The sequence below is a fragment of the Mauremys reevesii genome, linkage group 7 (assembly GCF_016161935.1).
Source record: "Mauremys reevesii isolate NIE-2019 linkage group 7, ASM1616193v1, whole genome shotgun sequence".
NCBI lineage: Eukaryota > Metazoa > Chordata > Testudines > Geoemydidae > Mauremys > Mauremys reevesii.
In genome coordinates, this window is record NC_052629.1 from 59,127,244 (window position 1) to 59,199,332 (window position 72,089).

Sequence of the window (72,089 nt, forward strand, 5' to 3'; positions counted from 1 at the left end):
ACAGGTTAGGATGCTTTTAACATCCTAAGCATCATGGACCTCTGTGCCTGGTATTCCCCAAGTCCCTCAGTTTGCTGCTTTTGCCAACTGGCTGAAGACAAGGGGAAAGGGCAGCTGCTTCACTGGAGTGGCGGGGGAGGAGCTGGTGTGTCTGCTGATTTCCGTAAGACCAGCATGCTAAAGAGGGGAGTGAAAGGGAGACAGAAGTCCATCCATAGTCCCAGATCCTGAACTGGTGTGCTTGTCAATGGAGTTACATGGAGTTACATGGAGTTTCACCAGCTGAAGAGCTAGGACCTTTTCTTCTGGCCAGTCCTTGAGAAGCAAAGTTGGTTGATTTAAAGTATAGTAACAGAGTAAGAACACAAAATAGCTACACAGGTTAGTGTGCTCAAAGGTGGTACACCTAGTAACTTTGAGTGTTGGATGTGGGAAGCTGGGTCTGAGAACTGCAGGTCTAGGAGTAAGTTGCCTTCTCCCCTCCAAACAGCACCATAGCAAGGTGGAAGAGGGGCCATTGCTTACATAGGGAAATACAAACAATCTAAAAGGTAGCAGGCATGATTACACACTTCATTGCCATTCAATCTTTGGCCTCTCTGCTGAGACTGCCATGAAGAGTGATAGTGATTGCCAGTTGGTGATGCATTGGAAACTTCAGAGCATACATAGTTTATCTTTATGTGGCTCTTCCTTTTATCAAAATATTTTTAATAAGGATTATTTTGGCCACTGGACTGCTCAAAAAGTTAAAAGCAATTGTTCTCCTGCTAGGAGAAAAAATTAAATGTCTGAGCATCACAGGTAGCATATTACTAGCTAGTTTATCTGTATATGTGATTGTGAGGACTAAAATAACTGGCTTTCCTTACAGACTGTACCACTGGGGATAGAATAATTCAGGCAATGGCTTACGGTTTGTGTGTCTGATGGTAAAAATCAATGGTTTTCCTCATTGAAAGGTGCCCTCAGGGGCAAGAAGCAGTGAACAGCTTATTAGTTTGTGTGTGCATGCTGGCAGATGCTAAAGCAGCATTGAAATCAGTCATACACCATAATAAAGTACCCATCCCCATTTAAAAGCTAGCATGCTCTTATCTCTCAGGAGAATATGCCTCCATTAACCCAAACCATGCAGTAACTCATCTTTAACCACAGTAAGGGAATGCAGTAGGAGAGAAACTGATAATGATTTCTTAGGGTTACTGATGCAAGAATATAAAGGATAAATTGCTGGGGTTTGGGAGTCAGATCTTCAGCTGGTGTAAATTGGCATAGTTCTATTTAAGCCACTGAAGCTATGCTTATTTACAATGGCTGAGGATCTGGCCGTTTGAATATTTTCCTCACTTGTCAGCAAAAGAAAGGAAGAAACCATGGCACACCAGCAGTTAAGAGCATAGAACCTTCTGCTGTTTTTCTGACATAGACGGACACTGCTTTGAACATTCTCTTCAGCTCATGATTCTGACACATTGGAACCGCCTTCAACAATTATATTGACATTTAAATGTCATTCTAGACAGTTACATATTATGCCCTGGAATCCTTTGCTCTGACCACATGCACCTGTACAAAGCCAATACTGCCTACAGTACACACAATGATCATTTCATGTGAAGTTCTCTCTTGAGGTCACTAGGGCGGATCAGAAATAAGAAGCAGAAATGAGGATTTCTCTTGGTTGCAAGGTGGAAACATTGACTTCATGCTTCCAACCCTGTTTCCATGCTTTAAACTTGGAACTGCTCACCACATCTGCTGGGCATAGAAGAGGCTTCTTGTTAAACCTATTGCACCATAAATATGTAGTGTTTTGTTTTGAAACTTATTGAAATGATGGCCATGTCTGGCAGAAAAGTTCCCTTAGGTGGAGAAGCTGAAACATAGCGGTCATTAAGCAGATGGCTAGAGACATGTACCTCCACATATTCAGATCTGTTATAAAGATCATGAAGCTAATATGAGCAAGCCAAAATATGATGGTAGTTATGCACACTCCTTGGAGGACATGTCTTCTGGAACTACACTGTCATCAAATTGTTATGGCAAAAGGTGCTAATCATTCGCACATTAAGAGTCACTGCTGTATAAGGGTCTAGGAATAAAACTCTAAATAGAGAGAGTTAAAGATGCCCTCCAGAACCCAGAAGATCATTATGGACACTGATTGGGGTAAAGCACTCTCCCTTTGCTTAGGCGTGTCTGAATATTCTTTGTGTCAGATAGCAGCTGCTGACTAGTTAGGGTCAGGTGACAGAGGTAAAGGCAGCTGCTTCTGAGAACAGGGCACAGGTGCTTGACTTGAAGCTTCCAACAGAGGAAGTTGTCCGTGTACAGTTTGTTGCCACTGCTCAAGGAAACAGGACTTGGTCATTTACAAACTACACAAAAATTACATTAAGAGAAATATCTGAGTCTGCATCACCAGTTTCTGCTCCACACAGGGAACTGGCCCACAAGGCCCTGAAATTTTCTTCTGCTCAATAAAGCAGCAACGATATAAAGGCTTGTTTACATGATGCGTTACACTCCTCGGGTACAGATTATATTCTAATGTGTCACACTCTGTCCCATCTGGTGTCCAGCACAAGTTCCACAGTATGTGTTAATGTAGTTCTGTTTCAATCAGTACTACATCACCAGCAACTACACACCACTCCACAGAAACACGAACCCAGGAACAAAACCCTGTAACAAACCTCGTTGTCTACTCTGTCCCCATATCTACTCTAGCGACACCATCAGAGAACCCAACCACATCAGCCACACCATCAGGGACTCATTCACCTGCACATCTATTAATGTGATATATGCCATCATGTGCCAGGATGCCCCTCTGCCATGTACATTGGCCAAACTAGACAGTCTTGTGGTGTTTAGATGTTGCTTGTAATTATTAGAACTGGGAGCACTGGCTGTTGGTGGCTGATTACCTTTCTCGCCTGCCTTTGCCTTCACCAGATGGTCCACCGGAGGATGAGGATGTAGTAGTTGCGCTTATTCCAAGCACTCTTACTGCAGTTACAAGAGAACAATTTCAAGCTGATTGTTCAGCGTGTCCAATTCAACAAAAACTATGGGAATTTCTGACAAAGAGATGGCCCAGTAACCCTAAAAACCTTGACCCAGTTTTGCTGCCTTATTTTAGAGTTCAGGATGAACTTTCTTTGCTCAATGGCTGTGTGCTATGAGGTACACATTGGCTACTTGTGCCAGGAGAATTACAGTCAAAACTCATACACCTGGCACACAATACTCATCAAGGAATTCTCAGAACCAAACAACTACGAGATCTGTATTGGTGGCCAGGGATGGACTCTCAAACTGAAGCACTCATAAAATCCTGTGTCACTTGCCAAATGCATGATAAGACAGCAGTGACATGTACCCCTCCGTTACAGCCTGTTCCTCTTCCTGAATCTGCATGGGAAAAAGTGGTGATTGACATTTTAGGACCCTTTGATACTGCTCCAATTGACTGTCATTATGCCATCACTTTAATAGACTATTTCAGTAAATGGCCTGAGGTAGTGTTTATATCGCAAATCTCTTCTGCTACAGTAATTAAGTTCCTCTCTTCAGTTTTTAGCAGGGAAGGTAACCCCAAAGAACTGGTTTCAGATAATGGTAGTCAATTTACTTCCCTGGAGTTTGAACCTTTTCTAGCAGAGAGGAACATTTTACACAGAAGGTTATCCCTATATTACCCTCAAGCCAATGGGGAAATAGAACGGTATAACGGAAGTTTGAAAGAGAGTTTGCAAACAGCTAAACTGGAAGGGCGATTGTGGATACCCTTCACTACTGATTTCCTGCAAGCATACCGGGCTACACGACATGCCACAATGCAAAGATCACCTGCAGAGTTACTGCATGGGAAACGGATGAATACTAAACTGAACATTGCTGTATTGTTAAAGGCATGAGCTGAAGCCCCAACCGAGAAAAACAGTTGAACAGAACCAAGAAAAGTATAAGTCTTTCACAGACAAGCGGCAGGGTGCTAAGGAACCAAAGTTTGAGTGTGGTTCCTTCATTAGAATATGAAAACCTGGAATTTTACGCAAAGGGGACCATAAATTCACAGCTCCTCTTAAAATCATAGAGAAGAAGGGACCTTACACCTATCGACTTTTTGATGGGTGGGTATGGAATGCTTCTTATCTTGCACCTGCCTATGCACCAAGAGGAGATTATGCCAACACCCAGTCTGCATTGGATGACTTCACTGTAGTATCAACACAACAAGACATTGCATTGGAACTGGGGCTCGAGAGACGGCCTGTCAGACCCAGACGACCACCTGTCTGGACTAGAGACTATGTTATGTAGTATCTACAGTGTTTTCAGTGTAATATTTCTGCCAGTAGTATAGTGTCTTGTTTCTTATTTGTTCCTGTGGTTAGACAACAATGTTTATTTTATTTGGGTGAGTTTCTTAAGAGAGGAGGGAATGTGGTGTTTAGATGTTGCTTGTAATTATTAGAACTGGGAGCACTGGCTGTTGGGAGTCTGAAAGGACAGGAAACAGGAAGGAGGGGGGAAGAGTTGAGGAGACAGAGTGAGAGTTACAGAGGGTGCAGCAGCAGCTTGGTGTATCAACCAAGCAAGGTACTAACAAACTTCGACAGGACTTTATTTTTGAAGTGGAAACCTCTTTACCAAGCTGCTGTTGCACTCTCTGTAACTTCAATCTTCCTGGACATTCTATAACAGATTTAAAAGTAGCCATACTTGAATAAAAAACTTCAGAAACAGACTTCAAAGAGAAACAGCAGAACTAAAATTCATTTGCAAATTTAACACCATTAATTTGGGTTAGAATAGGGACTCAGAGTGGCTGGCTCATTACGGAAGCAACTTTTCCTCTCCTGGAATTGACACATCCTCATCTATTATTGGGAGTGAACTACATTCACCCTGATTGTATTGGCCCTGTCAACACTCGTTCTCCACTTGTGTGGTAACTCCCTTCTCTTCATGTATCATTATATAATGCCTGCATCTGTAATTTTCACTCCATGCATCTGAAGAAGTGGGGTTTTTTACCCATGAAAGCTTATGCCCAAATAAATCTGTTTGTTAGTTTTTAAGGTGCCACCGGACTCCTTGTTGTTTTTGTGGATACAGACAAACACAGCTACCCCGATACTACTACATTAATGTGCACTAGGGAACGTTTAGTGCCCATGAGCAGGGTCTGATGGGACAGTTAGACATGCTAATGCACATTAGACTTTACACCACTCTGGTATAAATGAACAGACTGTGTAGACAAGCCCTAAAACACATAATCCTGCTTTCATACATCTTATCCAAAACCAAGGGAATTTGTATCCAGGTTCTTCATACTAGCAATCAGAAATATCTGGAGACTCAGCTGACGGCATGAAATACCAGCAAAGCACATACCAAAGAGAATAATCACTTCCAAATGCAGACCTATGAGAGGAAGAGCCAAATGGAAACCATCATCAACTAACTACTATCAGGCTCAGATAAATGAAACAGACATCATATCAGGATGGAAAATGGCATCCTTTAGGTAAACATGGGCAACATTTTTCGAATGCAACTTTTTAATCAGAGGGGAAAAAATGCAGATTCTGCAGCACCAAAACATTTTGTGACTGTGTTGCTTGATCTGCTATGTGAAACCATTTTTTGCTTTGAAATTTTCTTACATTTTAAATTAAAAATGTAAAAAAATGCTTGAAATCAAAACATAGTTTGTCATGAAATATTTTTTCTTCATTTTTTTCAGAATTGCCAGCGAATTGAGCTCTAAATATGGACAGAGTTCATTGACTAGCCACTGTCTGCTATCTCTTTAGCTCTGCCACGTCCCTGCTAACTTGTGGTACAGAACAGCCTGATTTGCCTATCAGCACACACACCAGCTTTGTCCCTGACTTTGTGTGGCACTGACATGCACACAGCATGCCACAAAGAGCTGCACACTCTACTGAAGGGGTGATGAAGGCTGGCTTTCTGGTTAAGGCCTTAAACTCAGCCTCAGTCTCCAACTCTGCCATACACTTCCTGAGCAAATCCCTGAATCGCTCTGTGCCTCAGTTTCTCCAATGTAAAATGGGGATAATAATACTTCCTTAGTTGGTCTTGTGTGCAGACTGTGAGCTTTTTCAGGCAGGAACTGTAGAAAACCATCTCTCTTTTGAGATAGCTGTCTCAAGAAATCTGTAAGGGTGCTCAATATACACTACCAGCTGTCCAGTTTTATGGGCTCAGGGTCATCCCAGATGTCTCTTTTTTTGTGCCGCAGAAGATGCAGCCCTGCCATAATATACATATGGTTGGAGACCAACTGTTTGGTGATGGTGAATAGACTTGACAGAAAGGGGTACAGTGGAAGAATTACATGCTGCATCCTAGAACTTGCTGTTCTGACCCTTGTCTTTCTTCACTTCCCTCAATGCTTGTTGTGCCAACTGTCATGTCATACCTAAAATCACATTGGAAACTCTTAGGGTCAGGGATCTTTTCTTTCTAGTGTGTGAAATACCTAGCACAGTGCGGAAGGATGGTCTAGTGATTTCAGCGTTAGCCTACCAGCGCACAGACGTTGACTTCAATTCCCTGCTCTACCACAGACTGAGACACCTTGGGCAAGTCACTTAGGGTATGGCTTCACTACCCGCTGGATTGGCGGGCAGTGATCGATCCAGTGGGGGTCGATTTATCACGTTTAGATGCAATAAATCGACCCCCGAGTGCTCTCCTGTCGACTCCTGTATTCCAGCTCGGTGAGAGGCGCAGGTAGGGTTGATGGGGAAGCAGCAGCAGTCGACTCACTGGGGTGAAGACACCACGGTAAGTTGATCTAAGTACATTGACTTCAGCTACGTTATTCACGTTATTCACGTAGCTGAAGTTGCGTAACTTAGATCGATCCCCCCCCAGCGTAGACCAGGCCTTAATCTGTTTGTGCTGCAGTTTCCCATCTGTAGTGTGGCCATAATAGTACTTTAATGCCTCAAAAGGGTGTAGTGAGAATGAATACATTAAAGATTGTAAGGCAGCTAACATGCTGTGGTAATGGGGCTACATAAACTACCTGAGACATATAAATATTAATGATATATCTTTATTCTATGTGTTAGAAAAAATATGTTTGGAAAATGTCTTAGTTTGACTACTCCATCTTGGATCTATCTTTTATTATAACTGCTGTGACACCAGGCTTCCAAAACAAACATGAAAAGATTTTAGAAAGTGGCAGGTGAGGACAAACTAAGGAGTAAGAAAGGAAGATCAGGGGTCCTTGAACAGAGAAGACTGGCTTTAATCTACTCACAGATGGTTATATGCCAATGTGTGCTGATCCCTCTGCTGGATCTGCAGCAAGTAGGTATGCGCAGCAAGTAAAGGGGGATCCAAAAAAAAAAAAAAAAAAAGGAGCCCACTGGCCCTGATTTTGTGCTGAGATTTTTATACAGTAGAAAGTGCCTCCCCCTACTTATCAGCATTTTCCCCTGGTACTTCTTGGGTTCATGTACTGCCTGTTGGATAGTAACATGAGAGGACTCCATGTTTGTAAAATTAAACTCTTAATAAAGAGAACTATTTACAAAGGCGCTGCAACTGCAGCTAGCATTCTAGCCATGTACATACAGACAAACATGCAGGTGCCTCCTCCAAATTCTTCCCTCCTGGAGCCTGTGCTCCTTCCTCCAAGTTCCACGCAGGTTGCTATGCTTCTGAGGTGGTTCCATCACAGACTCTGGGATGGAATTTGGGGAGTCTATGCTGGAAACATGGGCAGCTGTTCGGAGCCTTCCCACAAATCAGCTGTGATTCAGGGATTCATAGATAAGTAGCAAAATCAGCTGCGTTGCACATGTGGGTTTGTGTAGCAAATTCTCCACACAATGTGCACAGTAATATACATCCATGCATGAAGGCAGCATCAACCTCTTGGAACTGACTTCCTCTGAATGAGAAAAAGAGGCTGAAGGTTTCATCTTAGAATCTTATCCAAATCAAAGGGAGTCTTTCCAATGACTTCAGTAGGCTTTGGATCAGGCCTTTAGTTTTTTCTGGACATTTGACTATAGTCACAAACCACCTGGACAGTCTGATACAATTTAAGAGGACTCTGCACAAGAGAGGGGTGGGCTTGGAGTAACCTAAGGGGCACTGTAGTCATGGTCTAGTTTCATTGGCAGAGCTGTTGGGGAAAGGGGGGAATGCTTTCAGAATACTTGGCTGTACCTTGTTTTGCTTTTGGTAGTCCTGCGTGTTGAGGAGAACTAAATTCACCCAGAGACAGGGCCGCCCAGAGGATTCCGGGGGCCTGGGGTCTTCGGTGGCAGGGGGCCCCCACTTCGGCGGTAAATAGGCGGCGGGGGGTCTTTCCGCTCCGGGACCCACTGCTGAAGTGCCCCAAAGACCCGCGGTGGGGGCCCCCAGCCGCTGAATTACCGCGGAAGCGGGACCCGCCACCGAAGTGCAGCTGGGTCTTCGGCGGTAATTCGGCGGCGGGGGGCCCCTGCCACGGGTCTTCTGGGAACTTTGGCGGTGGGTCCTGGAACAGAAGGGCCCCCCCGCCGCCGAATTACCGCAGAAGACCCAGCTGCACTTCGACTGGTCCCGCTTCCGCGGTAATTCGCTGGTGGGGAGGGGGGTCCTTCCACCCCGGAGCGGAAGGACCCCCCCGCTGGCGAAGACCGGGAGCGGAAGAAGCTCCGGGGGCCCGGGCCCCGCAAGAGTTTTCCGGGGCCCTCGAAGCGAGTGAAGGACCTCACTCCAGGGGCCCCGAAAAACTCTGTGGGGGCCCCTGCGGGGTCTGGGGCCTGGGGCAAATTGCTCCTCTTGCCCCCCCCCCTCTGGGCGGCCCTGCCCAGAGAAAGGGAAAACAAAAACAATAAAAATACTGTAGGCACCAAAACACTGTTCCCTCTGGACTTTCTTCTTCTAGAGACATCATAAAGCTATCCTGATGCTCCAAGGAAATGAATTTGATATCTCTTCAACATGAATCTAGACCCCTTCTAGATAGTAATCCACTTCCTAACATTATTACGAATATTTTAGCATAAAGGCAGTGTCTTTCCTCAAAAGGCAAAGAGGTAAGGTTGAGGCATTTGTACAGCAGTGTAAACCGCCCCCCCCACTGCCACCCCAAAAAACAGACTGTAGTTACCTTGGTATCATGCGGGCTGAGTATAAATAAGGAATTTTGGCTTCAAATGTTCTCAGTCTCTTACCCTTATTCAGCACAAATATTCAGGAAAAACAATGATACTACCAGTTGGCATTGGTTTCAAAGTGCTAAGTCAATGCATAATTACTGGGAAGTATTTTTGACTGAATTTTAGATGAGCATTTTTACAAAATATAATATTGGAAACAATCTTTATCAAACATTCATGTGTAGTGTGAGAGATAAAAACAGGCATCCATAATTCATACTGCACAGTGTATTACCAAGTGTGAATAAAAGGCTGAATTTAAATGAGGAGGCCTGTACAATATTTTCTGCAAGGCATCTGCTTTAATCATTTACATTATTCACTAGACTTTCCAGAACAGCAAATCTTAAATATATATTTGTTTGTGAGAATGTGTATGTAAATACACACATAAGCATACACACATATATATATAGAGAGAGAGAGAGAGACAGAGAGAGACTATATATACACATATATATACACATACACACACACAAATATAGACCTGTGAATATGTATACACACACACACTCTCTCTCTCAAGCCTGATCCAGACACACACACACACTTAAACCTGATCCAAAGCCCATTGAAGCCAATGGAAAGACTCTTCTTGACTTCACATCAGGTCCTTACTGTGTGTTTTTGTTTGTTTGTATTTTAAATGGTGACTACAGGATAGGTGTGCATACACATAAACACAAGATATACAGGAGTTGGCATTACAAGGTTAGCTCATATCATGGCTCCTGAGATACTGGAGTTATTTCTTATTCAAAGTAGAGGGAATATTAAGGGATTACTGTTGATAAGTGTTAACTATTATATAGCACTCCCCAAGCACATATATTAACCTTAATATCAACCTTAGCTTTATAAAGGAGATAATTTAGTATGGTCCCATTCAGCAAATCACTTAAGCATATGCTTAACTTTTAACATGAAATGCCCCATTGAAATCAGTTGAATCAAGCATTTAGTTGTGTGGCTGAGAATGCTCTAAATTTTAAAGGTGCAGCAGCGGTAGCCACACACAATGATCAGTTTAGAGATCTATACCTCAGGACAGTGCAGCTTTCTGTGGAAACCTTGTGCCTGAGACATGAGGAAGATTAGGGAACAACACCTGCACAGATTTGTGAAACATTTGAACCTAGGCTTGATATTCACAAATTCACCTGATTAGGGAGGGTTCTTCTGTGCAAACTGCACATCTAGCCCAAGTGATTACATTCTGCCCAACTTTAATTCCTTATGTAATTTCACTTATTCTTCAATACCTGTCCTAAACTGTTGTATAGTAGTGCTGTAAGAAATCAGACAGTTGTCAGATTTGGGTGCATCTCAGTGATGGAGTTTTCAAAGTAGGATTTGTAAAGCTTTTAGGCATCATTAGGAATAAAAGGCTCTATGTAAATGTAAACTACTATTATTTATTATCTCCCACCACTGCATAGGTTGTCTGTTGACCTAAAAACTCACAGAGAAGTAAGGGGACATAAGAGAGCCCTTCACTCCCATTGCGCTGGCTACCTCTTGCATCATAGGAAGTGGAGGACAGAGCAGCCTCCAAGGAGCCACTACTTCCCATCTCATGGAGATGGGCAAAGAGCGCAGGCCAAGATGGAAAATGAATGAAGCCTGGCATACCAGCCAACAGAGCTGAGCCAATGTGGAAGGGGAAGCAATCTGCTACTGGAATAGAGCAGTAAGAGCTTACCTCCCCTCTGTGGCCAGGTGGGAGTCAAGGGAATGAAAGCTGACTGTCAGCGTGACAATTAATACTGTGGTCTTCACCTGGGGCAGTTATGTACTCAATAATATGGGCTCCAAGAAAAGTGCACCCCCTTCATTTCTCCCAGAGTTTATTAATGATTCCCATTTTTTCCCCGTGGATTGCTGGATTTTGCCTTTATTTCCCCCACCATCTCTTAGAAATGTGTTTCTTGATTCTAGAGAATCTGTTTGCCTGGTGCCAAGAACAGTTGGTATTTCTGTCTGGCAAGCTGTGTTATTGTTGTTGGGTTTTTTTGTTTGTTTGTTTGTGGAGGAACAGCGAACACACTATGGAAAAAAAGCAAAACATTGCTAAGCTGTCTCAACAAGCTACTAACTGAGTTACACAGGCCATATTACAAAATTCAAATTTTTTAATTATATCCAGCAGACAAGTCAGCAGGGAATCATGCATGAAATCCAAGCACTCTGAAGACCAAGAGGGGAAATTTCATTTCTTTTTATGAAGCAGAGTCCAAATGATTAAAATGATAGTGGCCCATCATTTTAATTATCTTTCCAGTATGTGTCCTCTAATAGTGCTCTCTCCCTTGCTTTAACACAGTCAGGCATTAATTCACTCCTCCCCTTGTGGTGCAAAAGGAAAGCAAGACTCAAGATGTCTCATTCTGCCAGTATCTCATTCACGAGGTAGATTACAGTTACCCAATTTTCTCCTTTGACTATTTTACGCTGGTATCCCAAGTGAATATCAAGTTCCCAGAATTCATGATTTGGGGTGACATTCTGATTAGAGTTTGGGGCTTGGGGAAAAGTCAGAACATGAAAAGCATGTTTAAAAGACAGACACACCACAAATTTGAGTGAATTGATTTTGAATGAAGCACCACTGAGAGAACAGGGAAGGGTGATGCTATGGGAACCAGTGTACTCCAAACAAGAATTTCCTTTAGCGGGAGGTATGCTCTTGTGGTTAAGGCACTAGACAGGGATTCAGGAAACCTGAGTTATATAACCTGAGTTATATACCTGGCTCAGATACAGACTTGTTCTGTGACCTTGGGCAAGTCACTTAGCCTCTCTCTGCCTCAGTTTCCGGCCTCTAAAATGGGGATGATAGTAATACATTCAAAATGGGCAAGACAGAAAAAAAGTAAGCTCTTCATGGGACGGACTGTCCTTTGCTATGTTTATGTATGTGTCTGTGGGGGCCTCTAACTGCTAACACAAACAACAAACAATAATACATCTGTTGCCAAGGCACTAACTTTAAGAATGGGGTAGAAGTTGGATGTCGATAACTCAGCCATGCCTTAGAGATGGGTAAACTGCCAAAGGATTGGAGGTTTGGTTCAATCAATGGTTCTAAAGCCCACATAAAGCTTACCAAAATTCACCAAGCCTCTTTAGAGGGCATCTCCCGCACCCTGAGTTAATATTCTGACATTTGATTTAATGCATTCTTAAATGTGCCTATCAATAGGTTTCTGATGTACAATAAAACAAATATAACTTAAAAACTTATACAGACAAACTTACCCAGAAGATCTGGCACAAGGGTAAACCTGAGAGCTTTCAGTCAGAACACCCCACCAGACAAAAGGGATCAATTAACATATCACCATAAACAAAGAACAGGTTTCTCATTACACTGCCATCCCGATCCCAGGAATTGTCTGTGTATGAAAATAAATGCTGCAACATATAATAATATGTGCAATTCCAGCTGCTTAGTTGGTTGAGTGCAATAGATTTGTGTTTTTTAATATTTATATATGAGTGTCCACATTTATTCTGTGCTGGCTTCATGCAGCAAGTAGGATGCTGGAAAAACACAGGAGGAGGAGGAGAAGCCTATTCTTATACTTGGCAATACCCCAGCTGCTCACAGGAATGGGGTTATACAGCCAGTGTGGAAGGACAATGGGACACACAGACATGCAGATCAGCAAAACAAAGCTGATGCCTTTAAATGTTGGTGTGACAGGGGACATGCACCTCTTGGGAGCACCTCCCGTCAGTTGGGTGCAAACCTGCACTCTCTGCTCATGGTGCCCCGTCAGCTGTCAGCCTCCTCAGGTGGATCTTCAGTGGCTCAGCCCTCTGGCCAAGTCACACATGGTCAAAGGCATGAAGGAGCCCCTTTCAGGGTGAAAGGTCCAACATGGCCTGTTCCTGTGTCCTCGGTAATGTCAAAAGCTCTGCTTCTGACTCAATCCTCAGCCCCTTCTGGGCTAGCTTTAAGTCTGCGTTTGCCCTGATATAGAGCAGTGCCCCCAGGGCTGTCACCCTGGGGACTCTAAGTCCTGCTCTTCACTTGGGCCTCTAAACAACCGTATCCCCTTCTTGGGGCTTAGGCCACCCTGCCAGTGGGGGATGAGGGAGGACCCAGGCCTGCCAATTACTCTAGGGGATGGAACCAGGGACTCTATAAATAGCAGCCATGTGCTGCTTTCTGGAATGCTGCTGCTATTCCCTGGGCCGCTTCCCACATAGCCCCTTCCTCCTCATCTTTCCCTCAGGGCTGAAGATCTCAACTCCTCTCCTTCCTCACCCTTCCAGTCCTAGCCAGCAACTGATCTGCTCCAGCCCCGCAGGTCCTTTTAACTGCTTCCCTGCAGCCTCTGTAGGAAGGCCTGGAAGACCCACTTTCGCTGTTCCTTTTCTGGTGCGTGTGTGTGTTGTGGTAGGACCATGAAGCCTCCAGCAGCGGGCCTCAAAGGCTCCAGTACACCCCATCACAGTTGTTTTCCCAGCTTTCACAGAGTCCCCTAGAAGAAAGCAAAGTCTGAGCTTTGAGCCAGCAAACTTATTACTATAAAATTAAAAATCAGCAAGCACAATTAAAACCCTAATAGTCAACATTTAAATACATTGCACGTCACTTTTTTATATGGCCAGTTTCTGCTTAAAGAAACAAATTCCAGCATAGCTATAAATTCAAGAAAAAACCATGATTTGGAACAGACATTCTGATACAAGTTTAACTGGAGCAATGCTAACAGGTAGCTCTCTAATAAAGATTCAACCAGCATAAATGATGGTTTATTGAAGCCTAATAAACCTTCCCCTCCTACGTAATTACTTTTGAAGCGTAATGTGCTGCCCTGGTCCACACCCTCCTCCTCATCACACTCACACACACATTGTTCCTTTTGTAATTAAATGGAAAAAAATCTCTGTATTCGTTTTCTTAACACTTTATAAAATAACAGCAAGATTAATTAAGAGGTCTGTCTTTCTATTTCAAGGTTCAAATGCTTTCACTCAGCGCGTTGTACTCCCAGAATCCAGTGTCAGCAGAATCTCTGACTAAATATACAGACTTTTTTTTCTTAATCTCTTCCTCCCTATATACAATTTCTAAATGAATGTGAGTGGTTAAGAGCCCTGGGCCACATTATCAGTTGTAGTAAACCACCAGAGCTTCATTGAAGTAAATGGAGTACGAGCTCAGTAGTGGCAGAGGAATATTGAGTGGGAATAGACAGGTTGTATTACCTCTGTATGTGGCACTGGTGCAACTGCTACTTGAATGTGTCCAGTTATGGTGTCCACAATTCAAGAAGGATGTGGAAAATTTAGAGAGTATGATTAAAAGATTAGAAAACCTGCCTTATAGTGATGGACTCAAGGAGCTCAATCTATTTAGTTTATCAAAGAGAAGGTCAAGCGGTGACTTGATCACAATATGCAAGTACCTAGGTGGGGAACAGAAATCTGACAGAGGGCTCTTCAAACTAGCAGACAAAATTCAGTGGCTGGGAGCTGAAGCTAGACAAATTCAGGCTTGAAATAAGGCAGAGTTTTTTTAATAATGAAGGTTACTAATCACTGGAACAATTTACCAACAGTCATTGAAAAATTTTAAATCAAGATTGGATGTTTTCTAGAAGATATGCTGAATTAATTCCAGGAAGTCCTATGGCCTCTGTTATGGATAAATGAGATTAGATTATCACAATGGTCCTTTCTGGATTAATAATCTATTAATTAAACTGGAGTCTGAGATTGGAACACTTCCAATTTTGAGCCAATGAGCACAGACAAAATGCTGCAAAAGAATGTCTACACAGCAAAGAAAAACCCATGGTTGACCCAACTCGGGATCCTGGGGCTTGGGCTGGGAGGCTGTCCCATTGCTGTGTAGACTTCTGGGCCCAAGATGGAGTTCAAGATCTGGGGCACTCCCACCCCACAAAGTCAGAGAGCCCAGGCTCCAGCCTGAGCCTGGAAGTCTACAGCAACGAAACAGCCCCACAGCCCCAGGGCCGCCCGGGGGGGCGCAAGTGGGGCAATTTGCCCCAGACCCCCACTCGCTCTGGGGGCCCCGGAAAACTCTCGCGGGGCTCAGGCTCCCGGAGCTTCTTCCGCTCCGGGTCTTTGGCGGTAATTTGGCGGCGGGGGGTCCTTCCGCACTGGGACCCGCCGCCAAAGTGCCCCGAAGACCTGCGGTGGGGGGTCCTTCCACCCCAGGACCCGCCGCCAAAGAGCTGGGTCTTCGGCAGTAATTCGGTGGCGGGGACCCCCGCCGCGGGTCTTCAGGGCACTTCGGTGGTGGGTCCTGGAGCGGAAGGACCCCCTGCCGCCGAATTACTGCCGAAGCAGGGGCCCCCTGCTGCCGAGGACCTCAGGCCCCCTGAGTCCTCTGGGTGGCCCTGCACAGCCCAAGCTCTGCGAGCCTGAGTCAGCTGGCATGGGCCAGCCTGGGTTTTTCTTTGCTGTGCAGAGACTAACACTCTTTGGTTCGGTGTTTCTTTCTATAATGGCTAGAGCTGGAACTTCAAATAAAAGACCCCCCTGAACTTTGGGTAGAAAGGCTTTGAAATCCAGACCGAGACCTAGTTCTTAGGCCCTTCTCTAATTTGGAAGGTACACTGCTTCAGGTATAATACATCCTCTGCAGCTTTCAGCCATATGTTACTCCTCATCATACACAAGTTAGCAGAACAGAACCAATCTTGGTTTCATAAAACTGGCTACTTTGCTATAGTCTTTTTTAGAAATTCAGAACTCAAGCATGCTGCCTACTGTCGAAGTAGAGACACACATTTAAAAAGTTAATAGATTTGTTTTATTAGTCATTCAAAGTATATTTTTCCTTTAGCTTCACACACATTAAAAAGGGCTCCTATTCATATGCTCCAGGGAGGTGCACTTGACAGACCTTAAGTTACACATATCAAAAGTAACACTAAAACCTACCTAACGTACACTAGTGTCATTCATATAACCTTTCACTAACAAACAAGACAAATAAAAAGCTAAAACAATCCCCCGACCACGAAAATCCACCACTCTCACAATCCTCTCCACTTTTTTTTGCACAGATTGGATTCCCACATTGAAGTGATTGTTTCCCTGGGGCCTAATCCTGCAAAAATTTATGAGTGTGCTTAATTTATGTACACGACTAGCACCATTGACTGTAAAAGTTTGCATGCTTGGGGCCTAAGTGGTTTAATAAAATCAGCCTAGGTCCTGGTTCAGCAAAGCTCAAGCACATGCTTAACTTTGAGTACATGCTTAGGTATTTTGATGAATATGGATAGACTTAATCATGTGCTTGAAAGCCAAACACATGCTTAAGTGCTTTGCTGAATAGGATCCTTATTGTAAACTGACAGCATAAAAGAACAGAATTACACTGTCTTTCACTTGTGCCTGCAAACCTCGAACAAATTCCTTAGAAATGTCTAAGATAGCATATAATGCATTTAATACCCTTCCTTAAAATTACTTCACCCTTTCGCCGACTGCTGTATTCATATACTGAATGTTCTACAAGAAAAGAGAAGGCACATCATATCTTATCTAACAGAAGAGGATCAAGATTTTGGACCCAACTCTGTTTCAGCATTTACTGTGTAGCAGATTACCCTCAACTCCCTCTGAGGTCAATGGGAGTTGAGGAGACTCAGTTGCTCATAGGAGGTACTCAGCACTGTGCAGTATTAGGCCTCAGGGACAAGTATGTCTAACTGATGCTTTTAACCACGGAAGCTCCCCAGGAGTTAGGCTTAAGGTCAGGGTTAAGAGGAAGAAAGGAAGTCAGACAGATCTCTCAGCAAAGCAGAATCTGAACAAAATTCGACACCCTTCCTGGAATATGTTTGACCCATCATTAAATACCAGGAAGTCACACTTTGAAGTTTTGGCAGTTCTTACAGAAACCTTCAATGGCTCACACAGTCAAGATACTGGGTCTCTAGGAGTAGAGGAAATGCTATGATTTAAAAAATATGTAGTGCTGGAACAATTGATCATTCCGAGTTGTGTTCCCAGAGGAATATGGTCTCTTGCTGAATAGTTTAATCATAGATTTAATTTACATGATATTCCTGACAAAGATTGAATAGAATGCAATAATTTTAAGAGGTATATCTAAGCATTTTGTTTTCAACGAATCACTTGTAGTTTGTGACAAATATGAAATGTTGATTTTGTGCTATAAGATCATGTGCATTTTTGTATTTGTTAGAGATATAACTAATTATAAAGTGACTATATACTGTGTGAATAGAGTTGTAGCCAGATGAGATACATAACATATAGGGCAGATTTCCAAAGGAGATCAGCACCCGATCACTCCCATTTTGGTACCCAAGTACAACTTTGTCAAGAATAGGATAAAAAGTGTGCTGTTGACATGTTCTAATATTTTTTAACCTCTAGAGGTGAACCTAGTCTTTAACTCACCCAGTTTAGCACATGTTAAAATGTACACGCTCTTTATCTATACTAGACTTTTCAAATGTGTTAAACATGCAGACTAACAGCCTACCTTTAGGTCCCAGTCTAGATAAGGCCTAAGTGGCTAAGTTTTTAGAACAACCCAGCTCTTTATTTAGGCACAAAAATGGAGTGGCCAAAATTTCAGAATTTCTAAGCATCCAGCAGCTTCCATTGTTCTGGGTGGGAGCTGCTATGTGTCAAGAACTTTTGAAAACTGGCCAATGCACAATTAGAAGACAAGGACTACATCAAGGCAAAATTTTAAAAAATCAGGACTCACAAAAGTTAAGCCAGGCTTCCTGGGTGAATTACATGTCCCATGATGCAGCACAGTGGCTCAGCAAGAGGGGAGACCTTGATGCATCTTGGGAGTCTCTGGCCACGATTCAGTATGTGAGATACAGTTCGGCTGAGGAATCCAATCCATAGTACAGAACATGAGCATGAGGCAGCCAATTAACCCACATGAAGCATCACAGAGGCATTTCCAAATAAAAATATTTCAGTTTTCATGCATTCAAGTTTTCAACAAAAAGTCAAAATTTTCCATGGAGAGCAGAGTCTTTTTTGTGAAAAAATAATGTGTTGTGGGGAAAACAGAATTTCCCATTAAAAAAAACAGTTTGATGAAAATTTTTGACCAACCCTAACTGATGAACATTTCGATTAGGTCAACCCCAGTATAGAGCAATATGCTGCAATGCAAGAGCCAGCAGATTACTTCGTCTGGATGGCTCCTGAGGGAACAGAACAGTAAGATCCTAAGGAGACAGTGTTAGGGGAAGAGGTTGTTTAAGTTCTCTTCTTGAAGATGAGAGAGCCACTTGGCAGCAGCTGTCCTTGTCGGTGAGAGAGGGAGGTGGAAAGCATTCTTATAAAAATAAGTTTTTATTCTTAGAAGTAATCATATTCTCAGTGTTTATGCAGATTAATTTTAAATGAGCATGTGTAACCATAAGATTTGGTGCTTGCACTAAGGAACTGTTAGAACATGTATATTTAATTTACATAAACTCATTTATGCTAATTTAATTAGTTCTATGTTTTGTTCTTGATTCACCACTGAACTGTGAGATGCCCTCTGTCACAGATCTTCAGAGAACTGGGGTGGGGGATAGAGAGAGAGAGGGACATCTACTGAACACGTCCAGATGGGGGAATAAATAGAATCCTGGGTTCCTACAGACAAACATCTGTAATCTCCCAGGCCAGAATCTCAGAGGGAGCATTTCAATGATTCTCCCCACCCACAAGAAATATTGGGAAAAAACTCTTCCCTGTCTCTAGTCCCACCAGCACATTCCATATTCAAGCCTGATAACATCAGTCAGTCTTCATGGCCCATTTAAATCTTTACTGCTCTACTGAGTCTGCCAGCAGGGATGCCAGCTGAGGAGCGGTGGTTTTTAAAGATGAGACTATTAAGCCATGTTTTATTAAAGACTTCTCAATGCAAACAGTATGAAATCACTTAAAAAGTGGAAATCCGATAGAAAACAGAACCAAATATTCTGAGTCAGGAATATCCCAGGTGGCCTCAGTCAATACATGTACAGCACAGATTTTGATACAAATTTTCAGTTATACCCTTTCCCATGTATGCAAAACTGCAAAGTGCAAACCACCACTGGTTGGCATGACTATGCGTGCTATGTTCATGTGCAACTCATGGGTGGCACATCTACAGGCTCCTTGGCATGAAAGAACCAGTGTCCAAGCTGATCCTCCAATTTGTGTGGGCATATTGTGATCTGGCTACTGGAAAATTAGACCCAGAATGTTCCTAGGATAACATATCTAAAATGATTGGGTTGGGGGAGGAGGAAAACAATAAACAATCAGAGATAGAGAGAAAATTATCCTAAAAATATCCCATTGACAGGGGATGGGATGGACCAGGCATTTAGCAATGGACTATGGAGCCTTTCATTAATAGTGATTATTGATCCAGCTCAGATGGTAGTGCACAAAAATTATCATCATCTGATGATTGTTCAGTTACCTACGTGACACAAGTGGGGAGCCTCACTCCAGTTCCATCCACATCCAAGTGTCCATTCCCATCAAACATCTCATAATCGGTACTAACCAAAAAGACTGAATAGGCATGGAGGATGATTTGCCCTCTCACCCCACGATGTGAGGTTACAGAATAAGATGGAGGTCATAGGGCAATGAGAGGAATTTTTTCAGGGCAAGCTCCTGTATATGTTCAGTAGATGAACTAAGAACTTCAAATCCAAGGCTGTCAAATTCAGCACCTTTCCCAATATTAGATTCACTCTTAAAAATATGGATATTGTTTAATGATTTTAAAGTGTTGTGAAACATTTGGAACATTAAAAAAACATGGAACCCAAGACTAGCTGAACTGTCTTGTGTTTTCTGAATTCATATTCAGCATACAGGAAAATACGTCTTTTGGGTACATCTACACTGCATCAGGGAGTGAGTGTCCAAGCCCAGGTCCACAGCCTTATGCTAGCATGCTAAAAACAGCTTGTGTAGATGTTTTCAGATTTTGACTCCAGCTGGAGCTTGGGCCCTCAAACCCACCCACGCCACCAAATTTGAGACCCCGAGACAGGATGGCTACAAAGCTATTTTTATCATGCTAGCCCCATCCTTGCTAACATACCTCTGTGGATGGTGTGGGAGGCTGACTCTCAGATGCAATGTAGACATAGTCTTTGTTTCCCAAAGCCTTATCAAACCTTACTCAGCCCTATCTGGTTTCACAGTGCCTCTGCATGGCACCTCACACACCATCTTCTTTGACAGCTACTCCTCAGTTGTACATCCCTCCCCACCGCCACAAACTTATTCCTCCTTCATCCACTTGACTGGTTTGCTCTGTCTTTCTACAGGCACTTTGTCACAGGATCAGGATGTGATCAGAGACTTGAAATATTTCATCCCACCCTACCCAAAGGCTCCCATGAGATCACACAGGATGCACCTTGGGTGAGCATCTTTCCATCAGTGGATGAAGTGGCAGTGAAGTCAGTCTTTCAGAATTTGGGTTGCAACTGTCTCTTATCTTCCAAGCATGGTCTTAAAGTCTCCAATGGATCATTCCTTTTAAAACCCGTGTTTTAGGGGAGAAAGGAGAATGGAGATTATTGGTCATGATTTCCGGAAGGGGGAATCCTTCCCCCATCTCTCCTCTGGCAATGCTTCTGGGACCATCCAAAGCCAGGTTTCTTCACATTGTTCAGCTAATGCACCTCAACCACAATGTACAACAGACCAAATATGCTCCAGTCCCAAGGAGATCTGGCCAAACACATCACATGGGTGGCCTTATTGAGTGAGAACATTAAATTCATTGCAATTGTGTTTTAAAGCAGATTCAAACCTAAGTCTCCAGCTGAGCAAGGCTGATGCATTAACCCATGATGCCCACTTGACTCTCTCCTAAGGATCACGATAGATTTCTTTTCATCTGCAGAAGAAAATAAATTGCTGGAGGGAAAAAAAAAGATTTGGGCTCTTTAAAGACTAATCACTTTCAGACACTGTATGGCAAACAGTGAGATTCAGACTGAATCCTTTTACAGCATTACTCATGACAGCTTACAACCCAGACTATTAAACATTCATCAATAAAAATTTAACATCTCATCTTCCCTTTGATATCCTCAACTGCTCCCTACATAAGACAACAAGGCAGCTTTCCACAGCTCAGTGTGATGGAAGGACATCAAAGGAGCCTCCACAGCTAGCCTGCTTCGAACAGTTTCTTGTATTTAGAAAGTAGAGATGTCACATGGGAGGGAAGAGAGTAACACAGGAGCTTCTCTCTGGCTTGACTATATATAATCCCTCCCGAGGGGTGCAGTATGCCCACATTGTGTCTGTGCTGCAAGTCGCAATACATGTTTCTCCTGTTAAGTATCCTGCAGACCACACAGCAGCAGAAAAAGAGCAGTTAAACAGTGTGTGCTATATGAGCTTCTGGAAAACTGGAGAGGATTTTTATCTAAAAACGGAAGGATTTTGTTCCGTCTCTTAACTGAACCATTTGCTGTGGCTGCTGTTCATGAGGGGAAAGAATAAAACAAGATCTTGTAAACAAATAAATCTCCTTGTTTTCTTGCTGCCTCAGGAAGGCGAGTTCACGTGATTCCTCACCATTAAAAAAAGGCAGACAGGATATCCAGAGCTTGAGAGGTTCAATTTGTACTAGAACTCCAAGAATTCAGATGCTGAGCCAAATGATCTGTGTGTTTAGATCAGAGGTGGGCAAACTATGGCCCGCGGGCCACATCCGGCGCATGGGACGGTCCTACCTGGTCCTTGAGCTCCCGACCGGGGAGGCTAGCCCTGGGTCCCTCCCCCACTGTCCGCCCTCCCTGCAGCCTCACCTTGCCACACTGCCAGAGCTCTGGCCAGCTGCTCCTGCCAGGCAGCACGGCGGCATGGCTGGCTCTGGCCAGGTGGCGCGGCTGCGAGTTCCTGCTGCTCTGAGTGGCATGGTAAGGGGTTGGGGAGCTGGGGGGTTGGATAAGGGGCAGAGGGTCTCAGGGGCAGTCAGGGGACAGGGACTGAGGTGGGGGGTTGGATAGGCATGGGAGTCCCGGGGGGCCTGTCAGGGTGTGGGGGTGTGGATATGGGTCGGGGCAGTCAGGGGACAGGGAGTGTGGGGGGTTGGATAGGGGTGGGGTCCCAGGGAGGTGGTTTGGGGTAGAGATCCCAGGAGGGGGCAGTCAGGGGACAAGGCATGGAGGGGTTGGATGGGTCAGGGGTTATGGAGGGGCAGTCAGGGGGCATGAAGTGGGAGGGGGCAGCGGCCTGGCTGTCTGGGGAGGCACAGGCTTCCATACCTGACCTTCCATACAGTTTCACAACCCCGATGTGGCCCTCAGGCCAAAAAGTTTGCCCACCCCTGGTTTAGATCCTGAAAATTAACCTGGAAATTTCATGAGCACAGAGTAATATGCAGAAGACTATGAGAATCTTCTCTAATTATACTGAAAACACATCCTTCTCTTGTGATGTTTTACTGCTCCTGTTTCTACTTCATGACAGTTTAGTTTGGGGCTGAACAAGGAAAGAGGGTGTTTTTTTAAAAAATATTGGTCCGTTTTTCACAGTTGTTCTAAGGTTCTTGATGTGTAGTGAACGAAGCTGAAGTGTGTCGAAAGGTTCTTTGGAACAATGTCATTCTCCGGCAGGAAATAAACATTTGCGTAGTCATGATGTACTTCTTTGAAAAACTTCTCTTTCCATCTCTTCCCCTGTTCTCCCAATTCATGCCCCTTTTAAAGCTCTTAGAAAATGTCTTTTTATTAGGTGGATAAGCTTGCCTCAAATCTATTCCTTTCTCTGGAATTAAAGAGCTGTTTCCACACCACTAGTATCAATCCTTGTGCTCAGATAGTGTTATACAATTCCAAAAGAACCCTCTAACTGCTTTCAGGAAGATATCTAAACTTTATATGTCATATGTAATGTTTACGTGGAGATGTATTTTTTAGGGCTGTCAAGCGATTAAAAAATTAATCATGATTAATCACACTGTTAGACAATAGAATCCATTTATTTAAATATTTCTGGATGTTTTCTATATTTTCAAATATATTGATTTCAGTTACAACCCAGTGTACAGTGCTCACTTTATATTTATTTTTTATTACAAGTATTTGTATTGTAAAATAAAAGAAATATTATTTTTAATTCACCTAATACAAGTACTGTAGTGCAATCTCTTTATCATGAAAGTTGAACTTAAAAATGTAGAATTATGTAAAAAAACCACCCTGCATTAAAAATTTAAACAATGTAAAATTTTAGAGCTGCAAGTCCACTCAGTCCTACTTCTTGTTGAGCCAATCGCTCAGACAAACAAGTTTGTTTACATTTGCAGGAGATAATGCTGCCTGCTTCTGGTTTACAATTTCACTTGAAAGTGAGAACAGCCGTTCTCATGGCACTGTTGTAGCCAGTGTTGCAAGATATTTACGTGCCAGGTGCGCTAAAGATTCATATGTCTCTTCATGCTTCAATCACTATTCCAGGGAATGTGTCCATGCTGATGATGGATTCTGCTCAATAACAATCCAAAGCAGTATGTTTATTTTCATTATCTGAGTCAGATGCCACCAGCATCTTTTTTGGTGGTTTGGGTTCTGTAGTTTCCGCATTGGAGTGTTGCTCTTTTAAGACTTCTGAAAGCATGCTCCACACCTCATCCCTCTCAGATTTTGGAAGGCACTTCAGATTGGGTCGAGTTCTGTAGCTATCTTTAGAAATTTCACATTGGTACTTTCTTTGCATTTTGTCAAATCTGCAGTGAAAGTGTTCTTAAAGTGAACAACATGTGCTGGGTCATCATCCGAGACTGCTATAACATGAAATATATGGCAGAATGTGGGTAAAACAGAGCAGGGGACATACAATTCCCCCCCAAGGCATTCAATCAGAAATTTAATTAACATATTATTTTTTTAACGAGCATCCTCAGTATGGAAGCATGTCCTCTGGAATGGTGGCTGAAGCACAAAGGGGCATACGAATGTTTATCATATCTGGCACAGGGCCGCCCAGAGGGGGGGGCAAGAGGGGCAATTTGCCCCAGGCCCCGCGTCCTGCAGGGGCCCCCACGAGTGTTTTCTGGGGCCCCTGCGGTTCCGGTTGAGCTCCCGCAGGCATGTCTGCGGCAGGTCCACAGGAGCCCGGGACGAGTGGACCTGCCGCAGGCATGACTGCGGAGGGGGCGCTCGTCCCGCGGCTCGGCTGGACCTCCCGCAGCCATGACTGCGGCAGGTCAAGCGGAGCCGCGGGACCACGGCACCCGCCGCAGTCACTCATCCCGGGCTCCGGTCGACCTGCCGCAGTCATGCCTGCGGGAGCTCAACCGGAGCCAAATGCCGCCCCCCCAGGTCTTCGGCGCGCTGGGGTCTAGAGCCGCCCCTGACCGGGGCCCCCCCGCCGCCGAAGACCCCGGGCCCCCGGAATTCTCTGGGCGGCCCTGATCTGGCATGTAAATACCTTCCAATGCCAGCTACAAAAGTGCCATGCAAATGCCTGTTCTCACTTTCTGGTGACATTGTAAATAAGAAGTGAGCAGCATTATCTCCTGTAAATGTAAATAAACTTGTTTGTCTTAGTGATTGGCTGAACAAGAAGTAGGACTCAGTGGACTCGTAGACTCTGAAGTTTTACATTGTTTTGTTTTTGAGTGTAGTTATGTAACAAAAAAAATCTACATTTGTAAATTGTACTTTTATGATAAACAGATTGCATCACAGTACTTGTATGAGGTGAGCTGAAAAATACTTTCTGTAGTTTATCATTTTTACAGTGCAAATATTTGAAAAAAAAGTAATATACACTTTGATTTCAATTACAACACAGAATACAATATTTATGACAATGTAGAAAAATATCCAAAATATTTAATAAATTTCAATTGGTATTCTATTGTTTAACAATGTGATTAAAACTGCGATTAATCATGATTAATTTTTTTAATCACAATTTTTTTGAGTTAATTGTGAGTTAACTTCGATTAATTGACAGCCCTAGTATTTTTGATTATATTGATAGCTTTCTCAAGTTCTCATATATAAACCTTTCATTCAGGATAGTATCTTCATGTGTACCCAACTACATAATAGTTCATGCCTTTCTTCAATGAATTGTCTTTTAATCTGGCAGCAAACTGCACTTGGATTTACTCACCCCTCAGAAAGTTTCTGTGGATAAAGCTGCTTTTTTTGTTCTCAGAACTGCTAACTGTTTTGTCACAGCAACTTTCTGGTCTGAACTTCCTCGTTTTTAGAGTTATCAGCCTACTTCTGCCTAGCTGGGCTGGATGATGAACTAAGCATGGCTCCCCCTTCAGGCACATCCTGGTATGTTAATTGGCCTCTGAGGCCCGCATGAGCTCATTCAGGCCTGTGCGGTACATACTCCATCACACCTTTATTAGCCAATTATCCAAGGGTCTGGTTCAAAGTCCATTGTAATCCATGGAAGAATTCCTTTTGACTTCACTGGGCTTTCGATCAGACCCTATACTGGAAAAGGTCTTGGGGGTTTATCAGAGTTATGCAGTTAATTTCTTGTCTCATCCAATTTTCCCTTTCATCTTTTCTGTTAGACCCTAGCACAGAGAATTTTTACCCGCTGCTGCTCAGCTGTCATGGACTGGAGTTTCATGAATCTCACCCTGCCCCTACCTTAGCTGTTCTAATAGATAGGGGTTAAGCAGGTTGACAGAAACTGGAAAGAATAAACACCACATATTTTGAAATACTTTTGACCCTCTCAGTGTCAGCTGCACCAGGATGAAGGAGCCAACAGAGAGGAGGGCAGCAAAACAGAGGAAACAATGTTCTTTGTGTGTTATGAACTTATTTTCCTTTAACTATTGGATTCCTTCCATTTTATCAGATGACTAGTAGCTTACAGAACAGATGACTCAGCAGACACATCCAAAGATGCTGACTGTATATCAGCCAAAGCAATTATATTTTGGCCAGCTGGAGAGGGTGAAGAGATTGTTACATTAGAGGTTACAGTTAGTTGACCTGGCTTTTGTTTCGTTTTTAGTGATCCCCAATTTAAAACACAACTAACAATATTTGACAGTAATGGTACAAAGCCCTTGTCATATACGGCTCTGTTCTCCAATCCTTATTCAGGCAAACTTCCCATTAACAATTAAGGACTGTCCCATTTTCCTCTCTATATAGGAATAAACCTGTCAGAGAGAGAAAAATCAGTTTTAACTTTCAAAGCTTTTCATTTTTCCATTTGAGGTGTGGAGTTTGGCTCTGTGTGCATATGCGCATGTACATTCCCACACACCCTGCTAAAAAAAGCTCGCTCCTCCTAGACAGCTAGTCCAATCACTTTGGATTAGCTTTGCTTCTTCCATGCTGATGGAGTTACAGAAGCTGAAATGCAGAATAACTTTGGGGAAAGCCATTGTTGCATGGTTTCCAGATCAACCCCAAAATCTCATAAATACCAAAATCTCATAAGATTCCCAACCCAATTTCTACAGACTTAAGACCTTTGAATAGTGGGGATAAGCATGTAAACTTTTGGATATTGGGATGAATTTTCAACCCTCCACTCACTACTGTTCATTAGGGGTGGATCTGAGCTGCGGAATGCAGATGAGGATACAGATTTCGCATGTCCCTGAATTTGTGATGTTTAGATCCAGGCCCTCAGTTCTAGCCCATCTATACATTTTAGGTTTGTCACTGGCTCTTCATCTGCAATCAGAAACAAATATCTGAACAATAATGCTAAGGCCATAATCTATTATGTTCTTCCAAAGTGTTCAGATCTGAGATTCTGGTTTGGAACCACACCTAACCTTAAGGGAAATGAGGTGGATAACACTGACTGCTGTAGCTGAGAATTCATCCTTTTATCACAGTGACATTGGAAGCATTACATTTGGAACTGGAGGCCCTGTTTGATGGAGACAGCTCATTTGATTTGAGTCAGCAAGTGATGGCTCTATAGTCACCAGTACATGAATCTGGGAGTTTCCTTGAAATAACTTTCTTTTATGTACAAATAGTTTCTTCTGCTAAGGCCCTTGTTTCAAGAGGGACGTTTTTCAAATATTTCCAACTGCTGCTAATGCTGGTTCAGCTCCACTGATGTCAGCAATGTCGGGAGCCCTCATCTGTAGAGCCCGCTGGCTGCCAACACTGTTTTAAAGCACTCTTCTTACTGATGTGGGGCTTGGAAGAACAGCAGCAGCTGGCAGACTGACTATATTCCAGTTCCCATTGTTGCCTAAAGCAGTGGAGTTAATATAGAAGCTCATCAAGAATATCTTGCTTCCTACTTCCACATTGTATTATTATCCAAAGACTTGTACTTTGCATTGTTCAGACTCAACTGCACTAATTGCATAGCAATTGTGGCTGCTGACATGTTTTGCTGTGGCTTTTGCACTTTCTTTAGTGCCTTCTCCTGCCTTCTAAAAACTCCCCATTCCCCCCACCCAAAATCTTCAGTGCCTGGAACATTTAGCAGCTTATCAACAGTAAAATGAAAAAAAATTGCACTCCTTTAGGACACAGACACAACATTTCCTTTGCCTCTTTCACATGTCTTTGCCTCTCCTGTGGTATTCTGAGGACTTGTCTTTAAACCCACTTCCCAGTATTTTAAAATTACTAGTGAGTAGCAGTGGTCTATGGCAGGGGTGGCTCCAGGCCCCAGCACGCCAAGCGCATGCTTGGGGCGGCATGCCGCGGGGGGCACTCTGCCGGTCACTGGGAGGGCGGAAGGCGGCTCCTGTGGACCTCCCGCAGGCGTGCCTGCGGAGGGTCCGCTGGTCCCGTGGCTTCAGTGGAGCATCCGCAGACACGCCTGCGGGAGGTCCACCGGAGCCGCGGGACCGGCGACCGGCAGAGCGCCCCCCGCGGCGTGCCACCGTGCTTGGGGCGGCGAAATGGCTAGAGCCGCCCCTGGCCTATGGTACCATTTCAGAGTGGACGGGTGTATGGAATGAAGTATGACGTATGTTCTGGGACAATCACTAGTTAAAGAAAATTTAAGCAAGTTGAGTTCATACATTATCCCCTCACTTATTTCTTCTCACTTAAGAAGCATTTGACATGGCAGTTTTGGAAACCTTTGTGTATTCAGTTGTCCAGTATCTGTTCTAAAGGTTATTAGATTCCTCTAACATCTACCACAGTCATGGGCTTTTCTTTTCTTTTTTTAAATCTATCTAAAGACTTTTCCTTGAGGAATGACTTCCAGGCATTACGAACCAGCTAACACAGGGCAAGCTGGAAAATGAAATGGCCTAAGCAGAGCCAGAGCTCTTGTTTGCCTTTGTGAGCCAAGAAGGAACAGAGCAGCTGAGTATTAACAAACACTATAGTTCAGTCAGAGGGCCAGATTCCAGCACTCACTATGACCCCTCTGTGCTGCTCCAGTGGTGTAAATGAGCCGTAAAACCAGTTCAGTTTTTCTGCTGAGCACATGCCCCTGCTGGCATCCCCAAGGATTATACAGCCTTCACAGCTTGCTCTGGGCCACCTTCCTCCCTCAGCCCCCAGTATAAGCGACATGGCTGGAGTACTACTGCAGTTTGGTGACCCCCTCCCCAGTTTGTATGACATGGAGCAATAGGAACATAAAGGTAATGTGTGGCCACATTCACCTACCCCCTCAGCTCCTGCAATGCTGCTAGCTGGACTAGACTCAAGCATTAAGCCTAGAGTCTGTAATGACTCTTTAACCGGGTGGACGGGGACTGTATCTTTTAATAGATAGGAGGAGGCATAACATGCCTGCACAGTGTGTATCACATCCCTTTATAGGGGCTGGTCCACACACAAGATAACAACCTGTTACAGCTACCAGCTAATGGAGCTCCTCTTATAGATCAAATAATTGTGGTCACTGCTATGGAGCTGATGATCCTAGTTGCAAAAACTACTGGGAACCCATGCTAGAGGTTCTTTGAAGAAACAGTGTTATATGGAAGCTATTCTCCCAAAAAGGGAAGGGGAAACGAGTGCTAGTGGTTGGATTATGGGACAGAGGCTAGCTAGGGGGTGGTGTCCAGCTACATGGGGAGTTCTGTGACTAATAATGTGTATAATCCCATTTGTTTCCATGTTGTGAAGCAGTACCTTTGTATGAAGGGGGGTGTCTGAATGACTGAACTATAGTGTTTGTTAATACATGAACCCTGGGAGCCCTCAGGCAGAGTATTCCTATCCCGGGGATTCTTTGGGAAAGGATCGGAGCCTTTTCCTCTCCCTTTCCCCCACAAGAGCTCTGCTACCTTTGTGACCCTTGCCCAAGAAGTCTCTCCCTTCTTTAGATCACCAGTGGCTTCCCATCCAAATGCCAGCAGATCCTGCAGGCAGGTGGCAATGGTAAAGGATCACAGAAAGAGGCATTTTCTTCTGACACTGAGGAAAGGAACTTTCTTAGAATGAGGAATACACTGTGATCCCTAAAGTTACACACACTTTCCCTCTTTGCTTCACTATAAAACTTCTGTCTAGTGCAGTGGTTCTCAAACTTTTTTTTGACGGACCACTTGAAAATTGCTGAGGGTCTCAGCGGACCACTTAATGATCTTTCCAAATGTTGTTTGTACCATTAGCTAACTTTTGTAAAGCTATGGATAAAAGCACTACATAAAAAATCCCCTTAATAATAATTAACATTCTTTGTTCTACAAATAAAAGCACACAACACATATTTTATTTTCAGTAGTCTTACCTTTCTAATGTGATGAATGTGCCCTCTCTACCCTTGCCACGGCAGCCCCTGAGCTGGGGCTAGGAAGGAGGGGGTCTTTCCCTCTCTCCCCTGCCACGGCAGCCCCCAAGCTGGGGCTGGGAAGGAGGGGGGTGTCTCTCCCCCTCTCCCCTGTAACAGCAGCCCCCGAGCTGGGGCTGGGAAGAATGGGGGTCTTTCCCTGGCAGCTGCAGCCCTGGAGCTGGGGAAAATCGCCTCTTACTCTGGCCGCTGCAGCCCTGCACAACCCAAATTGCCCCTACCCCCTCTTCTCACCCCACTGCCTCCTCCCCTCTATTCCTCCCAAGACCACCCACCATCTCACCTTACATGTGCGTCTTCTCCAGGGTCCAGAGACCTAATTAGTGGAGCCACACCTGTGTGGCTCCACTAATTAGGTGGGTGGCCTTTCATTTTCTTGTGTGCGGCCGCCCAGGTGCGCACCTGAATGGAGCTCACGGACCACAGTTTGAGAACCTCTGGCCTAGGGCCTGCTCTAGCCCTTCTTGCCTGGCAGAATGCCACAATTTTAAAGAAACAGTACCCATATCCTCATACCTACCTCCCAGCAGACCTACCTCTTCACCCTGCCGGCTCACCTATCCTTTTTCTACCTGCAGCAAGTTACTCTGGCCAGCGAATCTTTCCTTTCCATCCACCAGTAGCCTCAGTTCCCAGTCTGTGACCTGTGTTGCTGAGTCTGAGAGATGAGTCAGGCTCCAGAGGCAGTGAGATGGCTAGTGATCTTGGGATTCACTCAGTTCCAGAGTCCTGACATAGCCCCACCTCTTGTCAGCTAGATATCTTCCCTCCTCCATAGGAGAGAGCATGCTAGCAGCTTGGCTCTAACTCTCGGAAAGGGGCTAGCCTCCAAGGTATTCACACCAGAGAGAATTTGTTCAAGGATGAATGTTACTGTTTTTGTTGTACAAGAAAGCAAAATTCCCACTGGGGGAAGCACAAGTCTTGCAGCTAAAAACAGCTTTTTGCAGCAAAACAACATTTTTTTGGAAAAGCAAAACAAACCTGCACAAAATGTCCAGCTTTTCTAGAAATGAGAATAAATGTGATTTCTTCCAGGTGTCAGTTTCACTGTCGGTGTCATTTCCACTCCACCTTCCTCCTTGGCCACTATAAATAAATTGTTCACAGCTCTAATTGGTTTTAAAACCAGTTACAGCTATAGGGTAGACCCAGTTTAAGTGGTTTAAGGAGCCTGATTTATCTTTACTGAACCCATTTCAGGTGGTCTTGAAACCCATTGAGTAAAAAAGGTCAGGTCATTTTAAATCTCCTGAAATGGGGTCCAGATTATGGCATTAACCAGTGTTATCATTTGTGTAGCTGAATCCTTTTTAAAATATGTTATAAAATATCCCCCTCGAAGATAGGCCCTAGAACTCCTTCTTGCCCTTTCCAGCTGCCATGGAGGGTGAAAGAAGAACAAAAGACCTCCTCATTCCCCTACCCCCAGCATTCAGGTGCAATAAGTGGCAGAGAGGAGGAGAATGGGACAATAATATATCGGATGGAGTTGCAGAAAACCTACGAGCTGTTCTCGGCACAAAGTCTTGACATGATGGCATGACTGAAACGTGATGTTCATCCATATGTGATGATGCAACGTCAACACCTCATGCCATGATTGTTCTATGTCTCTATGACATATCTGTCACACTCCTAATGACTGCATTGTGGAGAATGGAGTTCCCTGGCCTTCCGCTAGTCCTGACTTTAGAGTGGGATAGCAGACTCAATCCTGTAGCTGGCCCTGCTGTCATTTGGTGGCTTTGAAACAGCCACAGTGATAGTACATGAGCCACATTTTACTGCACTTATTGCTGAAATGCCTAACATTCCTGCCAGTTCAGTCTATATTAGGCTTGTCTCAGGGACAGGAAATGGCCTGACTTAATGATTCTGTCTGATCTTTGAGTGATTTTCCCCTCTGGTGCCAAGGTGCAATATTTATGTTTTTAATGGCTGTAGGGGATGTGCTTATTTTAATTCTTGGGTGCATGTACTCTTTGAGGACATTTGCACTCTTTGAACAGAAATTCTTTTGTGTAAAAATGACTTCTCTCCAGGAGTCTTGCACTTCTCCCAGTTTCAGCCTTGTCCTCACAAAAATCAACCAGTAGGCCCATAACCATGCCCAACAGAAACTGCAGGAGGGACTTAAATAGGCAGAATGCAGTTGGAATTTGGCCAGCACACTGAGGTGAACACCTCTAATGCCTGTGCAAAGTGCCACAGGATCTTTGGTGACAACAGTTTTTAGGGCTTCAGTTTTACATTTCATCTAAAAGTCAGCAACTGGCAAAGTTTTGCAACACCTAACATGCTCGAGAAATGGGTCAGTAGCTACTCGTAAGAAAGAGAACCAGCTGGTTGCATCATCTTCTCCAACATCTAGACATTCCTTGGCAGTCTCTAAGCCAAGAGCTGGTCAGGCTTATTGGTGGTTAGTGTGTGAGAATGCTCATTGCCTGAGGTGGCGTGGTATTGATTTAAGAACACCTGGGTTTTACTTATTAAAACTCTATTGAGTGAAAATTTTATTTAAAGCATTTGTATTAATAATGATTTTTAATTCATTTTATATAAGAGGGCACTATTCCACTGTCAAAAACTGGTGTAGTGTGTGTATAAATAGATATAATAGGATATATTCCTAATGTAGCGATCACTTGATCTACAAAGTAATGTTTTGCTGCATGGCAGTACTTCATCTCTATCACATATATGTAAGCATGCCTTTTAAAAGCAAAACTATCCAGCGGCTGCACAATGATCCTTCCATCGGGGGCTCATTCTAATCTATTATCTGTTCCAATACTATTGCCATTCGTTTCAGTGAGTGCTGAACACTTATGATGAAATTCACCCCCATGCAGAAAGACAGCACAAAGCCAACATGCCACTCAAGTCTCACTTAAGCTGTCTGAATTTTACCTTTGTTGAACATCTACTACTCAGCCAACGAGAATAGCAGGCGCTCAGTACATCTCAGAACCAGACACATTGTTCAGGGAACTTATTCATTTAAAAGTGTCTAACTTCTGTGAATGATGAAAGGAGACTCCTTCACTTTGTAATCAGAAACCTTGACTTTAGAAAGATCTTTAAAGCTACTGAGTCACTGCTCTGGTAATAGCTGAAACTTACTTAGAGGGAAAATTATAGCTAACTTTACAGGATATTGTCAAGTTTCCACCCTGGCATTAACATCAGGAAAGGTATATTTTGCTGAATGTAGTTAGTAATTTTAAGCTTATATGGTAATGATGGTATTATAGCAATATAATAATAACAATGAAGCCATAAAGCACTAGTATTGGTATGCTGTTATTAACACTGACTTTGACATGTCTGTAGTAGAAGTAGAATGTAAAGATAACAGGTGGCAATTACCCACGCTACCACTAGTGGAATGGGAAAAAGTCTCTGTCAACGGTATTCTTAAAACTGGTAAAATCAATTATTTTACCTCAGTCTGAGAAGCAACAGGAAAATCCATGTTAGGACAAGGCTGCTAATTTTCTTTGTTAAAAATGAATTTATTGGTTATGCTCAGTGGCATATTGGCAACCCCATGAACATAAGTTCTCCACATGGTCCTGATCATAACCCCTCTATAAGCAATGGAAAGAGTCCCACTGCTGTCTCTGAGAGTTGGTCAAACTCCATAGTCTCTAGCACATGCACAGTATGAAGCACTGAAAGCTTCCCACATGCTTCAAGCCTGATTTGAAGAGAACATGGAAAAGGAGGAGATGGAAGTTCAGTCTTCACATCCATTCAGTCCTCAGCCCTACTCCTGAAACAGCTAACTATTAAAATCAGTCGGTTGCTGGCAGTTATGATCATGACCCTTTATAATGTGGACTCCTGTCCTTTAGGAACTCAACCAAGTCCATTAACTCATTTCACACACATGAAACACAGAGGAGCCATTTTGGCTATAGTGGCCTTACTACCCTTGAGATTTCCAAATAATGTGATTCTGTTTTCCCTCCAGGAGACACTGAAATTTTCAGTGATTGAGGGGCTTTCTGTCAACCGCAGACCATCATCAGGTAATTCTGCTCCTATATCTTGCGTAGCTGTGAGATAGACTTTTTGATTTCTGAGCTACAATTGTGACTTTTATGTCCAATTTTATCACAGAGCCTCCTAGGGCATTCCTGTGTTGCAGAGAGTTTTCAGCTTCCAGCATTCAATAATTTATTTCCTGAAACAGCTAAATATTATTTACTTTAGAAATTTTTAGAAAAAATAGATTAAAGTATGTAATGATACTGTAAACTTTTGACGCTTGCATTTTGGGAAGCATGCGTGAGGAGAGAATAATTTATATTGCACCCTACCTTGAATCTCTTCCAGTCCAAATAGATAGATTCACCTGAAAACGTTTGTATGACTTTAAACAATAAATCTTGTAACAACTTTTGCCAAATCTTTGAAAAAATTCTTAAAATACAATTTCACCATAACAATACAAAGTAAATGGAAATGCAGTAATTTTTCTTTTAATGAGTTATAAACATCTACGGGCAAAAAAATAAAAATAAAAATAAAAATAAAAAAGCCTTATAGTAAAAAGGCATAGACAATGTTTTCTTGAGTCCTTCAACTTAAAGCAGAGTTAAGAAGCACAAAATAACTTCTGAACAAGCACTAATATTAGTTGAAATGTGGACATATTAGGGTAACTTAGAACTATAACCTGGAGAATAATTTTTAGCCAATAATGGATTTATTTCCTGTTTGCAAACTATTCACAAATGGTTCAGAATTTCCTCACATTTCTTAGTATTATTCGCTGCAGATTATGCATGAGGAGGTCATTGCTAGTAATACAAATTCTAGCTGTTAGAGCCTTTTGATTGAATACAGCTGGCATGGTATGTTTCCTGCCCCTGGATTGGATGAATGCAACTCAAAAAATCCAGCATGAATACTTCCATTTTATGAATTCAGAGTCCACTATCCATAAATATTTTGCAATATTTGCTTAAAATGCACTGTTTCTGTGAACATTCCCACTAGTAAATTCATTCAGTAGAATATGTACATAAAGTGAACACAAAAAAGGCACAACCGGATTAAAAGTGAATGCATTTAAACATTCAAACTAATATATAGGGCAAATGTTTGGATATTCATCCTGCTCTATTTGGAACCCCAGAGAACCAACTTCCTCTCGGTACATTGGTATAAATCCAAAGTACCACTCTTCTTTTTATGATAATTCTAAATAATACATCATTAGAAATTTTCATGACTCCAATGCAGCAATTAGAACAGAGGCCTTAAGATCAGAACAACACTTTTTGTGAGTAAATGTGAGGCTATCAAAGTGAAAGAAAAATCATGGTAAGATTAATAGAGCTACTGCACTATGAAAGACAACTATGCCTGATTCATAATGCCAAGCATGTTGGGACAGGTGAATATATTGCATACAGTATTGACAGCCAATAGCAGGAAAATCAGTCAGTTAATTAACAATGCTAATGGACTACTGTCCCTTCCCACTGGGGTTGCATCCCTCAGATGACCGAGAAAGGAAAACAAGCAATACAAAACCCTGTATAATATCAACCAGGCAATTGCAGGTCATTTATCCTCAGTCATGATCCCACTACATCTCATTTGTAGAAATGGTTGGTCTGGAATACGGGGCGAGGGGGCTCATTTGCAGTCAGTAATAGGACATAAGCAATGGTGCACTCCTGAGAGTGATTGCTTACCAACAGCAGTTCACAGTGTGGCTCTTAGATTCCCTTTAAAGTTTACTGTACAGTACCTAGCACACCCGATGTTGGTTGGGACCACTAGATACTATGGTTATACAAATCCAATAAATAAATAACAATGAGATTTTTGGGGTCAGTTTTGCATACCCTAGATGTTCAGCTAGTTTTGTGTGCTTATTCAAAATCAAGCCAAATAACTAACCAACTTGAGATTCAACGTTCAGTATTAAAATGATACAATGCAACTGTGTAGAGCTCTATATTAAAGAGTTTTTGTGCATTCTTGGCTCATAACTCATCTCTAAGATTCTCCTCAGGTGTTAAACTTGATATAGAACCCCTTGGTGTTGGAATTCCCCATTTTTCCCCGCTGTCACACACCTAAATTTTAAATTAAACCATTTGGCCATTGTTGAGTCCTAAACGTTCTCTGAGCGGGATTTCAGTGACAAGATCGCAAACACTGCAAAGAGGAAAAGTGCCTTTATTTTTCCCTGTAGAAATGGCTAGATAGCAGCTAGTTAACTCAAAATATATTAAAAAAATCTAATGGTAAGAAGAACTGTCAGTAACAAAACACTAAAGTCAGAGAGAGTGTAATATGCTGACCAGCTCATTTTAGTGTTGCTTTGAACAACAAATGGTGGAGCCAGTGGTTAACTACTACTCTTAACATTTTATAGACATATCCCAGGGCTTGTAATAAACACACAAAACCTCCTGCAGTGAATGGTGTCCATTATTTGTTGAAGCATCACTTGCCATATAGCCTGGAAAGGGAAAAGACAGGCTACACACGAGTAATGATGTTCAAGCACATAATCACAGACAGGCCGAGTTAGAGCTGTATATCTAGAATGACATGTTGGTCTTAAAGGCACACTGTCAACATAAGACTCAATTTTAAAAAAATAAATCCTGACTTGTCTGGTGCTTAAATCAGGAGACGGGAAGTTAACTTAGGCGATGCCTACACTGGGAGCTAGCCATGTGATTTTCCTGGTGCTGTGCACATAGGCGTGGTAGTTCAGTGAGAGCTAGCATGTGTGTAAATAATAGTATAGCCACGGCAGGCCTGGCTGCGGTGGTACATATGTACCCACTAGTTTCAGGAGTGTTTGTAGTTGGCACAGCTAAGCGTGCCATCACTGCCCATGCCACCGGGGCTACACTACTGTTTATACTTGCACTAGCTCTCATTTAGCAACCTGAATCCGTGTACATGAGCAGGGGACTCACATCCTTAGCTTGCAGTGTACACAAAGCCTTAGTCACACTTTACATTAAGTTTCCATTTAAACATGGTTTCTAGCGGGTTAATAAATGATTCATGGATGTTTAAAACATGTTATAGACATGAGTAACATGTTACGGTCATAGACACTTGTTGATGGATGTTGGCAAATGGCTATAAGCAACCTTTTGACCTGCTGAACTCTATAACAATGGATTAACCATTAAACATCTACTAACCATTTATTAACCCTTCATAAACTATAAATGAAACTGTTGGCTCTGTCATTGACTTGCTGTATAACCTTGTGCATATCACTTAACTTTTCTTTGCCTCAACTTACCCAGCTACAAAATGAAATAACATCTAACATCAGAAGTTATGAGCTTGATGCAGAAGTCACTGGAGGACAAAAGAGATGATCATAATAGTTCCTTCTGTCCTTAAAATCTACACATTTACCTACCTTACAAGGTTTTGTGAGACTGAATTCTTGTAAAATCATTGGACATCCTTGGATGAAACCTGTTGTCTAGGTAACTAACATATTATTATTACTTATTTACTATGTATTGAAAGTAAGCAGACAAACCAGGCAGAATAGGAGGAAAGACATTATCTCCATTTTACTTACAGGAAATTGAGGCACAGAGAGATTAAGGGTCTGATTTTCCAAAAAGCCATACGTTCCCCATTGATTAAATGTAGAGCTGTGAGTATGGAGAAGGTCTGAAGAAAGTCTGGCCTAAAGGGACTTGCAAGCGTCACACAGGAAGTCTGTGGCAGAATCCAAATTTCCTACATCCCAGCCCAATGTCTTTGCCACAAGACCATCTTTCCTCTCTTCACAAATGCCTGAGGTGAATTTAGGCAAAAAGGGGGTCTAAAACCACCTACCCTTTGGGTATCTTGGACAAATTTCTTCCCATCCTCCCCATTAGCTTTTTGTCTCTGGTATTGCCAACCCCAAATGCTAAAAAAAATAATAAAAAAATCACAAGTCTGGTTGCAAAAGAAAAAAGATTTTAAAAATAATGCATTGGGAATTCTTTTTATTTGCCTTCTGGTTAATGATTTGGGGTTCACAGTCATCCAGCTTTTTCTCTGTTACCATGGGAGCGAGACACTTTGTAAACTTAACAAATATTGCAAAACTCAGGATAAAAATCACAAGAGTTAGCAATGTTGTATCTTTTCCCCCCATTCTTGATCCCATGATCTTTTCCCAACTGAAGCAGTGTAGGAATCTGGCAATAATAAAGTCACTAGCTCCTGCTCTGCAGATGATTTGCTCAGTATTCAAGTTCCTGATCCCAGGAGGATCCAAAGACCTTGCCTTTAACTTCCCTCCTAGGTAGAAAAGGCTCTCCCAGCCTGATTTTTGCTACATACCGTTAGAATAGCATCAATCCTGACACATTCAGCTCTGCTTCCTAGGCAGACCCTGGAAATGCAAAAAGGCTAAAAAGAAAAAAATAGTTGCATTGTTTTGAATATCAAAAAAGCTTTGACTTAGGTTTGGCTCAGGTACTGGGCAAAGTTTCACATTGAGTGGATGTCTTATACTGTCCAGACTGGTTTGCATTTCCCTTCATGTGAGATTAATGAGTAACAGGGGAACCTGAAACTCTGCTATCTAAATTGTGTGCACATTTGGGTTAGTTTATCTAAGTCTGAAGAAGGATTAGTAATTGGGAACTCCAGCTCCACTGAAATGTGGAGTTGCATTAACAGTCTTATATATAATGCTAAATTGCTAAACTTGTCCCTGTGATTCTCAGATATCTGGATACATTTGACTCCTCTCTCAAACAATTAAACTGAACACTTAAGTTGCAGCAGAACAGAAAAGGAACCAAAAAAAAAAAAAAGCTCATGGACTGTGCTATATATACTAGAGACACTGCTTTTAAAACGTCTAAGAATGAGGCAAACATACACTTTTCCCTAATAAGACAGCCAATACTCCTAGGGCTTGTCTACAAGGGGAAATGGACCAGCAATGCTATTTTAGAATAGCTCCATGAGTGGATGCACTATTCTGGAATAAAAGTGACTTATGTTGGAAGAGAATGTTCATATGAGGACCTATTTCAGAATAGCTGTTGTGCAATATCTTATTCTGCCATAGATATGCCAATCAGTCTATTTCCCCCTGTAAACAAGGCCTTAGGTTTCATGGACTTTTGTCAGATTATTAAATCCCATTTACTTCTCTGTCTCACTTGAAAGACATAGTGAAGTGACTTGCTTATTCCATCACATCTTTATATAGTTCCATCTAAACATATAGAATTATTCTTGGAAACAGTTGCAAGAGAAATATCGTAAATGAGAATTGTATAAATTTAATTATTTCTTCAAAGGGTTTCATCTTAAAAGGTTTAAAGTAACTTGTTTCCTATCAAGAGGAAAAAACTTCTAAAGCTAAGATGTCTGACTTATTGGCTAGTTCCTAAATAAACAGATTACTAAATTGTTGTGTTTGCAAGAAGAATGATGACATCTGGTCATACAATGTTCAAGTTTATTTTTAATTTTGTTGATGGATGAAGGTTAAGCAGCCGGCTATTGCCAAGTCTTTTCAGGTAGTTATTTCTATAGGATTTTAGATTGGACTTTCCATATACTGGTGACCAGGTCTTCTCCAGACCTTTTCACACAGACAAGGCCATGTCAGCTTCTTCAGAAATGATCTACTATTTTGTATTTTTGTTGGGATATGGAAGTCTGAGAGCTGAAGAGTTCCCACACTCCTGTTTTCTTATTTTCCCTGTTTCTGTTTTTGTCTTTTGTTTTATGAGCTGGCAGATATCCTAGCCTTTTAGATTTTTTATTTCAGGGTGTGAAAATGTGGTTGTGTGTGTGTGCATAGGAGCAGGAGCACCTGCAGAGTCCACACAGGGAAGGCACCAGACTCAAAGTTTTAAACAGCGCTAAAACATAATCTCAAAGATACGTGGGAAAGTACGTTTGGTAGTCTGTGTTTAAAGTATCCTAGGACACTTAGACCTGTCATTTGTGAACTGCTAAACTAGAGTCATCAAACTTCCCCTTAACAGAGTGCACTTTGAAAGCCTGTGTTCTAATATCTCGGTTGGGCGGTGGGTGTGAAGGAAAGGGTTAGCCTCCACAATAGAGCTGAAATTTAAGAAGGGAGCTTTATAGTTGGCTCTGAGTCTGTGGTTCAGACATTAGATAATTTGAATTAAGTATCAAAATATTCAACCAGCTCCAAATTATAGGATTGATTTCCTTGGGTAAAATTCTTTAGTTGGCGTTTGTAACATAGGCGGACAGCAGCCTCCTTGAGCCATGCTTGGAATTTATAAGGATTTATTTTAGTCACCTGATTATTTAATTCCAATTTAACATTGAGAGTAACTTGTTGATTTGATCATTTTTTTAAAATCTTGATTTGATAGTTGTATTGTTTTAATCTTAGGGCATGTCTACACTGCCCCACAGTTCGGTTCATGGGGCGGGGAGCAAATAGCAGTGCACACCAAAGGGCTGTACTGCAACTCCCCTGTTGGACATTGCAGGTGTGAACTAAAAGGTTCCTAGTTCACATGAATGTAATCCTCCTCAAACAGGACTGTGAGATAGCATAGACAGGCCCTCGTTAGTTTAAGGTTTGTTAACAGAGCTTGGTTTTAGTGATATGTTTTCTTGATTTTATGATTGTTTAATAGCTTTAATAAAAATGTATAAAACTGCTACTGAGTCATATTTATTTCAATAAGCAACTGGGGTCCAAAACCTTAGTGGAGTTGAGTAGACATTAGCTGATCAACCTAAAAGCGTGATCAGCTTCCCATAATTAGCCTTTGGTTCTCATCTAGTGTAACACTATAGCACCCATCCCTCCCACTGCATTCTTCTGAATACTTCTTCAGTGTGAGCACGTCCACTCATGTGGTAAGGAAAAGTAAGAAAGGATTCAAATGCCAGAATTGTTTCCCTGGAAAAACAAATATCTACATTAAGCTTTCTTTTGTCTTGCACGTCACCACCCAAGACCACACATTCTCTAAAATACATGAGAGATGGATATATTTAGCTCATGGGATGCTAAAGAAACAAAATTGTGGGTGTCAGAAGGATTCATATTTTGCATACAACCAATTGCCTCAGGCCACTAGAGGCTACTGCAGGCTAGTAGTAATACAAATCTTCCAGACTGTTCTGTCAGTTATCAAGGTGTGGGGGTGAGGGTGGGGGTGGGGGTAAAGGATGATATCAGAACTAGGAACTTGACAAATTAAACATACAGGGACACAGATAAGTTTTAAGAATATACATCTACTCAAAGAGATTTCTGTCAAGAGCCAAAACAATGGCATTTGCTAAAAGCTTCAACTAAATGTTTTGTAATTTTTTTAAGAGCAAGTAGAATTCTGGGTAATCTTTTGTCTGCAGTCTCAGAGCAATATTCAGAGTTTTCTTCACCCTTCCCCGAAACACACCCACACAAAACAAACAAACAAATCAGCTAAAACCCTGTTCTATTTTTATGGTATTTTCACAGACAAAGAAATCTATGAACCAATTCACTGTTTCCCTGAGCCTTGTATAGTAATTTATACCAGTGCACAGTCAGTGTAAGGTGCTACCAGTCAGAATGGGAGCATTTCACATCCATTTTGTACTCACACTGCACTTGTGTAAATGGCTCCACGTGGTACACAGCAATGCGGGAAGTCAGCCCACATATCTTTTTATTCCTTTTTTTTAAGATTAAATATTTCTAAAGCTAGAATATTTTACATTAACTCAAAGGAAAAAATGAATTTACACTAACTGAAATCTAGGCTGATTTGCTCAGTACCACCGTAAATCAGGCCATTACTATATAAACAGGTGGAGAGGGGCAGTGTCATTACCACTTTGGGTGGTAGTTTGGTGATATTCTCATCTGGGATATGATTTTAGGCCTTTGGCCAATGAAGATAAAAGGACTGTTCAGCAATCTGTGGAATGCATCTAGTGTTGGCTCTTAAAGGAACTGCTATTTAGCCAGAGATACAGACTGCGGCAGACATTAGTGGGATGTCACACAGCATAATAAAAGATGAGAGAAATTTTAAAACTACTGCCTCCGAAGAAAATTGTCACTGCAAACTTAGCATTTTGTACCCAAAGCGATTGTGAAAGACACAATTTCTCCATCAGTTTTAACAAGGATATTTCATCTATATATTTAAAACTTTACTGGGTGACTTTTCCAAAGCATAAACTGTCTCTCCCCTGGGGCTTGTACAGCACCCAGGGCCCAGCACAGTGGGGTTCCAATTCTGATTGGGGCCTTTGGGCATGACCATAATATAATTTAATAACCCAATTACGACAATAAAGTTTACTAGTACCTGTTGAACCTTCAGTTAGGTTCTGCAAACCATTACTTTTTACTCAGGCAATTAGTCCTATTGATTTTTTGATGACTGTATGCTCTGAATTACTTAATTCTGCTGTTCCCCAGAGTTCCCAATTCACTCTTCTAAGACAGTCAATATTTTCTCTACATATTTTGTTGTCCCATTCAGAGTCACTCCCCGTTTTCCATATATGCCATATATACAGTAGTGGCAAGAGGTCTGCCTTAATACTCTTGAGGTCCAGAGCTTGTCAGAGTGATGCTAGAGAGTAGAAGAGAAAGCAGAACTCCACTTGGGCAGGAATTTGTCACTACACTGTGGCTTTTGGTATCAAGAGGCCTCAACGCAGCTGCATAGCCCTCTTGGTGAATTCCCACTGGCAGAGGGCAGGCACAGAGCAGCTAAGCCTCCACAGAAATTCCTCTAGTGGACGTCACTGGCATGTCAGGGGTGGGCAGAGGCAGGAGTGGGTGGGAAGGGCGGGGGGGGGGGGGTCCAGAGCAGACCTACACTCCAGTGACTTCCCACGGCTGTAAGACTGTTGGGGCTATAATAGTGGGAAGTTGGCTGGCCACCCTAGCGTGCACCAGCAGCAAACTAGCCCCCGAAATAGGGTTGGTGCAGGCCACCTCCCCTGGCACTTGATTTGGAGGCTGAAGACATTGTAGCTGGAAATCTCTTTCCCATTAAGACCCAGTTTCCCTCTTTATTTTCCACCCCCATGCTGAGCTAGTCATATCGCAAGAGGCCCTGCTTCTACTTTACCATGGGGGGAAAAAAAGCTGAATTCATGCAGTAGAAAGGGTCATATATAACACTAGTTTGTCCGCTTCTAAAAAGGTAGGTACTTATAGAATAAAGGGAAAGGACTCAAGGCCAAGGCTCACACTTCTGCCTGTGCTCATGCTGCACCTCAGTGTCCTAGAACATTTGGGCTGCGGTATTGAACAGGTGCAGAGTGATGGGCGCCTCATGCTGCTGGCTTGCTTAATGTGGAGCTGATCCAGAGACACCAGATGGCTGTGATCTTCAGTAGCCAAGAGGAAAAATTCCATCCCCAGGAACAGATGTCAGTGATGCAGAAAGTTCCAAATAAAGACTATATGCACCTATGTATGGTAACGGGTTACACACAGTCTCACTAGGATCTACTGAAGAGGTTGTCTCCATGGTGGAATGTAATCCCAGTCTCAGGGAGGCAACCACACCTGGGACATGCTGTTAGTTTTCATTTCAGTATATTTCATGAAAACTGTTGGCTAGATTCTCTGCTGTTGTAAGCAGTTGAAAATCCATTGAAGTCACTGGAGCTGCCAAACTACATAAATGTCTTGTCAGACTGGATCTTACTGCAAAGCAACATACAGAGAGAAGAATACTTCTCTGATGACTCACACCCCTGCAGTAGTATTCCACAACTCTCCTAGGCCCTGTCTCATGAGTTCATTGGTGAATTCAATGGTGTTGGCCTAACTGGTAAATGCCTCTGTCACCTATTCATTCTGGAGTGTTAAAAAGTACTACAATAACTTCACAGCAGTTCTGTTTTATAGAGAGTGTAAGATGTATCTGATGGCACCTGTAGAGCTTTTAAACTGTAGTATCTAAACACAGCAGGCAATCAGGATTGAACAAAACATTCCATCTGAGGATTTTTTTTAAAGCCATTTTTAGATAACATTGAAATACAATTCTAAACAAAAAACTTTCAAATAAAAACATTGAAATACCCGTTTTAAAATGTCAAAATGAAACATTTCAATTTCTTCAGAATTTTGTTTTTGTTTGTTTATTTTTCGATCAAAACAATGTAGTGCATTCGATACAAAGTCACGAAAAGTTTTGATCGACCTGATTTTGCATTTTTTTTTTAAAAACTGTCATCCAATTTTTTTTGCCCCACTGTAAGTATATACTCCTCATACCTGTAACATCTACTAATAATTTTTAGCCTTTCATAAGCCATTTATAAATGGAATAGAATAAAGTATGCCCAGGATTAAGATTCATTTAAACTGAGTAGGAACAGTGTGGCTTCACTGAAGGCTTGTACAAATGAAGATATTTAAAGGAGAGTACACAGTTGGCTCTAACTTGCCCTATATTTATTTTACAGGTTCTACAATGCTACTAACAGTCATTCTAGTGTAGTTCCCTCTCTTTTTGTGATCAAAAGCAAAATATCTTCACATTCCTCATGCAACTTTCACAAAAGAAGTATTTTCAAAAAAGAACTTACTCTTCTGAATGAACCTTTCTGAAGGGACATTCTTTTCTGTTTTTCAGCTCTTCGCAGATGTTTCTTCAATTTAGAAGTATTCATTTTTAGGGCTCTGTTGTATTATCAAACATATTTTGAGCTGCTGAACAGCAAATGTTCTTTAGTAGGTCACTTACTGCAATTTACCTTTGGGCAAATAGGAGCTTATATTACAATGTTCTACAATGTTTGGTTTGTTGAAGATAAAAAATTATTTTTCAGCCAAAAATTTATTTTCCTGGTATATTTATTCTAGAAAGGCCCAGTGTGCTGGAGATGAGACATACTCCCACAAGAAAAAAATCAACTTGCCCAGCAGATAAAAGGACTAGGCCTTATCTTAAAATAAGAAAAATAAGGAAACTATGTGGAAGGATTAAGCCATGTGGAGAAACACTCCAGTTAAAATAAAATTGTCCTTTTGTAAATTACTTTGTCAAATTTAAAAAAAGATTATGTTGTCTTAATTCTTTTGTTTTAAATGCCAACTTCAATGAGCATTAAATATAAAGTAGGTCTTTTGATTTCAGTTACATAAATGGTACAAGGAAATTACTATGAAGATGGGGTTGAGGGGGAATGTAATTTCAAACATCTAATTGTAGCTTGGAACTAAAGAGTTCCTGGGATGTTCATGTTAGTTTAGCAAAAGTGTCCCATTGTTTATGATTAAGTTACATTTTACACATTAAGTAGAGATTCTTTATGTCTGGAACTGAAATTTGTAATATAGTAGAATATAGGAATTTCTTTCTACTTCATTCCCACCTCAGTATTGCCTCAATTCAGCAGCCCACCAGTATTCAACATAGCACTTATACATTTGCTTAACTTTGTGCATATCTTTATGTCCTATTGACTTTAGTGGGTCTTAAGCATATGTTAAAGTTAAGCATGTGCTTGTGTGTTGCTGAATAGGGATGGACTTAAGCATATGCTTAAATGCTTTACTGAATTGGGGCCTATAACAGTGGAATTAAATTTCAGTAAAATCAAAATCCCCTGAATCATAAATGCACTAAATTTGGAGAGTAAATTCAAATAATTAAATAGTGAAACTGAGTGATTTAACTGAAAAGCTCAACAACACCTTAACTATGGAGTTGCCTACCAACACATCCGTCATATAGGCATTTATAACAGGGTAACTACTAACAATTAATTTCCATGTTCTCGATGAACTTGAATCTTGAAATAGAGTATTCTCATTTTTTAAAATACGTATGTATATTGGGATAGAAAAAGCCTCATGTTGACATCTGAATTTTCAAATCACACATCACGCAAAGTCCAGCAGAAATTTTTATGATTTCAAATTCCCAAGTATCCTACAATCTTGAAATCTCATGCATTTATTCAATATGAGCTGGTGAGTACAGGAGCAAAATCCCTAATTTGGAATGTGACACTCCTATCACAGGTCCCCCAAAGATCACCAGTTTAATAATTTACAAACATTATATTAATTTCCTCTTAGTGGTGCTGGGGACATTAGACCACCAATTTGGAGAAGTTCAAGTTATGTGAAATCTCTGGTATTTATTGGATTGTTCAAGGTGAGCAAATATATCATAAGTATTTGCATTAATAGCTACTCTCACTTGTCAACCAGTAATAATGGCCTTAACCAAAAAGATGACAAATAAATGTGGGTGCCTCAGTGCCTCACAAAAGGGGGTCTCCCAAAAATCACTAGTCACTCTAGAAAATATTGGATGGTAAGAATTAGGGCTTCGTGTCTGTTACGGAGGTTACAGAAGTCACGGATTCCGTGACTTTCTGCAACCTCCATGTCTTCTGCAGGAGCTAGGGTGGCTGACCCCAGGGCCGTCCAAGCAGCTGGCTCCAGGGCCAGCTGCTCAGGTAGCCCCGGGGACAGCCACACCAGTTGTGGGCACCAGGCTCCGGCCGGCCAAAGTGGAGCAGCCACTGTCTGTGGCCCACAGAGGCAGGCGCCTCCTCCCAGCAGCACCCCCCACCCAGATTTCCTCCACAGTGGCTGCCCCCCACTCTCCTCGCATCAGCAGCCTCCCCCCACACGCCCCCAGCTATGATTACTAAGGCTACGATTTAGTCAGAGGTATTTTTAGTAAAAGTTTATTGCCCGTGACCTGTCCATTACTTTTACTAAAAATACCTGTGACTAAATTGTAGCCTTAGTAGTAATACATTCATTAGTTCTATTTATATGCCAAGATTTTCATAAATAGGTACCTCAAGTTAGGTTCCTAACCTTCAGTGGGAGCTCCTTGACTGCTCAACACTCTTTGCACCAGAGTGAACTTAGGTGCCTTATTTTAGACACCTATTTCTGGAAATCTCTGCTGCACATCTTTCCGTTCGGAAGGATCTTTGCTGACTCTTCAATATATAAAGGGATCATTGAGTCAGAGCTTTTACTAAAAACAAATAATTTGTAAAATGTTAAAAATGCAGGAGAAAAGTGAGCAATTGTAGGCTTTGTCTACCTAAAGGTGTTGTCCCAATCTCAGCAATTAACCAGTATAGCTGCATGAATGCAACTGCTCAGTGTAGACAAGTAAAGCTGCATTAGTGGTGTTTCCCAAAGTTTAAGTGATTTTTCAACTCCACTATTGCAAAAAGTGGCTTTGCCTACCTAAATTACATGTTTGTATCCACACAGCTACACCAGTGGTTGAAATTGGGGCAAATTCCCAATGCCGACAAGGGCTTAACGTATCTCTGATGTTTGTCACCGCACATCTTAATGGCTCCTTGTACAACTAAATTACTACAGTGCCATGCCATTTATAGTATACAATGTTAATGATATCCACACATTATTTGAGCTTTCTGGGTTAGATCCCAATACAAAAAGGACTAAAAAAGTAAATCAAAATGGAGGAAGAAGCAGCCCATTTGGGGGGAAAAAATCACAGATGAAGTCTGACACTAAAAAAGAAAATGTGAGTTCAAGGAACCATGCCAGGATCACATACAAGAGGAGATGAGAAATGGCATGTAGTAGTTATTGAGGTTAGTTGCTGGCTTTAGTTAAAAATTAGAGGAATGAGGAAACTGAAGTTGCTTTTTCAGAGCAATTCTCTAGTTGAATCATAACTCACTGTGAGGAAAAAACTTTAAAATAATATACTGTTATTACAGAAAAACTTACAGGGCTAGAGAAAAAAACCCTTTGTTTACAGTGATGGTTATTGAAGTAGTTGGATCTCCATAAAGAAATGTTTAGTCATTTGTATCACATTACCACATATCATTGTGTTTGACTAGGGTACTTGGCTCCCAATAGGAAGAGAAACTTATCACAATCAGTGCCACCACAGCCTAATTCATCTTGGACGTAGGAAGACAATTTCATAATTAATACTGCTGGCAGACATTCATGTCTGGGCTAAATGTGATTATGTAGGTCCTGCAAATCTTCATCTCTTGTTATGTTTGCTGGTGGACCTTATTTCATAGTCTAAAGACAGATTTTCAAAAGGTTTAATTTTAAATGGAGTTGGGTGACTAAATCTCTTATTTCTCTTAGAATAAGTACCAAAGGGCTGAGATTTTCAGTTTTTCAGCTCCTGTTCTTGCTAGATACTCAGGCAATTGCCACTTCATAATCTTCACGGTTTCTCTCACTCTTACCATGTGGTCTACTTATCTCTCTTTTACATATTATAACAGTTATCAATAATATATTTTAATGCTTGCTTTACTGTCTATCTCCTAGAATGCCCATGTTTTTACTTAATATGCAATGACATATAGTATAAGATGACAAAAACATACTGACATAGTGTGAAGAGTTTTATTTTTCATGGCGTTGTTATATCTTCTAGCTTTATATTTCATCACCCTGTTTTGGATCATTTGACTCAGATAAACATACTCCTTGGCTTTTAAATTATTTTCTATCAATCTATTTTTGTTCCATGTTGGACACAAATTTTGTCTTCTGTATATACATCCCAATTCCGAGTTCTCATACCATTCACATTCAGTTTTCTGATTCAGTTCAAGGGTTTCTGAAATCTGCAGAACTGAAATGACCCTGTTACTCTGTGGATGTTGATACTCTCTTCTTCCCTTTTAAAGGGACAGACTATTGGCCCATTACCAGCTGCTTTGTGTTGTTCTACTGGTGCAAAGTAGCTGGAACCCAATGGACGTGGTCTCCTGGAGATTCTCCCAGCACAGGGGACATCCGCGGGTGTTGCAGACTGGCTGAAGTGACATCCTACCACTACTCATTACAGCCTACACCACTGGATTACTGGCTAAGACAGCTGCTGCGTTCCATGGATCCCTTGTGGCTGGAACTGCCTCTTATGGTAGTGAGCATCACAACATGATTTAGAACAACCCTGAAGCTAATCCAAATTATTCTTGGGGGGTAGGACGGCCCCTAGCTAACCCCAGGATCAGGAAGCCGCCAAGATGACGTACAGACACACAGTCTACCCAATCCTCAACACATCAAGTACAGCTTGTCTGAATCCAAGGCTCTGTTTCGTACAATCTAAAGATTTTCTCCAAATAGATGATACATTTAGTGGAACTGCGTCAGCTTTCCTAACTATTGTCTGTGGATAGATCACAATTCTGACAAATTATTATTCAATATTGTTCAATGAATCACTCATCAAAACATATTCTAGACAATCATGTAATGAGGAGTACAAAAATACAAGTATGTAGGGACAAAATTAGAAAGGCTAAGGCACAAAATGAGTTACACTTAGCAAGGTAATAAGAATAGATTTTTAAAATATATTAGGAGCAAGAGAAAGACCAAGTTATATGTAGGTCCTCTATTTAGCAAGGATGGAGAGCTGTTAATTATGAGAACAAGATGCCTGAGCTGTTTAATGCCTATTTTGCTGGAGTCTTCACTAAAACAGTTAATGGTGACCAGATACTCAACACAATATTAACAATGAGGGGGAAGGACACAAGCCAAAATAGGGAAATAACAAGTTAAAGAATATTTCGATAAGTTAGATGGAAAGTCCCTGTGGATGATGAAATTCTTCCTAGTGTATCTAAGAAACTAGCTGAAGCAATCTCAGAACTGCTAGCAGTTATCTTCAAGAATTCATGGGTGATGGGTGAGTTCCCAGAGGACTGGAGAAGAGCAAACATAGTACCTATCTTTAAAAGGGGAACAAAGAGGATGCGAGGAATTATAGATCAGGCTACCTAATTTTGACACCTGGACGGATACTGGAACAAACTATTAAATAATGGAGTGATAAATAAGGCTGCGAATCTTTCATGGAGGTCACGGATTTCATGACTTTCTGGGACCTCCATGACTTCCGCAGCTGCAGTGGCTGGTGCAGCTGACCCCAGGGTGGCCTGCCTGAGCAGCTGGGTGGAGCTGGGGCCAGCCACACCGCCCACTGCTCTGGTGGCCCCAGGCAACTAGTCCTGGGCACTGCCCTGGAGCAGTGGTCTGGGAGCAGCAGCAGTACCACAGGCTGCCCCCCGCCCCTGCCCAGAGGAGCAGCAGCAGTGGTGGGGCCCCGGGCTGCCCCTGACCCCCAGTAACAGCAGGGTCCATTGGAGCACTGCCCCCTTCCCCTCCGCAGGTAAGATTTAGTTAGGGGTATTTTTAGTAGAAGTCACAGCCGGGTCAGTGACGTGACTTTTTGGTTATTGCCCATGACCTGTCCTTGACTTTTACTAAAAATACCCATGACTAAATCATAGCCTTAGTGATAAGGAATAGCTAGTATGGATTTATCAAGATAAAATGGTGCCAAACCGACCTAATTTCCTTCTTTGACAAGGTCACTGGCCTAGTAGATGGAGAGAAGTTGTAGATGTGATATATCTTTATTTTAGTAAGGCTTTTGACTAGGGCTGTTGATTAATCACAGTTAACTCATGTGATTAACTCAAAAAAAGTAATCACAATAAAAATTAATTGCAATTAATCACAATTTTCATTGCACTGTTAAACAATAGAATATCAATTTAAATGTATTAAATATTTTGGATGTTTTTCTGCATTTTCATATATAGTGTATTCTGTGCTATAACTGAAATAAAAGTGTATATTATTTTGTATTGCAAATTTTTGCACAGTAAAAATGATAAACTAAAGAAAAAATATTTTTCAACTCACCTCATACAAGTACTGTAGTGCAATCTCTTTATCGTGAAAGTGCAACTTACAAATGTAGTTTTTTTTGTTACATAACTGCACTCAAAAACAAAACAATGTAAAACTTCAGAGTCTACAAGTCCACTGAGTTTTACTTCTTGTTCAGCCAATCACTAAGACAAACAAGTTTGTTTACAATTACAGGAGATAATGCTGTCCTCTTCTTATTTACAATGTCACCAGAAAGTGAGAACAGGCATTTGCATGGCACTTTGTAGCTGGTATTTGTGTGCCAGATATGCTAAACATTCGTATGCCCCTTCATGCTTTGGCCACCATTCCAGAGGACATGCTTTCATGCTGATGACTCTCGTTAAAAAAAATAATGCATTAATTAAATTTGTGACTGAACTCCTTGGGGGAGAACTGTATGTTCCCTGCTCTGTTTTACACACGTAGAAGGAAAAATCAAATGCACAACTACAAAATGGGGAATAACTGTCTAGGTCAGTGGTTCCCAAACTTGTTCCGCCGTTTGTGCAGGGAAAGCCCTTGGTGGACTGGGCTGGTTTGTTTACCTGCCGCATCCACAGGTTTGGCCGATCACAGCTCCCAGTGGGCGCGGTTCGCTGCTCCATGCCAATGGGAGCTGCTGGAAGTGGCGGCCAGTATGTCCCTCGGCCCACGCCGCTTCCAGCAGCTCCCATTGGCCTGCAGCAGTGAACCGCGCCCACTGGGAGCTGTGATTGGCTGAACCTGCAGACGCAGCAAGTAAACAAACCGGCCTGGCCTGCCAGGGGCTTTCCCTGCACAAGCCGTGAAACAAGTTTGGGAACCACTGGTCTAGGTGGTAGTACTGCTGAGAAGGATCTGGCAGTGGATCACAAATTGAATCTGAGTTAATGTGATGCAGTTGTGAAAAAGTCTAATATTCTGGGGTACAGGACATGGGAGGTAACTGTCCTACTTTACTCAGCAATGATGAAGATTCAGATGGAGTACTGTGTCCAGATCTGGGCATCACATTTTAGGAAAGAATTAGATAAATTGGAGAGAGTCCAGAGGAGAGCAACAAAAATGATGGACGGTTTAGAAAGGCTGAACTATGAGAAAAATGTTTAAAAAAACTGGGCAGGTTTGGTCCTGAGAAAAGAAGACTGAGGTGGACCAGATGTCAGTCTTCAAATCTGTTAAGTGCTGTTAATAGCAAGGATGATGATCAATTGTTCTTCTTGTCCACTGAAGGTAGGACAAGAAGTAATGGACTTAATATGCAACAAGTGAGATTTAGGACAGATATTAGGAAAAACTTTATAACTGTAAGGATATTTAAGTTCTGGAACAGGTTTCCAAGGGAGGTTGTGGAATCCCCATCATTAGAGGTTTTTAAAAGAACAGGATAGACAAGCACCTGTCAAGAGCTGAACTTGATGAACTCTCGAGTTTCCCTCCAGCCCTACAGTTCTATGATTCTACGTTTGCAAACCCTTCATGGAGTGTATTTGATATTCAGAATGCAGAGATATTCTTCCATTTCTTAACTGAACGGACCAATCTTTATGAACTACTTCTGCTTTCACTCAAAATTAATTTTGTTTTGCCAAGAAAAAGATTGTTTCCTGATCAAATAAATCTTGGTTTCTGGCCTGAAATTAATTTCTGCAAACATTCACACAAACAAAACTTTGCTGACACCAACGCAAATTAAATCTTACTTTTAAAAGGGCCAAACAGAACAGACGCTGTCTGAAAAGGCAGCATGGCTGAAACCAGGACTGAATTAATAAATTAGTCCACAAATTCACTTTTGTCCCTCACACTTTCCCCATTTCTACATAATAGGCACTTTCCATGAAGCTGCAAAGCCAATAATCCAGGAAGTGAGCTGGCACGTCTGGGTTGCAGACTGGTACATGGTGCTGGAGTGGGGGGGGGGGGGGGGGCGCATGTCTGTTGAGTTTGTTCTCGAGTTCTGAGAAACACCTCCTTCACCTCACTTCTGTTTTTTGCAAAACTCTCATGAAAACCATTCCAACAACAGGTAATATTTTGTAAAAGTTGACGTAAAGTACAAAGCCAACCTGGCTTAACTGTAGGCAGTGATGTTCAAACATATTGTGTTTTTGTACACCCACTTGATTCACACACTGGTTTCTCACAACGACTACCTCTTGCGCATGAGTAAGCAAGGCTGTTGGTATTTTCATTACACTTACAATAACAATGAGACAAAGGGCAAGCACCAACCAATCACAGCCAACGTTCTTACTGTGTAATTACTGGGTATCTGCCATACAGATTTCAGATTTGCTCTGTTACAATAGAAAATCATGATTTAAAACAAACAAAATGTTGACTAATCAGTACTAATTAATCTAAAAATAAGGAGCACATGCTCTCAGCCTTTATTAATGGACTGATATGTTTCTTTGGTGAAAGCAATATAATAAGCCTTTTGTTTTCCTAGTGTCTGTCATTCTACAGCTTTGAGAAGTAAAAATGTTTTAACTGTAGTAATGAAAATATTAAGAGGTTTGTTGTTATTGGGGCTGGAAAATAGTCTGATTTACTAATGTAAGACACTGCCACAATTGTTACATTACATGATATCAAGGCTATAGACTTTGAAATCTCAAATGGCTGCTATAATTAAACGTGACACCCGTTCACTGGCGTAACGGAAAAATCATGATTATGAACAGAACGGCTATCCAGAGGAGAGGATAAAGAACTGCCAGTAGTACAACAGACAGTGTCACTGAAAGCCAGAAAGGCCCACCCAAAGAGATTTTGCAAGGGGAAGAATGACTCATAGGTTAGTTATACAACTTGATTTTGCATACTGGCCCAAGAGAGACAGTGGGTAAGCGAGAGAGACTTGACAAATAACTTGCAAATGTAGAAGCAAAACTGCAGCAGCACTGTCAGAAGTTAAGTGGAAGCTTTCATTATTTGAGATGTGTATGTTACGTGCTAAAAGGCAAAAGGCATTGCAGAATAAAATCTCAACGTCAAATAATGGGCTGAAGTATAGCTCCGTAGCTAGTTTGCAATATTGGATGGGGGGGGGAGGGGGAGAAGTATTAAGGGATATCAGTTCAGCACAACTCCCAGAGATAGTGTCCTTGACTCAGGCACAATGCCTCCAAGTTCATTTGTACCTCAGCCAAAGCAGCCTATTACACCCTTTCAAAGAGTGTGAGTGTAGCATGCATTACCTCTGTGCTAGCTCAACTCTGCTGGCTGATGGATACAGTGGCTTTGCCCTCCTCTGTCTTCAGCCTTTCCTGGGAGTCTGGCACAGCTGTTGGCAGTAGCCTAGAGCAGTTTTGTGCTGTGATTTTTGACTAATCCTGGTGCCAGGGCAAAGGGAAGCTTGTGTGCTTGGGCTTCCTGCCCTCCATGCACACTTGCGCAGAGACAGTCACGGCCTGACTCAAAATAGATTTTCAATTAAAAACAAAACTGATTGACACAGCTGGTCAGGAAATATTTCCCCCATGAAAAATATCATCCTGCTGGGCAAATTTTTTCACCTAACTGGCTGAAAATTTCCCATTTGCAGCTGAAAACTGTTTTCTTGATGACCACCCCCCTCCCAACCCTAAACAAAAATGGACACAAAACAGATATTTCCCATGGACATTTCTGTTTTGATGAAACAGCCATTTTTTGTCAAAAATGTTTTGATTAAAAAATTTCAACTAGCTCAGTGATAGCTCAGAACAGGAACGCTTTCTCTTGCTCTTTCACAGTTGTGTCCAAAGAAGCAATGATAACCTCTTTTGGTTACTCCATAGTCTCCCTCTGTACCCAACCCACAGCGTAAATGCATCTGTTAGTAACTCAAGCCATAATGCTTATGCTCTGAAGGTCTCCACTATATCAGCCAAGATAGCGGTTGTCACATGAACACCAGTACATACTGCCTTCAAACGTAGTGAATGTGAGTTTCATGTGTGTATCTGACGCCATACACACATATAATCCTGGAACCAATTCCCTCACGTGGTTGCACTGGTGTAAGCTGGGAGTAAGTCCATTTAAGTGGACCAATGGCATTACACTGGTGTAAAAATTGGGGGGGAGAATAATCAGTCCCATTCTTATTATACTACATTTATTATGATGTGACAAGTAGGTGAAATCTATAAATGTAGTAAACAAACCTTTACATGAGAAAGGGTTAAATCTGAGTTAGGAGTTAAAACTGTTGCATAGCCTTGCAATTAAAAAACAAATTGCCTCCATCTGTGAACAATTAAGTTTGCAATGAGGCTTTTGCAGAGCAATGGTTGCCTTTGACCCTGATGGCACGTTGAGAATAGACTCTTGCCCGTTGATCAGGATGGGATTGTGGTGTGAGGTTTCCGCAGCAGATAACAGGCATCAGCCCAGGAAGGGCTTGTCTACACTGATAGTTATAGTGTTAGACCATGTGTTAACTAGCACAAAGTTAAAGATGACTTAGAAATCAGTGAGGACAAAGACTACTGCATTTAAGGATCCAGCTGACAGTTCTTTTTTTAAGCCCTGACAGACCTTGTCTACAGAAAACAAGGCTCTGCTTTTCAAGAGAGTCTATGGGAGTTAGGTGCCCTGTTTTCTTAGTTTCCTCTGAAAATCCCAGTGTCTGTATTTAACATGTATTCTAACATAATTTCCCTTCCAGCATGGAAAAGCCCTAAGGGTGTTACTCATCTTTGAGTGACACCTGGAAAACATTCTCTTATAGAAGCAGAAGGTTCCTATTCTTAATATGTTGGTGGAGAAACATAATTTTAAAGCTAAAATGTATATACAATTATATTTCAATTTGAAAAAGATGTCAGGAAGTAGACTTGAATGCTTAACTGTATCTACTGTATTACCTACTGTAATGACCTTCCAGCCACTCCTTCATTTTGAATGCCCTATCACATACAGTACTTGATACATAATATAAATAATCAGGTCATAGAGCAGCGGGGCATAGAAAAGTGATGCTAAATATATATACACATCTCACATCAGACCGAATATTTTAAAATGAAGCTGCAGACCACTGGGAGGGAAGGAAAGCAGTGGCACTATGTCCATGAGCTAAACTATGGTAAGAGATACTGTAAGCTAGCAGAAAATGTACACTGACTGAACAGAACAATGATGAATTGTCACCCAAAACTAGGAACCGGACGTGTTATTACAAACGGTTAGAATACCCATACTGCAGATGTGTAAATGCATCCTAGGATGAATAAATTCTAAGAGTCATAGTAAAATGAAATTAGAAACAATGAGTTGCTCTCATTAGCTGAGTCTTAGGGTTACATAAGATAAGTGTTCACATCTCTGGAAATCACTCATTTTGGTAGCTGGGCAGCTTCCAGGCACAACACAATACCTATCTATTGCATCACGCTTTTCTGTGTAGAAGCTGATGTTAATGTAAAGAGGTATGTGTTATAAGTATTGTATATAACTAGAGACGTGTTAATGGTACTGGGTAAGAATAAGGGGGGATTTGATAGCTGCTTTCAACTACCTGAAAGGGGGTTCCAAAGAGGATGGATCTAGACTGTTCTCAGTGGTAGCAGATGACAGAACAAGGAGTAATGGTCTCAAGTTGCAGTGGGGGAGGTTTAGGTTGGATATTAGGAACAACTTTTTTACTAGGAGGGTGGTGAAGCACTGGAATGGGTTACCTAGGGAGGTGGTGGAATCTCCTTCCTTAGAGGTTTTTAAGGTCAGGCTTGACAAAGCCCTGGCTTGGACGATTTGGTTAGGGATTGGTCCTGCTTTGAGTAGGGGCTTGGACTAGATGACCTCCTTAGGTCCCTTCCAACCCTGATATTCTATGATTGTATGTAAACCACTCTGATTAGGCATTGTCTCATAATAAAAGCTATGTGGATCTGAGCTTGGGTAATACTTTGATAAGTGAGCACCTGGTGTTTTATGCCTGCTGTTACATATTAATAATGTATTAGTCTAACTTTATATTAAAAAGCACCTTTTACCATGAAGAGTGACAAAGTCTTTTAGAGTCTGTATATATACTAATGATTTCCTAGAGAGAACTAGAGAGTAACTTGTTATCAGACAGATTAAGTAAGGGTATTCATAAGGGCCTTTAATACAGAAAGCACTTACGCATGTACTTAAGTCCCACTAAGTGGACATTTAAAATTAAGTGCATGCTTACGTGCTTTCTGGATTCTTTCCTTATACAGGGCCAGTATACACAATTAACTAAAGGGCAGTACACAAACTATGGGATTATAAACTCTCCAACTATCACTGAGTCCTTAAGATGCTCAGTACTTTTCTCTGTATAAACTTCTAACTGGAATTCTATTTTATTCTCCATTTTTGGCTTCAACCAGAATTCCAGACCAGCCTTATTTGGTGGCAGGGCCGGTGCAATCATTTAGGCGACCATAGGGCACTGGGATTTGGGGTGTGTGTGCCATTTTCTTTGGCAGCGACCGCGGCGGCCGGATCTTCGGCTGCCCCGGTCGCCGCTGGCATTTAGGCGGAGGGAGCTGGGGCAGGGGAGCACGGGGAGGGCCGCTTGCAGCAAGTAAGGGGGGGGGCAGCACGCAAGAGAACTCCCCGCCCCAGCTCACTCCTGCCCCACCTCCTCCCCGAGCACGCTGTGGCTGCTTCACTTCTCCCGCCTCCCAGGCTTGTGGCACCAATCAGCTTAGGCACCGCAAGCCTGGGAGGTGGGAGAAGTGAAGCGGCCACGGCGTGTTCGGGGTGCTCGTGCGTGGAGCAGGGGTGAGCTGGAGCGGGGAGTGTGCCTCAGGGCGGAGGGTTGGGGGTGGGGAGCTGCCGCAAGGGGGGCACCTCAGGATGGAGGGGGGTAGCTGCTGTGGGGCGCCTCAGGGCATGGGCGTGGGGGGGGGGAGCGCAAGGTGGAAGTTTCACCTAGGGTGCGAAACATCCTTGCACGGCCCTGTTTGGTGGACCCTGACACAGATTCTTTCAATATATAGGCCATCTATTGAGTGCTGCTTGCCACCTCTAGATAGCAGCCATTCTGCACCAGCACAGCTACACAGCAGTGTTTTAGGAGGTGAGGGTAAAGAATACTTGGTCCAAATGAAACTATAAATGTGTGGATTTTGGCTAGGAAAAATGTTATGGTTTAAATTGCAATTTGGCCTGGATACTAGGGATAATACCCTTATCAGATAGTGAAAAATACTTTGGGATCTTTTGCAGACGTGAGAGTGTTGTATGGCCAGTGGAAAAGATGGCATCTCATGAAGGAAAGTGCCTCCTAACATCTTGCTGGTGTATGAGGCTGTCAGTCTTTCCTCACAGTCAAAATCTCCAAGAACAAGTCTTGCAGCACCTGAGTTTTCCTTGTTCTCCCTTCTAAGCATTAATCAGGTCTGGACTTGCTTTGCTTAGAAGATCCAGGAAGTTCACAGCTCAAGGTGATATGACTAAATGTCCTCTAGATAGATATAACAGATGTAGCTGTGTCATTTAATTCACCTAGGAAAGGTTGGCTCCTTGTAAGATTTGCCTTGGAGCCAGGCCTTGCTTTTATCCAATGTTAAAAGTTGAATTTATCAAGATACAAGAAGGCCAAATGAGCTGCCTAAGGTCACATTAGGTGATTTAACTTAAACTAGAACTCAGAATTCTCTGGGGAGCCAACTTCTCTCACTCTAAATCAGAAAGAGTAAGAACAGACAGCTCGGAAATGGAGCAGCACTAGGCCAGCTGAACTTCGCAACACTACTTAAATGAACACAGCTGCCAATGCATTATGAAGTATTAAACTTGTATTGTACTGTTGCTCTTACCCGTTCCTATCATATCTGTCAGCTTCTGTCATTTTCATTTGAATCTTATACTTGGCAAATGCACAATAACCATGAACTTTTCACTTTTTATAACAAAAGTTGGACTTGATTTATTTATGAAGAGCACATTTAAGCAGTTCACAAAGTAGAGCTGAGACAAGAGTATATTTATTTGGATTTAATAAAGGACCTTCTGCAATCCTAAGTGCTGAACAAATAACACACATTAGGGGATAACAAGTCTCAATGATAAGTAAAAGGGGCCAGATTTCAATACTAATTATTGGTGTAAATCAGGAGTAACCCCACTGAAGCCAATGGAGTTATGCTAGTGAAACCCTGAGGTGAGAAGGAAAATAGCTCAAGAACTCTACCAGCCAAGCCCCATAATATTTTCATAATATGTTTTGTTAACTAATACAGTAAGTAATACAGTAAGTCCATAAGTATAATGCTATAATAAATCTATAGCATCAAACGTACATACTAATTAAAAGCCCACTATAAAACGAGACTTCCCAACAAACCATCCCTAAATGCCTCATTCACATCTCCTGAAAAATGTCTGGTTAAAAAAGAAAAGATACGTCGTGAGTGTGGGCTAAGAGATTTTAATTTTTAAAAAATTTGTTTAGGACCAAGAAGGGAAGCATGTTCTAGAATCAAAGAGCCAAAAACGAGAGGGGAAAAAAAGTCTAGCAGCAGCCCCTTTTTGTAACATCAGTCGGCAGTCAGCATAATAATGTCCAGGGACTGACACTGTCATTGTCTAACCCCAGAAGAGAGGCTTATCACTCATGTAGTCTCATGTATGGAACTTGTGGATAAAATACAGGTTCTTGTAAATAAAAATCACCATATGTAGGTCCACCCCAAACTGGATCAGGGCTCTGCAGGAAGCACCACTTAATAAGTGAGCAGCCAATTTCTGCAGTATATTTGAGTGCAGACCTATTACTGTAGTCTAAATCATTAGTGGATACATGTAGCCAGGTTTGCAAAGGAAACACTGTACTCTTCTCACCTGGTGCAAATGAGAAGCAGTGATCCTGACCACTGCTACTACTGGGGTACTTAACATGACCCCCAAGATTGTAAACCTGAGCAATTAAGAGGGACAGATATAACTTCTGCTATTCCTTCCACTACATCTCCTAATCCGTAAGCATCACGTCATCTTCTCTAGGCTGAGTTCCAGCCAGCAAGACCCCATGAAGGCCCCAAACAATTTCAGACACTTTGTAAGCCATTCAACTACAAGTAGATGAGACAAAATAGAAATAAAGATGGAGACAGTCTGTTTTTTTTAATCAATAAAATTTTCACCAAAAAAATCAATTTTTGACCAAAACTTCATGAAAAGTTTAAAATTTTCATTAGATACTTTTGGGTTTTTTGACTGGCTCTACATATAGTGCTAGTGTTATGAGTGTATTGGAGGGAACTCTGCCCACATCTGCTTATTACCAGTCATCACCCTCATTTTTTATATATATATTTTTTATATATATATTATATATATATTTTTTATATATATATATATTATGTGACAGACCCAAACCAGTGGGGTACAGGAGTCTGGTAGAGGGCAAATATACTGGTCACTGGATGAGTAGTTTTCTGTTCCCTGAGTGACCAGAGCAGGGGCTGCACTAGAGTAATCAGGAACCTGCTAGAACCAATTAAGGCAGACAGGCTAATTAGAACACCTGCAGCCAATCAAGGCAGGCTAATCAGGGCACCTGGGTTTAAAAAGGAGCTCACTCCAGTCAGGCAGGGGGGAGCCAGAGGAGAGGAAGTGCGTGTGAGGAGCTGGGAGCAAGAGGTACAAGGAGCTGAGAGTGAGACCGAGAGCGAGAGCGTGTGCTGCTGGAGGACTAAGGGGTACAAGTGTTATCAGACACCAGGAGGAAGGTCCTGTGGTGAGGATAAAGAAGGTGTTTGGAGGAGGCCATGGGGAAGTAGCCCAGGGAGTTGTAGCTGTCATGCAGCTGTTACAGGAGGCACTATAGACAGCTGTGATCCACAGGGCCCTGGGCTGGAACCCGGAGTAGAGGGCGGGCCCAGGTTCCCCCCAAACCTCCCAACTCCTGATCAGACACAGGAGGAGTTGACCCAGACTGTGGGGAAGATCACTGAGGTGAGCAAATCTGCCAATAAGCGCATGACCCACCAAGGTAGAGGAGGAACTTTATTGCAATACATATATATAACCACACACACACAACGAACAGGAGGGTACCAGGTGACAATTCTTTGCTACCCTGCATGAATGTCCTCAGGGCAGGTGAGTAATCTCCTGGGATTAACATCTAGGATCTCCTGGAAATAGAGGAATAGAACTACAGCAAGGCAACTGCACCTATCCCTGCTAGGATTCATTGAGATGCCATTGTTTCATTGCCAATAAGGGATGCAAAAGGCAGGCAGAGTTGAAGGAAACAGACCTTTACTGAGCACACTGAAAGGTCAGTTTAACATGCTGAGGCTCTAGAGAGTGTGATAGCAGCCTGGCCTCAGCTTGCCCTTTGGTCACATTAAATTTGGTGCTTCCTGAAACCAGGACCCCTTTTTCTCTACTTCCACTCATCGCACAACAGTCACCAAAACCTCATGATCAGCTGTATCTAAGATAGCTGAAGTAATCAGCAAGAACACCTGATTTTCTTCCATCAGCAAGGGAAGATCATCAACTATTACAACCAGCACAGTTTCTTGCCCTACTCAGGCCTAACTGTAGTGTCTTCCCTCTCCCTAACATGGGTCTACTATCACAGACTGGGGAAGAGGTGAGCAGCCCAGCAGAGGATGCTGGGTGTGCAGCCTCCTAACAGTGTGATGCCCATAGCTGAATGGACAGCCCTAACCCTGTGATCTTTGAGAAATCTGTATATTTGATGCCCTAGCACCCAACTCCTTTAGATGTCTTACTGCTCCCCCATGGTTGCCTGGCATGCTTGGTCCCCATGAAGACATGTGCCACAGCTGAACCCAACCAACCCATGCTAGGATCAGAAATTTAGGCTTCAAGGAACTTCTAATGGACTTTGCACTCCAAAATCATCCAATTAATGAGGATTCCAGACCTCCCTGACTCGCCTTCCCTCTGGTTTCACCTGCTTCCCCAGGCCCCTTGAGCTCCAGATGGCTGCTGGGGCTGCCAGAATCTTGGGGCTAGGAGGGAGATCATACTGTGTTGGTTCTATTCCTGTTCCCTTACTTTTAGAATATCAGCATGTGATTATAGTCTCCTATTTGCCACAGAAGGTGGCGGGAGAGGAAAGGGGCGGAATTGTCACTTAGTGCTCTTTATCTACTAAGATAAAATCAAGACGATATGAACTTGCCTTGGCATCCTTTATTTATTTATTTAAAAGCACTTACCCATCTGTACTTCAGCTACGTTGTTATTCCCACCAGAATCCTGTGAAACCTTTCGAATGAAATATTGAAAGTGCAAATCTGGTATTTTTATATTTTGAGTTATGAAAGCTTTATTTAGATTCCACCTTTTATTAAACTTCAGGGTTCTCTTGTCGTCTCTAATGACATTATATTGCATCAAAATAAAGCAGTTTTTTTCCCCTGGGGAGCTGCATTATTTCTCATGACTTGGTAATGTTAAATTCTGAGTCCTTTTACTGCTGATTAAACCTCTAAAGACTACAGCAAAATTTCCGCTTCACTGCTAGAAAAGAAGAAAACCGGCACAGTTTGTACCAAAGAGATCACTTGAAGAATGTGCGTAAGGTTACTGCATTTATGAATAAAGCAAAGCATTATCATTTTTAATAGGAATTAAACAGCTAGAGGGAGAAGTAGGGCAATGCTGTGATCAGTGCAAGGGAAAACAATCTAACAATTTTAATTAACTGTATTTTAATAGCTTTAGTTATAATTGAATAATTTAAATACCAAGGGAAACAGTTAAATCTCCTAAAAGCCTGCTTTTTATTTACATATTAAATACAGTTCACGGAGAAGGAATGATAGTGTGAGGGCTGGAAAGAAGAGGGGGAAAAAGAAAACCCTTGCTCATTTCTATAGCAGCTGGACTAACAGGAAGTATTTATGGGATTTTAGCTACTGCTCTGCAAGAACTTGAGAACAAATCCTAATGAGTTCTCCACCTCCTTCCCCTACAGAAACATTACACAATCTCTGGTGTTATTGCCCTTTGACTATCATAGCCATAAAAAACACAGGAAGAACAGTGTGAAGCAAGGACTATCTAATCCAGGTTTTTATATATGCACCTGTGAAGGGGATCACCACAGGAGAGAACTATGGAACAATGCAAAGGTTTGTTTGGATGGATTATAAAACAACATGACTTTGAGTTTGCTGCATCTTTCTTATACCAATTACATCTTATGTATATGTAAAACTGTGCTCTTTTTTTCATGTCAACTATGACTACAGAGATGGTTCATTTATGCGGGTGACACTGTGGAGGACAGATGTAGTGCAGAGTTAATCTATAAACCCTAGGCCTGAGTCTCTTCTCTAGTTTTACACCATCATAATTCACTGAGTTCAATGGAATTTTACTGGTCTGAATTGGACGACAATGAGATCATCTCTCTCTCTCATTAACCAATCCATGCATGTTGTGGTGTCTGAGACCAACACAGAGACAAAAGATAAATGTTCAGCTCTATTTAGAGTCTCCACAAAAACAATGTGTGCAAATTTATATATCTTCAGATTTAGAGCCAGATTGCAATGCCTTTACTCGGATTTAGTGTTGTCTTACTCCATGAGTAGTACAATGGGACTTCACCCAGAAAGTAAGGTACTACTTGACATAAGCCCATAGCATTGGTTCAGAGGCAACTACTTTAAAGCAAGCAACATAAAAAGGTCAGAGGGAGGAGGCAACATAAAAACAAGATGATCAGGGAAAAACAGGGAAATGGACAGTTTCAGTTCCCATTGCTGTTTTTGAGCTCCATATCCTGTTGAGGGCAAGCAACAGCCTTCTCCCATAGCTGCCTTACCCTATGTCCTTGAGTACCTCCTAAGACTACTACTAGCCTGGTTGTGGCAGGAAGTTCAGTTCAGCACTCAAATGTTTCGAATTCTTGAGACTGCACAACTGTGCGGGAAATCTTATGAGAAAGAAGATACTAGACTATCTTGTTTCACTCATTTTCAGGCATGGATGTGCAAGAAATAATGTATTACAACGTATTGTTCCCCTACTCCTTACAAGATTACACAGAACCTTTGAGCCCCCTACTGCATGGAACGGAGCCAGATTTAATGTACACCTATTCCTTGGTGTCAGCAAGGTGCAAAACCATGACTCTAAATCACATTAAAATTCATTTGGTTTCAATACAAACTCGAAACTGCAATCAGGTTCACTGAAAGGTTTGTTAATAGTCACAAAGATTTCAAGAAACCCCCCTAAATCAAGTCTTGGCACAGTCTCTTGCATCAAAATCATGCAAAATTTAGAGTTTTGCATGGTTTCAGCACAAGATAAATTGACACTTAGCAGTTGTACTTTGGAGATTTGAGGCTTGTTGATACATGAAATTCAAAACCAAAGCTGGGATTATGAAACCAAGGAAAATGTTGACATGAATGCCTACAAAGTGAAACTACTGAATTTTGTTCTGCTTTAGTCACACATCAATTACCATTTCTGCTTCAAATTTAACATAAATCTATGAAAGCATCCCCCACTCTGTATCCGGCTTTTTGCACCATCTCATGAAACTTCTTGAAATTAACAAACACGTTAATGAGGAATTTAAAGTCCTGTGACTCTCTCCATTTCTCTCCAGTGAGTGGCATTGGGTATCAAACAATAGTCTTATTAGGGAACTGGCATAATCTTGGATGACACATCTGGTAGGTGTGGGTGGCATTCATTAGAATATGCATTCCAACAAATGATATGCTGAAGTCCTAACAAAAATATGCTTATGTTCATTATCCATCATTTACTCTCTGCCAGTTCAAATGCACATCCTCCAAGGAATGGCTTCAATCCATCCTGACATCTGAGTTACAGTGAAGAGTGATGCCAGATTTTGGATTAATATGAAAGTGTATGTGTAAAAATGGCAAACTGAAATAATCATATGCTATATAGATTGAATGGTGCTAAAAGTCTCTGGCACATGGCATGCCAAAGAGAGGGCTAAAGGAATACAAGAATTATCCAGTCAGTCATAGACAGTACAGGGTCTAAACGTTCAAGAGAAACAGGTCAGGAGAATTGAGGGTAAGAAACATAAACAGCAATGGGAATATTCAGAGCCTAGCTGGAGATCAGTTAACAAAGGTCTTTCTTCATCTATCAATGGGAGCAAAGAACAAAAATAGAGTGACGAGCTAATTGGCTTCATTATCAGATTGTCCACCCTGTATGCAGCAGACTTCATGCAGGCTCTACATCTCTCCTCCCTGAAGCTTGTCAGTAACTTGGAAAGGATAAGCATGGGCAGTGTTTGTAGATCTGTAGACACCAATAGCATGGAAAGTTGGACATGCTGAAAATAAGTCAATGATTCTTTTTGACATGAGCCTTAGAGGAATGAAAGAATGTTTACAGCATGACTCTTTCATTGGGGAAAAATATTATATATATGATCTAAACTGTATGACAGATGTCAAAGAGATTGATGTGTGGGTTAGGAAGCTCTTTTAATGACATGCTTGCAGCAGCTGGAAACAACTTGTCAGATTAATGGCAACCATCTTTTCTGCAGGCCAGCAGAGGGAAATGGAAGGCAAAGCTCTGCTTTGGAAAAAAGGGAGTGAGACTTCTCTAACCACAAGCAAACATCAGGGGAAAATGTACTCAATGCAAGTTCTACTCTTTCCTGAGTTCTAATTGGGTGTAACTATTTGTGTGCATGTGGTATGTGTTCATCTGCAACACCAAAATTATTCTGATGGTGAGAAGTAAGGATATTTTCTCCTGCAGTGACTGTATTTGCTTCACAATGCCCCCTATAAAAGAGGGAAGTAGTATTATCTCCATTATACAAATAGGGAATTGAGGCACAGAGAGACTAAGTGACTTGCCCAAGGCCACACAGGAAGTCTGCAGCAGAGCCAGCAATTGAACTAGACCTCCTGAGTTCCATCCGAATCCCCTGACCACAAGATCTTCTCATTCCCAAGGAGGATGTGACATGTGTGTTGAGTAACTGAAGGTGTGTGTTTCCTCCAGTTTAAATACCTCAGTTGGGAATGGGGGAGTCAAGAAAATGGAGTAATATTGACTTATAGGACTGGAAGGGACCTCGAGAGGTCATCTAGTCCAGTCCCCTGCACTCAAGGCAGGACTAAATATTATCTAAACCATCCCTGACAGATGTTTGTCTAACCTGCTCGTAAAAATCTCCAATGTCGGAGATGCCACAACCTCCCTAGGCAATTTATTCCAGTGCTTAACCACCCTGAGAGTTAGGATGTTTTTCCTAATGTTCAACCTAAGCCACCCTTGCTGCAATTTAAGCCCATTGCATCTTGTCCTAGCCTCAGAGGTTAACAAGAACAATTTACCTCCTTCCACCTTATAACAACTTTTTATGTAGTTGAAAACTGTTATTATGCCCCCTCTCAGTCTTCTCTTCTCCAGACTAAACAAACCCAATTTTTTTCATTCTTCCCTCATTGGTCAAGTTTTCTAGACCTTTAATTATTTTTGTTGCTCTTCTCTGGACTTTCTCCAATTTGTCCACATCCTTCCTGAAATATGACACCCAGAATTGGACACAATACTCTAGTTGAGGCCTAATCAGTGTGGAGCATTGGAATATTGTTAATGTGTTCCTTCTCATCCTTTGATGTGAGATATTCAGGGAAAACCCAGGTGCTCTGGGATATGCTGTTAAGTAAATGGTGTTCTTTGAGTCAATACTGAAGCAATGTCACATCATGTTAAGAATGCTGTGTGGCTTGGGGCTGTTGTCTTTCAGATAACATGGAAATGCTGAGGTCTTCCTCAATGCTTGACATCAGGATACTTTTTATAAAGAGTCAAGCCACCACAGTATTCAGGCCAAATTCCAGATGTTTAATTCTATTCTGCCTACCCAAATCCCTCCATAGTTACAACTGGATTTGATATTTTACTTGGTTTCCTTTCCTAAACGGTAGCTTAAGGCTGCTATGCATTGTTAAACAAGTGGCTGCACTTTTACTATGTATGCTGATAGTAAATCACTTTGGAATCCTTGGAGATGGAGATAGCCATATAAATGTAAATTCTTTTTTAAAAATAAAACTAATCATGATTATTGCAGAGCCCACTGCAATTCCAAGTGACCTCTTTAGATCCCTTGCAAAATACGTACTGTATTTTGCATTCTATTTATGAAAGCTATTAATTATCTGGTGCTTTAATCCCTCTGTCTCAACACTTGTTCTTTATTATTTGCATGACAGAGGTTCCAGTTGAGACCCAGGTCCCATTGCATTAGGCTCCATACAGACACATACAGTGCTGGATTAAAAACTCTGGGTCCCAATGCACTATGGCAATGGGGGAAACCCCCCCCCCTCGATGTCCCCAGGGGGATGGGAGTCCCAAAGGAGGCAATTGGGTCCTGCCCCTAGTGGGGCTGCTGAAGTGCAAGTCCACCCTCCACTCACCCCACAGCAGTTCCGGTTCCGTGAGCTAGCCCAGCTCCTCGCTGCAGCCTGTTGGCTCTCACTACAGCATGCAGGCGAGTCCCCTTTCCCATGAGACTCCCACCACTTTCCAGACCCTAGATTGTTTTTGTTTGTGTGTGTGGTTTTTCCCACCCAAAGCCTCAGCAGTAAGGCCTCCTTCCTCGCTCCCATGATGGGGGACCTGTGCACATGAATCAAGTGCACATTTGTTAATCTGGGACTAAAGACAGCCCCTTCTCCAAAGGCAAAAGGAGAAATAGAGGCACAGGGAACTGAAAGGACTTGTCCAAGCTCACATGGCAGACAAGTGCATCAAGTGATAGTCAAGAGATCTGAGTTCTATCTCAGTTCACTGCTGCATCCGCTAGACCATGAATATACAACTCTAAAATTAGTGAATTGCTGGTGCATATATTACAGACCTCTCTGATCAACTTTAGATCATTGTTGCCTCCCTATTCTAACAGTTATTTTTGTAATAAACATGTAATTTTTCATTCTTTTTTTCTAACAAAAAGGAAACAAATTTTTTACTCCTGAATCCTTTCATGCATTTCATCCTCTCAGACAGATGATAAAAATGTCAATTTTTGCTTGAGAAAAGTGGAGATGATGAACAGAAATTCTACGTTTAATGAGTTACTATCACCCCAATGTTTTTAACAGCTTGCCCGTGTGTCTAGTTGAATGCTCCTTTTAGTGGCGGTATCTGTCCCGCTGGTGAACCCCAGTTCATGGCTATGAAAAATATGCCCTTCAAAGCTCATCATATCCTTTCCTTAATGAGGAAAAACATGCATTAAAGATTTGACAGGAAGGGACTAACAAAATATTTAATGAATCAAGCCAAACTTGACTAACTGCTGATGTCAGCAATAGACTAAAATAAATCTTCTGGAAATTAAAACCTACTTTCATACTTAGCTTTGAGGCTTTTATTATAATTTGCTGTTGTCATTTCTGTGTAATGAAAATTTCTTTTGGGGCAAAAAAACATTCCCTAATTACAAGTTTACATAACATATTTGCCATTAGACAACAATAATGTAATATGATTGTGTTCTGCTCCTATTATTTAAGAAATGGAACATTCCCTCAAAGTGGCTAACTGTTGCTCTGTGGTTAATATTCTCTTGCCTTCAGGCAAAATATGTCAATCTGAACTAGCAGGAAGGGGAAGGAGGGTCTTGTGGGTAAAGCAAACTGGGACAATGGAGATCTGGGTTCTATTCCCAGCTATGTCACAGACTTCTTATGTGACCTTGAGCAAGTTACTTAGCTTTACTATACTTCACGGCAATATCTGGAAAATAGAGGATAATACTTTACTGTGTCATTGATGATGATATATGCACTCATGTATGTGATGGGCTCAGATAGTATGGTGATGAGCATGAAAGAAGAGACTAAACATAATACCCTGCATCATTATACAAGCAAGTAGATTTCTAGTAAATACTAGTGTATAAAGCTGGCCAAACTATTTATTGAATATATATATATATATATATATATATATATATATATATATATATATATATATATATATATAATTCAACCCTTTTCTTCCATTTGTGGGTTGCCTGCAGACATACAGACAGCACAAGCATTCATTATGACAGCACAAGCATTTTCCTAGCATATAAATGTCTCTACTCAACAGGGTGAAGGCTGATTTGTGAGGCAGTATAAAGTTTGCACTGCTGCTATTGTAGCTTGTCTCTGGATAAGTAAAACAGATCTGTTTCTGAGCCTCTTAGTCCCATCCTTTTCATAGGTACTAAATTCACTTCAAATATTTTGGTAACAGTGATTTCTAGTGGAAAAAAACAAGGATTCCCATCAGATCTAAAGCTCATTGAAGTCAATGGAAAAACTCCCATTTAGATCAAGCCCTAGAAGATCATGCTTAACACACGGAAGAGCTTTTATTCATATGTTTGCTTTCACTTCTTAACCACACACAGAGAAAAATAATTAATGGAAGCTGTGTTATGTGGGTTGATAGACTGGGATGAGGGGGGGGATGAGGGTTTGATCTGCAGTATTTAGCACTATAACCATTTGATGGGCTTGTCCTATGTTATTTATTTTAATCTTTCAGTTAAATCTGGCAAATTTAATTTATGGGAAATGCCTAGCGTGTTAGATGCTATAAAATCGAAATTAAATAATTAACTTGAAACTGGAACAATAAGTCTGAGAACAGAGCCTCAAAAAGAACCACAAAAATGATTTGAAGGCTGAGGACAATGCTTTACAGTGAGAGATTTAAAGAACTCAGCAGTGCATTAATTTGTAATGGAAGAGGTGCTCAAGCTATTTTTTTTTTATTTTTGTAACTTACGCAGCAAGCCCAGAGGTGCCAGGGCTATGAACTGCCAAGCCTAAAGGTGTTGGGGCTCAGTCTGTTTTGCTTATCAAAAAGATTGAGAGTTAACTTGATTATAGTGTATAAATACTTTCACTGGGAGAAATTACCAGGTATTAAAGGGCCTTTTAATCTAGGGGGGGAAGTCTTAACAAGAACCAATGGCTGAAAGCTGAAGCCAAATAAATTCAATTTAGAAATAGGCCCTATTTTTTTTTTTAAAACAGTGAGTGTGATTATCCAATGGAACTAACTACCAGGAGAAGTGATCGATTCTCCACCTCTTGGAGTCTTAAGATCAAGACTGGGTGCCTTTCTGGGAGGCAGGCGTAGCAAGCAGCTGCGCAAGCTAAGCGCGCCGCCGCGCCGCCATCTCCCGCCTCTTCTCGTCCCCTCTTCCATCTCCTGGGGGGGCGGGGGGCTCCTGGGGGCTCTCTCGCGGGCATCCGTCGGCATGCGGCACCGGAGCCCGGGCCGGGCGGACGGACCCTGCGGCCGGACCTGGCGCGGGCTCTCGGCGGGGGGGGAAGACGGACCCGCGCAGGCATGCGCGCGGTCAGGTCGTCTCGCCCTCCCCCGTGGGACCTGCCGCGGGCATGGCGAGCTCCACCGAGCCAAAGCCAAATGACGCCTCAGGATGCCGCCCCAAGCGGGCGCTTGGCCCGCTGGTGCCTAGAGCCGCCCCTGCTGGGAGGCATGCTTTAGCCAAACAAAAGTTATTGGGCTTAACTGGAATTTAATGGCCTGTGTCATATGGGATTTCAGACTAGTTAACTAATAGTCCCTTCTGGTCTTAAGCTCCGTGAATCTAGGAACAACTGAAAACTTCTGTTCATATCAAGTTCTGCACAAAGCTTTAATGAACTGGGCCCTGATCCTGACAACTGCACAGCAGACCTCTGAATTCAGTGGGGTTCCCAGGATGTGCAGGAGTCTGTCCCCATGGCTCTCAGTGTAATATCAGGGCCTTAAGCTTCTTTGTTTGGTTCTCCCCCGCCCCCCGCATGTTGTACACAGATTCCAGGCTGTTCTGATTACAGAGGTAATCTTAAATAGAAGATGAGTTACTGATGCAATCAGTATCGCAGATAATGTTTGCATTTCTTTATGATGACCACAAGGCAGAGCTTGAAGACAATGTAATGGAATTCATTAAATAATATAAGATGACGGGGGCGGGGGGTGTCATCATTAGGCAATTACACCCTACGGTTCTTATGAGGCACGAGGCACAGCCAAGTGCCTCTCTGATCCCTAGGGGCATGATTATTTTATAACCACCACACACACACCCTGGAGCTGCTGTTTGCCTTGTAAAAAAATAAATAAAAAAAAATCTTCATTGTTGTTTGTGAAGGTGGGGGATGTGTCATTGCTTACCAGTTAAAAGTACAAAGGCGGCAGTTTAAACTGTTAAGCGACAGTTTTGGCTGGCCCGTGTCATTTAACGTGAATCAGTCCAGTCAAGCATGCCACCTACTCACCCCATGTGGTTCTATATAAGAAAAGGATGTATCATTGCAATAGACAGTTGACTAGCCCCTGAGATGTGGGCTTAGTCAGAGATTCTGGGACTAAGTTCCGAGACTTTGCAGAGCACTTTGGATAAAAGGCCTCCCCCTATAGAAACACATGCAAGTCATTTTTATGTAATGAAAATATTAAGAACTTAAAAGGTATGAAAGGATTAGGAGCTGTACAGTATTTAGAGTCTCCTGAAAATCACAATGCGCAAGAATGCCAAAATGTTGTCATGCTGTGCGCCTTTTGTCAAAATAGCCTGTTCTCTGCATATATCACATTAACCCTAGTGTTTTATATAACTTTAGTGGAATGACATTGACATGAGCAAGCATTAGCTAGCTACTCACAGACGATCCCAAAGGCTAGCAGTCTAACCAAGCACTTATCTTTGGCTGTGAAGTCTGAATCTCCTTGCTCAAGAAGAAGATATTTTCTCACACATACATTTTTGCATCGCTTTTTGGTTTTCAGAACTTTCCTTGCCACTTTTGACTACTTGTCAAAGAGAGCTGTAGAAAGTATTTTGTCACCTGCTGTTTTCCTCCCTGTTCCTGCCATTTAATCACTAGGGTGGACTTGCTATGTCTGTCATTTACATAACAAGAGTCAGTGAGGCCATAATTGCAGGGTTATTATGTCCGCATATATGGGGTCAAGCAGCAGGGCATTCTGAGTCATGGTAGAAGAAGATATCATTTTCACTCAGATACTTTGAAGAACGACATCAACTAGCCAAATAAACTGGTTTTTGCATGGATGGTCTCTTTGGCCTAGTATGAAAAGCTTTCTTTTAAACAAGGAAGAGATGTGCCTCTAGCTTCTATTAAAATAATGCAGTGACGGACAGAATGACAATTTGGAGAAAGAACAATTACACAAATGAACACTACTGTTTGAGGGTTTCCTTCTTGGCTGTAGCATATGGTTGCCCATTATTTCTTATAAAGTAATTATTTAAACTCATATACTAATTATAAAACTATTATAATCTCTAATAAACAACCTCATACTTTCATAACCACAGTTATAGGACTGTCCATTTCTAAGAGCTGTGCTTCAGCTGCCTGCACTATTCACTCAGGCTGCCTGCTGTGGACTCCGGACATTCAAATAATGCCAGA